Source organism: Arachis ipaensis, chromosome B4 (assembly GCF_059453495.1).
Source record: "Arachis ipaensis isolate K30076 ecotype BB chromosome B4, ASM5945349v1, whole genome shotgun sequence".
Classification (NCBI taxonomy): Eukaryota; Viridiplantae; Streptophyta; class Magnoliopsida; order Fabales; family Fabaceae; genus Arachis; species Arachis ipaensis.
The window spans coordinates 126,938,596-126,996,901 of NC_142439.1; the positions used below are offsets into that span (position 1 = coordinate 126,938,596).

Genomic DNA, 58,306 nt, shown 5'->3' on the forward strand with positions numbered 1-58,306 from the left:
AGATTTGATAGCCCAAACCGGCGTTCCAAGTCAGCATAAAAATTCTGGCGTCAAAACACCAGAACTGGCATAAAAGCTGGAGTTAAACGCCCAAACTGGCACAAAAGCTGGCGTTTAACTCCAAGAGAAGCCTCTACACGTGAAAGCTTCAATGCTCAGCCCAAGCACACACCAAGTGGGCCCGGAAGTGGATTTCTGCATCATTTACTTATTTCTGTAAACCCTAGGCTACTAGCTCTCTATAAATAGGACCTTTTGCTATTGTATTTACACACCTCATGACACTTTACACGTTTCATATTGTATTTCTGACAGCATGAGTCTCTAAACCCCATGGTTGGGGGTGAGGAGCTCTGCTGTGTCTCGATGAATTAATGCAATTACTATTGTTTTCCATTCTATCATGCTTGTTTCTATTCTAAGATATTCACTCGCACTTCAAGTTGATGAATGTGATGATCCGTGACACTCATCATTATTCTCACCTATGAACGCGTGCCTGACAACCACCTCCGTTCTATCTGCAATAGCTTGAGTGCATATCTTTTGGGTTTCTAATCTAAGATTAGAACCTTCGTGGTATAGGCTAGAATTACTGGCGGCCATTCCTGAGATCCGAAAAGTCTAAACCTTGTCTGTGGTATTCCGAGTAGGATCTGGGAAGGGATGACTGTGACGACCTTCAAACTCACGAGTGCTAGGCGTAGTGACAGACGCAAAAGGATCAATGGATCCTATTCCAACATGAGTGAGAACCGAAAGATGATTAGCCGTGCGGTGACAGCGCATTTGGACCATTTTCATTGAGAGGACGGATGGTAGCCATTGACAACGGTGATCCACCAACATACAGCTTGCCATGGAAGGAGCCTTGCGTGCATGAAAAAGAAGACAGTAGGAAAGCGATTTAGAAGATAGAGCATCTCCAAAACCTCAACCTGTTCTCTATTACTGCAAAACAAGTATTTATTTCATGTTCTTTTACTTTTTACAATTAAATCTGAGAATTATTGATATCCTGACTAAGAGTTACAAGATAACCATAGCTTGCTTCAAGCCGACAATCTCCGTGGGATCGACCCTTACTCACGTAAAGTATTACTTGGACGACCCAGTGCACTTGCTGATTAGTTGTGTGGAATTGCAAAAGTGTGATTGTGATTTTGTGCACCAGCTCCGTTCTCGACGACTTTGATAACTCGGAAAGGGCCTTCCCAATTAGCTGCTAGTTTGCCATGGTTAGGTGGTTTTCTAGCTTGTTTGGTTCGTCTCAGCACCAAGTCGTTTACATTGAAGGACCTTGGGTGGAGCTTCTTGTTGTACTGCCGAGATATATGTTGTTGCATAGCTCGGTGTGTGATTGCTGTTAAGGACCGAATTTCCTCAATGGTGTCCAGGTCATTTTGCCGACCTGTATCTATCATACTATTGGCGGTCAATTGAGTTCGCAGGGAGGATTGGGAGATCTCCACAGGTATCATTGCAGCCGACCCATATACCAGCCAGAAAGGCGTTTCCTTTATAGTTGAAGAATAGTAGTGTTGTATCCCCATATGACTTCGGGTATTAATTCGGCCCAGAGACCTTTGGCATCGTCAAGTTTCTTTCTCAATGCATGTAAGATAACCTTGTTTGTAGCCTCGGCCAAGCCATTGGTCTGCGGGTGTTCTACTGATGAAAAATTTTGTCTGATCTTTAAATCCTGCAAGAAGGAGGTGAATTTGTGATCGACAAACTGGCGACCATTATCAATGATAATGTGTCGAGGTATGCCGAATCTGCAGATAATATTTTTCCATACAAAGCAAAGAAAACCATTTGTTGCGATGTGATCTTTGCTAGAGGTTGTGCCTCTATGCATTTGGAAAAGTAATTAATTGCTACGATTAAAAATTTTACCTGCCCTGCCGCTAGAGGGAAGGACTGAGGATGTCGAGCCCCATTGATTGAAGGGCCAACTTACCTCGGAACTGTGGAGGAGTTCAACTGGAAGGTGTGTAATCAAACTGTGCTTCCGGCAATTGTCACAGCTTTTAACTTTTGTTTTACAGTCTTGTTGCAATGTTGGCCAATAAAAACCAGCTCGGAGTATATTTGATGATAAACTACGGACTCTGAGGTGTGTGCCACAAATTCCTTCATGTGCCTCGACAAGTGCAAGCTCGGCCTCCGACCTGGAAAGGCATTTAAACAGGGAACGAGAGAATCCTCGTCTATATAGGTAATTGTTATATATTGTAAAAAATGAAGCTTGTCGTCGAAAATGTCGAAAATTTTCGATACTCTCTGATAATATCCCTGTCCTAAGATAGTTTAAGTAGGGTGTTCTCGAATCTGCATCCTGTGTGACACTTAGAATATACTGAGTTTAACTGATGTTGATTGGTAAAGGGAGGAGTTGGTTGTTTGAGTACTGGCGAGCTTAGATAGAATATCAGCTCGGCTATTATTCTCCCGAGGTATATGTTGAATTTCACATTTACGAAATTTTGAAAGTAAGGTTTGAACAATGGCAAGGTATTTGGATAATAAAGGATACTTTACCTGGTATAAATCGTTTACCTACTGTACGATGAGCAAGGAATCACAATACAACTTGAGTTCGACAATGTTTAGATCGGCGGCGAGTTTGAGGCCAGCAATAAGAGCTTCATATTCACTCTTATTGTTACTTGCTTTGAAGTAAACGTGTAGAGATTTGTTCGATGGCGTTACCATTTTCGTTTTCAAGTATGATTCCGACTCCACTCCCTTGTGGATTAGAAGAACCGTCTACGTATAAAGACCGTTGGGTTGATTCCTCGGTTGTCTCTGGGCCTGTGAATTCGGCAATGAAGTCTGCTAAATATTGAGATTTGATTGGTCCGTATCCTTGATACCGGATATCAAACTCGGAGAGCTCAACTGACCAGTTTACTAGTCAGCCAACTAATTCTGGCTTTTGAAGGACTTGCCACAAGGGTTGATCTGTCGGAACATATATTGCATGACTTTGGAAATATGGCCAAAGTCTTCGTGCCGAAAATACCAGAGCTAAAGCCATATTCTCGATCTTCAGATAGTGAAGTTCAGCATTTTGTAGGGTCTTGCTGATAAAATAGATCGGCAGCTGCTGCTTTTGCCGTTCTGCAATAAGAATAGAGCTTATAGCCCAGTCAGTGATAGATAAATTGTAGAAAAAGCGGTTTCCCTTGAAGGGGTGTTTATAAAATAGGTGGTTTTAAAATAGTTTCTTTTATAGATGTGAAAATTTGTTCACATTCATTAGTCCAGTAAAAAGCTTTTTTCTCTTTTTCTTAAGGTTTGGAAAAATAGAAAGATTTGGAAGCTAGGAAAGGGAGGAATCTAGAGAGTGCGACAAGTCTTCCTTTCAGTTATTGGACTTCTTTGATAGTTTGTGGGCTTGTCATCTACAAGACAGCTCGACATTTTTCAGGATTTGCCTTGATTCCTCGGTTGGTAAGCATGAAGGCGAGAAATTTGCCCCCTTGTACACCAAAGGCACACTTCTCGGGGTTTAGCCGCATGTTATATTTTCAGATTTATTTGAATATTTCTACAAGGTTGTCAAGATGGTTGTGACCGAGCTTTGTTTTGGCTACCATGTCGTCGACATAAACTTCGAGGTTTCTGCCGATTTGTGCTGCAAATACCTTATCCATAAGGCGTTGGTATGTTGCACCTGTATTCTTAAGACCAAATGGCATAACTTTATAACAGTAATTTCTGAATTCAGTAATAAAAGTGGTCTTACTTTGGTCAGAAGGATGCATTAAAATCTGATTATAATCGGAATATGTATCCATGAAACTTAAGGTTTTATAGCCTGAAGCATTATCTACTAAGGAATCAATAGATGGTAAGGGTAGGAATCTTTTGGGCATGCTTTGTTGAGATCGGTGAAATCAACACACATGCATCATTTACCGTTGTGTTTCTTTACCATGACGACATTTGCCAACCATGTTGTGAATCTGATCTCTTGTATGAAGCCGGCATTGATTAGCTTTTTGGTTTCTTCCAAAGAGGCTTGTTTTCGTTCAAGTCCGAGGTTTCTCTTCTTCTGTGCTATAGGTCGAACAGATGGGTTCTAACTTATGAGAAATTACAGAAGGGTCAATGCCTGACATATCTGCGGGGGTCCAAGCAAACAAATCAGCATTTTGTTGTAGAATTTTTTGAAATGAGGTTTTCTCTTCCGAGCTTAGTGTGGATCCGACGTAAATGAATTTTTCCGAGCTATCTACAAAAAAGATTTTGTGTAAGTCCTCCGTAGGGGTTGGTCGTTTGAGAACGTCGGCCCTTGGGTTAAGGTCAGCCAACACTGGGGATTCGTCTTGATTGCTAATAATGTGAACATGTGCATTTATATTTCGGTTGGGCCTTTTGAGGCTATTGTTGTAACATTGTCTGGCGTCACGATTGTCACTGTGAATTATTGCAGTAGTGTCATCCTGCAAGGGGAACTTAATACAGAGATGAATTGTAGAAACAATAGTGCCGAACTTATTCAAAAAAGGTTGGCCGAGGATTGATATGCGAAATTGTTACTCTGAGGTTGTAAAATTTTGTTGTTCGTTCTCTCCCTGGCAATGGCGCCAATACTGGTGCACAATACCATGGTCCAAACATAACTTCACAACTTCGCACAACTAACCAGCAAGTGCACTGGGTCGTCCAAGTAATAAAACCTTACGTGATTAAGGGTCGATCCCACGGAGATTGTTGGTATGAAGCAAGCTATGGTCATCTTGTAAATCTCAGTCAGGCGGATATCAAATGGTTATGGAGTTTTCGAATAATAATAATAAATAAATAGAAAATAAAGATAGAAATACTTATGTAATTCATTGGTTAGAATTTCAGATAAGCGTATAGAGATGCTTTCGTTCCTCTGAATCTCTGCTTTCCTGCTATCTTCATCCAATCAGTCTTACTCCTTTCCATGGCAAGCTTTATGTAAGGGCATCACCGTTGTCAATGGCTACATCCTATCCTCTCTTGTGAAAATGGTCCAATGCGCTGTCACTGCATGGCTAATCATCTGGAGGTTCTCGATCATACTGGAATAGGATTTACTATCTTTTTGCGTCTGTCACTACGCCCAGCATTCGCGAGTTTGAAGTTCGTCACAGCCATCCCTTCCCAGATCCTACTCGGAATACCACAGACAAGGTTTAGACTTTCCAGATCTCAAGAATGGCCATCCATGGGTTCTAACTTATACCACGAAGATTCTGATTAAGGAATCCAAGAGATACTCATTCAATCCAAGGTAGAACGGAAGTGGTTGTCAGGCACGTGTTCATGGGGAATGATGATGACTGTCACGATCATCACATTCATATTGAAGCGCGAATGGATATCTTAGAAGCGGAATAAGTTGAATTGAATAGAAAAACAGTAGTACTTTGTATTAATGCATGAGGAACAGCAGAGCTCCACACCTTAATCTATGGAGTGCAGAAACTCTACCGTTGAAAATACATAAGTGATGAAGGTCCAGGCATGGCCGAATGGCCAGCCCCCATGATCTAAGAACTAAACGTCCCAAGATGACTTATACAATAGTAACAAGTCCTATTTATACTAAACTAGTTACTAGGGTTTACAGAAGTAAGTAATTGATGCATAAATCCACTTCCGGGGCCCACTTGGTGTGTGCTTGGGCTGAGCTTAAATGTTACACATGCAGAGGCTTCTTCTGGAGTTGAACGCCAAGTTGTAACGTGTTTTTGGCGTTCAACTCTGATTCGTGACGTGTTTCTGGCGTTTAACTCCAGACTGCAGCATAGAACTGGCGTTCAACGCCCTTTTGCGTCATCTAAAATCGGCCAAAGTATGGACTATTATATATTTCTGGAAAGCCCTGGATTTCTACTTTCCAACGCAATTGGAAGCGCACTATTTTGAGTTCTGTAGCTCTAGAAAATCTATTTTGAATGCAGGGAGGTCAGAATCCAACAGCATCAGCAGTCCTTCTTCAACCTCTGAATCTGATTTTTGCTCAAGTCCCTCAATTTCAGCCAGAAAATATCTGAAATCACAGAGAAACACACAAACTCATAGTAAAGTCCAGAAATGTGAATTTAACATAAAAACTAATAAAAACATCCCTAAAAGTAACTAGATTCTACTAAAAACATACTAAAAACAATGCCAAAAAGTGTATAAATTATCCGCTCATCAAGGATCATATTGTATGGGCTAAAATAGTCAACTATTAAATATTGAATGTCTAAAGTTTTTGATAAGGGAACATCACCAAGTGTGGTTTGTAACCACGCAGATCCCAATACTGGGACTCGTTCGCCTGAAAAACCGACCAGGTCTCCAGTGAAAGGTTGTAGCATGTTGTCGCTTAATTTCATCTTCTGGAAAGTAGGGTAAAAAAAAGACGTCGGCACTGCTCCCCAGGTCAAGCAGTACCTTTTTACCAGGAGATCTCCAAGTTGAATGGAGATTACCACATGATCATCCAGATTTGTTGTAGCTATTTTGAAGTCGGATGCTTGAAACGTCATCTGGGGGAAGCGTAGAGGCATTTGAAGATTGTTCGGACTGGCTTTGATTGAAAACATAGCTCGGTAAGAGCATTTTCTTGCCAAGCTTGTGCTACTTCCACCTGCAAAACCTCCAGAAATATAGTTTATGACTTCTCTTGGTTGTTCAGGATGGTTTGTGCTCGCCTTTTCTCTTTCTCGGCCATGAATGGTCCAGGCGAGTTATCTGTCTTGCCTTCCTCGTTTTCTGGCCGAGCTTCCTCATTGTGCTCAGGTTGGACTCTTTTGTTCCGAGCTTCTTTGTTCCGAGCAGTTTCAGAGACATGTGTTGGAACAAATTGATGCTCGGCTTCTTCGGTTCGTTCTTGACGTCCATCATTGTTTTCAATCCGAGCATTAGTTAGGTTAGCAATCTGTTACGCCATTCTTTGATTCTCCTCCGCCATGCGCTAGTTGGCTTGTTGTAACTCAGTCACCGTTTGAAGGAGCTCGGACGGTTTAGGTGGAAGCTGCTCAGCCATGGTTGGAGGTGAAAATGTCAAGGCCAATGAAAATGAAAAGAATTATATTTCGGACCACACGGTGGGCGCCAATTATTCTTGTGTGAACAACCTGGACGTAACCTCGGCTAAGGGAGTCGACGCCGAGCTTTGGCCTTTAACACCGAGCTTTGACCTTCAGCGCTGAGCTATAAGTTGGGATGGTCCGACCTTCTTGTCCAGAGGGGTGTCACGTCACGGAGAGTACGCGCAAAGGGGGAGTGTACCTGCAACAGGCACTCCGATACTTAAGTTAGTACTGAGAATTCAGTATATATCTGTTGAGGATAAAACATCATACCTTTATAGGTGAAGTAAGATAGGTCAGTTACATTCTTTATCTGAATTGATGAGCAGTTATTAGGTTTAATAAGTAATAAATACCTGATCAGACAGTTTTATTCCAGGATGTAGTCCGTTGAGTCTGATTATAACGTGTAACCGCCGATGACGCAAATTGCCGAGTTATGGTGTATAATGCCGAGTTAAGGTATTGAATTTGTAACGGCCGGATCAATATCCTTTTCAAAATTATTACAATTCTTTCTTATATTTTTGTGAAAGTTATATATGGTGTTTCTTTTACCATTTATATTATGAGTGTAAATTTTAGACTCAAGTATGCTGATATGGCACGTTCTAATGCATGTTTACATGTTATTGCTATTTTCAAAAAATATTATGTATTAAATAATTAGAATTATTAATTATGGTGAACTTTTTTATTCATCATTATATTATTCTATAGGATTGTATTATGGTGCCAAATATGCTGACGTGACGCATTCTGTTGTACTTTACATACGTTTTTTTCTCAACCATGTTTTAAGAAACTATGATGTAATCAATTAGATACAAATTAATATTTAATAATTATTTATGTTAAAATTTCTCAATAATTCTAATATTATATTTCATATCTTTTTAGTAAGAGTAAAGTACTACTTTGATCCCCAACGTTTGGGTCAAATTCTAATTTGATTCCTAACATTTCAAACGTCTTATTTCTGTCCCAAAAAGTTCTAAACAGGCACAATATGATCCAATTATTAAACTTGACACTAATAGTTAACGGAATGAGTAATGTGGATGTTAATATCGTTGCTAGTTAAGTCATATTTTCTTTAATGTGTTAAAAAAACAAAACTAAAACCTTCTTGTAATACTTTTTTTTCTTAATTTTCTTTTTGTACAAAACTTCAAATCCTAACCATCAATCATCAATACTTCAAAATCAAAGAAAAGATTTTTATATTAGTGATTGTCGGTGGATCGATTTTATTTACATACGAAAATTGAATACTATTAACTCTTCAATATGTGAATTGTATGTGTCAAATTTAATGGTGGAACAACATCGAATCCGTTTAAAATTGTTTTGGAATTGAAATAGGACATTTCAAAGTTTTGGGATTGAAATAGGACGTTTGAAACGTTAGGGGACAAATTAGTCTTCACCCCAAACGGTATGTACCAAAATAATACTTTATCTTTTTAGTAATTATTGTTATAATTCTTTCATATATTATAATCAATAATTCTAATTCTACAACAGGTTATATTTTGACATCAAACATGTTAACGTAGCACATTCTAGTGTCTAGTTTGGATACATCTCTCTTATCAATTATTTCTTAGAAAAAGTATTGTGTAATCAATCATATACAAATTAACATTTAATGATTTATATTAAGATTTGTTAATAATTTTAATATTATATTTCATATTATTTTAGTAATTAACATTATTTTTTTTATATTTCCGTGAATCAACAATTCTAATATTTTATTTATATTTCTTAAACATTATCACAATTCTTTCTTATATATAATATTTCAGAAATGTGAATTTAACATAAAAACTAATAAAAGCATCCCTAAAAGTAACTAGATTCTACTAAAAACATACTAAAAACAATGCCAAAAAGTGTATAAATTATCCGCTCATTACAACACCAAACTTAAATTGTTGCTTGTTCCCAAGCAACTGAAAATCAAATAGGATAAAAAGAAGAGAATATACTATAAATTCCAAACTATCAATGAAACATAGCTCCAATCAGATGAGCGGGACTTGTAACTTTTTCCCTCTTGAATAGATTTGGCATCTCACTTTATCCATTGAGGTTCATAATGATTGGCATCTATAGGAACTCAGAGTTCAGATAGTGTTATTGATTCTCCTAGTTCAGTATGTTGATTCTTGAACATAGCTACTTTATGAGTCTTGGCCGTGGTCCTAAGCACTTTGTTTTTCAGTATTACCACCGGATACATAAATGCTACAGACACATAATTGGGTGAACCTTTTCAGATTGTGACTCAGCTTTGCTAAAGTCCCCAATTAGAGGTGTCCAGGGTTCTTAAGCACACTCTTTTTTTTTTGCTTTGGACCTTGACTTTAACCGCTCAATCTCAAGTTTTCACTTGACACCTTCACGCCACAAGCACATGGTTATGGACAGCTTGGTTTAGCCACTTAGGCCGGGATTTTATTCCTTTAGGCCCTCCTATCCACTGATGCTCAAAGCTTTGGGATCCTTTTTATTTACCCTTGCCTTTTGATTTTAAGGGTTATTGGCTTTTTGCTCTTGCCTTTTGGTTTTAAGAGCTTTTGGCTTTTTCTGCTTGCTTTTTCTTTTTCTATTTTTTTCGCCATTTTTTTCTCTTTTTTTTTTTCTCGCAAGCTTTCTGTATTCACTGCTTTTTCTTGCTTCAAGAATCAATTTTATGATTTTTCAGATTATCAAATAACATGTCTCCTTGTCTTCATTCTTTCAAGAGCCAACATATTTAACATTCTTAAACAACAACTTCAAAAGACATATGCACTGTTCAAGCATTCATTCAGAAAACAAAAAGTATTGTCACCACATCAAAATAATCAAACCAGTTTCAAGGATGAATTCAAAACCATGTACTTCTTGTTCTTTTGTTTTTTTAAAACATTTTTCATTTAAGAGAGGTGATGGATTCATATTCATTACTTTAAGGCATAGACACATAGACACTAATGATCATGTAATGAAGACACAGGCATAGATAAACATTTAACATAAGAAAACAAAAAACAGAAAATTTAAGAACAAGGAATGAGTCCACCTTAGTGATGGTGGCGTTTTCTCCGTGAGGAACTAATGATGTCCTTGAGCTCTTCTATGTCTCTTCCTTGTCTCTGTTGCTTGATCCCTAGTGATTTTAGTGCTCCTATCCTTAGACCTTAGTTGCTCCCAATAATTGTGTGGGGGAAAATGTATCCCCTGAGGTATCTCAGGGATCTCTTGATTTGCAGTCAAATGTTCTACCACTGAGCTATAGATCCTTTACATGAATCTCTCCATCTCCCATGACTTGGAGGTGGAAGCTTTTGTCTTTCCTTTTCTCTTCTCTCTCTTTTTTTTTTTTTTTTGAGGTTTCTCTGGCCTTAGGTGCCATCAATGGTTATGGAAAAGCAAAATAAGCAATGCTTTTACCATACCAAACTTAGAATGTTGCTCGCCCTCGAGCAGGAGAAGAAAGAATAGATGAAGAAGAAGATGTGGAAGAAACTAGGATTATGAGGAGGGAAGGTAGGGATCCTGTGGGATCCACAGATCCTGAGATGATCCTGTGAGGTTTACAGATCTTGAGGTGTCAAGGATTTACATTCCTGCACCAATTAGGCATGTAAAATGCCTTTGCATGCAATTCTGGCGTTTAAACGCCGAACTGATGCTTGTTCTCGGCGTTCAACGCCCAGATGCAGCATATTTCTGGCGTTGAACGCCAGCTTCATGCTTGTTTTTGGCGTTCAGCGCCAGCTCCATGCTCTGTTCTGGCGTTGAACGCCAGACAAATACTCCTTACTGGCGTTTGAACGCCAATGAACTCCTCCTCCAGGGTGTGCTGCTTTTAATGCTGTTTTTTATTTTTCTTCAATTTTTTTCAGTTGTTTTTGTGACTCCACATGATCATGAACCTATGAAGACATATAACTAATAAAAATATAATTAAATAAAAATTGGGTTGCCTCCCAACAAGCGCTTCTTTAATGTCAATAGCTTGACAGTGGGCTCTCATGGAGCCTCACAGATGTTCAGAGCATTGTTGAGACTCCCCAATACCAAACTTAGAGTTTGGATATGGGAGTTCAACACCAAACTTAGAGTTTGGTTGTGGCCTCCCAACCCCAAACTTAGAGTTTGACTGTGGGGGCTCTGGTTGACTCTGTTTTGAGAGAAGCTTACTGTGCCTCTTTTCCATGTTTACAGAAGGATGTCCTTGAGTTTTAAACTTAAGGGAGTCCTCATTCAATTGAAGGACTAGTTCACCTCTGTTAACATCAATCACAACTCTTGCTGTAGCTAGGAAGGGTCTTCCAAGGATGATGGATTCATCCTCATCCTTCCCAGTATCTAGGATTATGAAATCAGCAGGGATGTAAAGGCCTTCAACCTTTACTAATATATCCTCTACTTGTCCATAAGCCGGTTTTCTGGAATTGTCTGCCATCTCTAATGAGATTTTAGCAGCTTGTACCTCAAAGATTCCCAGTTTCTCCATTATAGAGAGTGGCATGAGGTTTATTCCTGGCCCTAGGTCACATAGAGCCTTCTCAAAGGTCATGGTGCCTATGGTACAAGGTATTAGAAACTTTCCAGGATCCTGTTTCTTCTGAGGCAATCTCAGTTGATCTAATGCATTTAGTTCATTGGTGAACAAGGGAGGTTCATTCTCTTCAGAAGAGGAATACTCATCAGAGCTCATGAAGGGCGTAAGGAGGTTTAATGGAATCTCTATGGTCTCTAGATGAGCCTCAGAGTCCTTTGGTTCCTCAAAGGGAAACTCCTTGTTGACCACTGGACGTCCCAGGAGGTCTTCCTCCTTGGGATTCACGTCCTCCCCTTCCTTCTTGGATTCGGCCATGATGGTTATATCAATGGCCTTGCACTCTCCTTTTGGATTTTCTTCTGTATTGCTTGGGAGAGCATTAGGAGGGGTTTCAGTGATCTTCTTACTCAGTTGGCCCACTTGTGCCTCCAAATTTCTAATGGAGGACCTTGTTTCATTCATGAAACTCACAGTGGCCTTAGATAGATCAAAGACTAAGTTTGCTAAATTAGATGTATTTTGTTCAGAGTTCTCTGTCTGTTGTTGAGTGGATGATGGAAAAGGCTTGCTATTGCTAAACTTGTTTCTTCCACCATTATTAAAGCCTTGTTGAGGCTTTTGTTGATCCTTCCATGAGAGATTTGGGTGATTTCTCCATGAGGGATTATAGGTGTTTCCATAGGGTTCACCCATGTAATTCACCTCTGCAATTGTAGGATTCTCAGGATCATAAGCTTCTTCTTCAGAAGATACCTCTTGAGTATTGTTGGATGCAGCTTGCATTCCATTCAGACTCTGAGAAATCATATTGACTTGCAGAGTCAATATTTTGTTCTGAGCCAATATGGCATTCAGAGTATCAATTTCAAGAACTCCCTTCTTCTGAGGCGTCCCATTACTCACAGGATTCCTCTCAGAAGTGTACATGAACTGGTTATTAGCAACCATGTCAATGAGTTCTTGAGCTTCTGCAGGCATTTTCTTTAGGTGAATGGATCTACCTGCAGAAGTATCCAATGACATCTTAGCTAATTCAGACAGACCATTATAGAATATATCCAAGATGGTCCATTCTAAAAGCATGTCAGAAGGACACTTTTTGGTCAGTTCCTTGTATCTCTCCCAAGCTTCATAGAGGGATTCACCTTCTTTTTGTCTGAAGGTTTGAACATCCACTCTAAGCTTACTCAGCTTTTGAGGAGGAAAGAACTTGGCTAAGAAAGCCTTGACCAGCTTATCCCAAAAGTTCAGGCTATCTTTAGGTTGAGAATCCAACCATATTCTAGCTCTGTCTCTCACAGCAAAAGGGAAAAGCATGAGCCTGTAGACTTCAGGATCTACTCCATTAGTCTTAATAGTATCACAGATCTGCAAGAATTCAGTTAAGAACTGAAAAGGATCTTCAGATGGAAGTCCATGAAACTTGCAGTTTTGTTGCATCAGAGAAACTCATTGAGGTTTCAGCTCAAAATTGTTTGCTCCAATGGTAGGGATGGAAATGCTTCTTCCATGTAAATTGGAATTAGGTGCAGTAAAGTCACCAAGCATCCTCCTTGCATTATTATTATTTTCGGATGCCATCTCCTCTTCCTGTTCGAAAATTTCTGTAAGGTTATCTCTGGATTATTGTATTTTAGCTTCTCTTAGTTTCCTCTTCAGAGTCCTTTCAGGTTCAGGGTCTGCTTCAACAAGAATGTTCTTGTCCTTGCTTCTGCTCATATGAAAAAGAGGGAACAGAAAAATAATAATAGGGATCCTTTTTACCTAGGTATAGAGGTTCCCCTGTGTGAGTAGAAGAAGAAAAGAATGTACTGTAAAGAAGGGAAGAAGAGAAAATTCGAACACAGATGGAAGAGGGGGTTCGAATTTGGGTGAGATGAAGTGTTAGTAGATGAATAAATAAATAGACGGAGATGAGAGAGAAAGAGGATTTTCGAAAATAAATTTTGAAAAAGAGTTAGTGATTTTTGAAAATTAGGAACGAAATCAAATTAAAATTGAAAATTGAAATAACTATTTAATTAAAAAGAATTTTTGAAAAAGAGGGAAGAGATTTTCGAAAATGAGAGAGAGAGAGAGTTAGTTAGGTAGTTTTGAAAAAGATAAGAAACAAACAAAAAGTCAATTAGTTAGTTGAAAAAGATTTGAAAATCAATTTTGAAAAGATAAGAAGATAAGAAGTTAGAAAAGATATTTGAAAGTCAAATTTTTGAAAAAGATAAGATTTAAAAAAAAAAAAAGATATGATAGGAAGATATGATTAGAATTAGTTTTGAAAAAGATTTGATTTTTAAAATCATAATTAATGACTTGACTCATAAGAAATCACAAGATATGATTCTAGAATTTAAAGTTTGAATCTTTCTTAACAAGTAAGTAACAAACTCGAAATTTTTGAATCAAAACATTAATTGATGATGTGATTTTCGAAAATATGATATAAAAATAAGAAAAAGATTTTTGAAAATATTTTGAAAATTATTTTTGAAATTTTCGAAAATAAATAAAGAAAGTGAAAAAGATTTGATTTTTGAAAAAGATTTTGAAAAAGATAAGATTTTTAAATTGAAAATTTGATTTGACTCATAAGAAACAATTGAATTTTAAAAAAAGTCAACCCAAATTTTTGAATTTTATGAGAGAAAAAAAAGAAAGATATTTTTTTGATTTTTGAATTTTTAATAAAGAAAGAGAAAAACATGAAAAAGACTCAATGCATGAAAATTTTGGATCAAAACAATGAATGCATGCAAGAATGCTATGAATGTCAAGATGAACACCAAGAACACTTTGAAGATCATGATGAACATCAAGAACATATTTTTGAAAAATTTTTAATGCAAAGAAAACATGCAAGACACCAAACTTAGAAATCTTTCATGTTCAGACACTATGAATGCAAGAATGCACATGAAAAACAAGAAAAGGCACAAAACAAGAAAACATCAAGATCAAACAAGAAGATTTACCAAGAACAACTTGAAGATCATGAAGAACACCATGAATGCATGATTTTTTTTGAAAAATGCAAGATGAACATGCAATTGACACCAAACTTACAATTTGACTCAAGACTCAAACAAGAAACATGAAATATTTTTTATTTTTATGATTTTATGATTTTTTTGGATTTTTTTTCGAAAATTAATGTGAAAAAGAAAAATAAGGATTCCAAAATCTTTAAGAAGAATTCCAGGAATCTTTCAATATTAGCCCAAAGCTCCAATCAAAGGGTTAGACATGGCTTAATAGCCAACCAAGCTTCAGCAGTACAAGCAATTCCCTAACATGTGGAGGCCTCAGTCCAAAAGAATTTAGACATGGCTCTACAGCCAGCCAGGCTTCAACATGCTTCATGAAACTTTAGAATTCATTCTTAAAAATTCTGAAGAACATAAATTAGAAAATATTTTTTTTTGAATTTTAATTGGGAAAAACGAAAAAGAAGAAAATATTTTTGAAAAAATTTTTGAAAACTTTTTGAAAATAAAATAAGAAGAAAATTACCCAATCTGAGCAACAAGATGAACCGTCAGTTGTCCAAACTCGAACAATCCCCGGCAACGGCGCCAAAAACTTGATATGCGAAATTGTTACTCTGAGGTTGTAAAATTTTGTTGTTCGTTCTCTCCCTGGAAATGGCGCCAATACTGGTGCACAATACCATGGTCCAAACATAACTTCACAACTTCGCACAACTAACCAGCAAGTGCACTGGGTCGTTCAAGTAATAAAACCTTACGTGAGTAAGGGTCAATCCCACGGAGATTGTTGGTATGAAGCAAGCTATGGTCATCTTGTAAATCTCAGTCAGGCGGATATCAAATGGTTATGGAGTTTTCGAATAATAATAATAAATAAATAGAAAATAAAGATAGAAATACTTATGTAATTCATTGGTTAGAATTTCAGATAAGCGTATAGAGATGCTTTCGTTCCTCTGAATCTCTGCTTTCCTGCTGTCTTCATCCAATCAGTCTTACTCCTTTCCATGGCAAGCTTTATGTAAGGGCATCACCGTTGTCAATGGCTACATCCCATCCTCTCTTGTGAAAATGGTCCAATGCGCTGTCACTGCAAGGCTAATCATCTGGAGGTTCTCGATCATACTGGAATAGGATTTACTATCCTTTTGCGTCTGTCACTACGCCCAGCATTCGCGAATTTGAAGTTCGTCACAGCCATCCCTTCCCAGATCCTACTCGGAATACCACAGACAAGGTTTAGACTTTTCGGATCTCAGGAATGGCCATCCATGGGTTCTAACTTATACCACGAAGATTCTGATTAAGGAATCCAAGAGATACTCATTCAATCTAAGGTAGAACGGAAGTGGTTGTCAGGCACGTGTTCATGGGGAATGAGGATGACTGTCACGATCATCACATTCATATTGAAGCGCGAATGGATATCTTAGAAGCGGAATAAGTTGAATTGAATAGAAAAACAGTAGTACTTTGTATTAATGCATGAGGAACAGCAGAGCTCCACACCTTAATCTATGGAGTGCAGAAACTCTACCGTTGAAAATACATAAGTGATGAAGGTCCAGGCATGGCCGAATGGCCAGCCCCCATGATCTAAGAACTAAACGTCCCAAGATGACTTATACAATAGTAAAAAGTCCTATTTATACTAAACTAGTTACTAGGGTTTACAGAAGTAAGTAATTGATGCATAAATCCACTTCCGGGGCCCACTTGGTGTGTGCTTGGGCTGAGCTTGAATGTTACACGTGAAAAGGCTTCTTCTGGAGTTGAACGCCAAGTTGTAACGTGTTTTTGGCGTTCAACTCTGATTCGTGACGAGTTTCTGGTGTTTAACTCCAGACTGCAGCGTAGAACTGGCGTTCAACACCCTTTCGCGTCCTCTAAACTCGGCCAAAGTATGGACTATTATATATTGATGGAAAGCCCTGGATGTCTACTTTCCAACGCAATTGGAAGAGTGCCATTTTGAATTCTTTAGCTCCAGAAAATCCATTTTGAGTGTAGGGAGGTCAGAATCCAACTGCATCAGCAGTCCTTCTTCAACCTCTGAATCTGATTTTAGCTCAAGTCCCTCAATTTTAGCCAGAAAATACCTGAAATCACAGAAAAATACACAAACTCATAGTAAAGTTCAGAAATGTGAATTTAACATAAAAATTAATAAAAACATCCCTAAAAGTAACTAGATTCTACTAAAAACATACTAAAAATAATGCCAAAAAGTGTATAAATTATCCGCTCATCAAGGATTATATTGTATGGGCTAAAATAGTCAACTATTAAATATTGAATGTCTAAAGTTTTTTATAAGGGAACAGCACCGAGTGTGGTTTGTAACCACGCAGATCCCAATACTGGGACTCGTTCGCCTGAAAAACCGACCAGGTCTCCAGTGAAAGGTTGTAGCATGTTGTCGCTTAATTTCATCTTCTGGAAAGTAGGGTAAAAAAAAAGACGTCGGCGCTGCTCCCCAGGTCAAGCAGTACCTTTTTACCAGGAGATCTCCAAGTTGAATGGAGATTACCACATGATCATCCAGATTTGTTGTAGCTATTTTGAAGTCGGATGCTTGAAACGTCATCTGGGGGAAGCGTGGAGGCATTTGAAGATTGTTCGGACTGGCTTTGATTGAAAACATAGCTCGGTAAGAGCATTTTCTTGCCGAGCTTGTGCTACTTCCACCTGCAAAACCTCCAGAAATATAGTTAATGACTCCTCTTGGTGTTCAGGATGGCTTGTGCTCGCCTTTTCTCTTTCTCGGCCATGAATGGTCCAGGCGAGTTATCTGTCTTGCCTTCCTCGTTTTCTGGCCGAGCTTCCTCATTGTGCTCAGGTTGGACTCTTTCGTTCCGAGCTTCTTTGTTCCGAGCAGTTTCAGAGACATGTGTTGGAACAAATTGATGCTCGGCTTCTTCAGTTCGTTCTTGATGTCCATCATTGTTTTCAATCCGAGCATTAGTTAGGTTAGCAATCTGTTACGCCATTCTTTGATTCTCCTCCGCCATGCGCTAGTTGGCTTGTTGTAACTCAGTCACCATCCGAAGGAGCTCGGACGGTGTAGGTGGAAGCTGCTCAGCCATGGTTGGAGGTGAAAATGTCGAGGCCAATGAAAATGAAAAGAATTATATTTTCGGACCCCACGGTGGGCGCCAATTGTTCTTGTGTGAACAACCTGGACGTAACCTCGGCTAAGGGAGTCGACGCCGAGCTTTGGCCTTTAACACCGAGCTTTGACCTTCAGCGCTGAGCTATAAGTTGGGATGGTCCGACCTTCTTGTCCAGAGGGGTGTCACGTCACGGAGAGTACGCGCAAAGGGGGAGTGTACCTGCAACAAGCACTCCGATACTTAAGTTAGTACTGAGAATTCAGTATATATCTGTTGAGGATAAAGCATCATACCTTTATAGGTGAAGTAAGATAGGTCAGTTACGTTCTTTATCTGAATTGATGAGCAGTTATTAGGTTTAATAAGTAATAAATACCTGATCAGACAGTTTTATTCCAGGATGTAGTCCGTTGAGTCCGATTATAACGTGTAACCGCCGATGACGCAAATTACCGAGTTATGGTGTATAATGCCGAATTAAGATATTGAATTTGTAACGGCCGGATCAATATCCTTTTCAAAATTATTACAATTCTTTCTTATATTTTTGTGAATGTTATATATGGTGTTTCTTTTACCATTTATATTATGAGTGTAAATTTTAGACTCAAATATGCTTATATGGCACGTTCTAATGCATGTTTACATGTTATTGCTATTTTCAAAAAATATTATGTATTAAATAATTAGAATTATTAATTATGGTGAACTTTTTTATTCATCATTATATTATTCTATAGGATTATATTATGGTGCCAAATATGCTGACGTGACACATTCTGTTGTACTTTACATACGTTTTTTTCTCAACCATGTTTTAAGAAACTATGATGTAATCAATTAGATACAAATTAATATTTAATAATTATTTATGTTAAAATTTTTCAATAATTCTAATATTATATTTCATATCTTTTTAGTAAGAGTAAAGTACTACTTTGATCCCAACGTTTGGGTCAAATTCTAATTTGATTCCTAACATTTCAAACGTCTTATTTCTGTCTCAAAAAGTTCTAAATAGGCACAATATGATCCAATCATTAAACTTGACACTAATAGTTAACGGAATGAGTGATATGGACGTTAATATCTTTGCTAGTTAAGTCATATCTTCTTTAATGTGTTAAAAAAATAAAACTAAAACCTTCTTGTAATACTTTTTTTTCTTAATTTTCTTTTTGTACAAAACTTCAAATCCTAACCATCAATCATCAATACTTTAAAATCAAAGGAAAGATTTTTATATTAGTGATTGTCGGTGGATCGATTTTATTTACATACGAAAATTGAATACTATTGACTCTTCAATATGTGAATTGTATGTGTCAAATTTAATGGTGGAACAACATCGAATCCGCTTAAAATTTTTTTGGAATTGAAATAGGACGTTTCAAAGTTTTAGGATTGAAATAGGACGTTTGAAACGTTAAGGAACAAATTAATCTTTACCCCAAACGGTATGTACCAAAATAATACTTTATCTTTTTAGTAATTATTATTATAATTTTTTCATATATTATAATCAATAATTCTAATTCTACAACAGGTTATATTTTGACATCAAACATATTAACTAGCACATTCTAGTGTCTAGTTTGGATACATCTCTCTTATCAATTATTTCTTAGAAAAAGTATTGTGTAATCAATCATATGCAAATTAACATTTAATGATTTATATTAAGATTTGTTAATAATTTTAATATTATATTTCATATCATTTTAGTAATTAACATTATTTTTTTTTATATTTCCGTGAATCAACAATTCTAATATTTTATTTATATTTCTTAAACATTATCACAATTCTTTCTTATATATAATATTTCATTTTACCATTTATAACTGTAAGTTTAGAATCAAGTATGCTAATATGACGCATTCTAATGCCCGTCTATATGTTATTACTATTTTTAAAAAATATTATATATTAAATAATTAGATCGTTAAAATTTAATGATTAATTATAGTAAGATTCGTCAATAATTATAATATCCTATATTTTTTTTAATAATTACTTTAATTCTTTTTTATATCTCTATGAACATTAGATTATCTTTTAAATAATTTTTTATTCTTTCTTATATAATATTTTGAATATAATATTTTTTATTTCTATTTATTGAATTTATCTAAATAGTTAGAAAATTATTTATTAATATTTTTTAATAATATATTATTATTTTTTACTACTCAAGTCAATATTTATTTTTATTATTATTAATTTGATAAGATTTAGTGAATACATATAAATTTTACTTTAAAATATTTTAGTTTAGTTTTTTTATATTGATATTGAGTTATTTGTTTACTGTATACGACATTTTTTTATTAAATATAAGTACTTTGTGAGTTTTTATTATTTTATAGATTTTTTATATTAGCATAAATCATAAAATATATTAAGTTATTTCATATAAGATAAATATATTCATAAATAACTTATTTTAAAAATATATTTCGGATATAAATATAAAAAAATATACATTTTCTATGTATCAGGCGGATAGATACATTAGTTGCTCTTAAAACATTGTATGCAAATAATTAACTATTTTTAATTTAAAATGATAAAAAAATATTATTTTTTAATATATAATTTTTGTTAGAATTTAATTTTGATGCATTAATAATGTAAAATATTTTATATAATCGTAGAATTATATTTATTCTTTTAAATGACTATTCATGTAATTAATATAAAAAATAATTATTTTACTAATATAATATCATATTGTTAAATACATATATAAAACTATTTTATACTAATAATACATTAAAATTAAATTTATTTTATTATCCATTTATTAGCTATTAACTTTTTTCAATGCCAATAAATTATAACTCAAACGGCATAATCTCTCCATACTCATTTAGAGGTCACGAATTTAAATCTCTTTATCTTTAATAAAAAAAACAAAAACAAAAATAAAAAACAAAACACTCTCTTCAACATCTTACCGGTAGTTGTTAATAACTTAATATTATTACACTTGCCATTCTTTTTCCGCAAACACTTTTACTCCAACCACCCTTTCTCAGAAAGTGATGGATTCACGTCTCGATGTGACTAAGCTTGTTGGACGAAGATGAAGACAACGTAACACCGGAGATGAAGACACTATGTGCCAGAGAGAAGAGAACTTTCAACTTAGGGTTTTGATTTTGGGTGGGTGCTGGTGGAAAAAGAAAAATGAAACCCTAACTTTTAAGGCATAATTCAGCTATGATGAATCAAAAATCTAAAATAGCTAGATACAACTCCATATAATGCAAACATATAATTCAACCATTAGGCTGCGCTGGCAGCGCTGCATTTGTTTTTGAGAAGAATAAGAAAAAATATTGAAAATAAGACAAAAAAGATATAAAAATAAAAAATTCAATATTTTTATATTTTGTTTGGTAATAAAGTAAAAAAAAAATTATAATAATAAAAAATATAATTATATAAAATTAATAAAAATAATAAAAAATAAAAATTAAATTATGTTTTTTATTAATGTTTTTGTATTTTTTTTAAAATAAAAATAAAATACATTAATTTAATATTTTTTGACACAATATTTTTATTTATATTTTATCTATCAAATATAATTTTATATTTTTTTATCTCTATTTTAATGTCCCATACTTATAAACAAACACAACTTTATATATTTTTTCCTCCTGCTGAATTGTTATTTATTTATTTATTAATTTATCTATTTTTTATTTCATTATTTTTTCTTTTTTTATTTAATTACCATATTATTGGTTTTCACATGTTATTAAACCAAATTTATACTTAAATATTTATAATTTAAAAATTTATAATTAAACTTTTGTATTAGATAAAAATTTATAATTAAATTTTTAATATTTATTTTACAGATAAAAGAAAATACAATGATCTTAAAATATTTATTTGTAGAATATTTTGTAGTTCATTCGACATCAAATATAGATTTAAATATATTCTAAAAATATGTTGTTTATTTTAACAAAAAATAGAGCAAATATTTAATTTGGCTCCTGGTAATTTTTTTAAAAGAGTACAAGATTCTTTAAAAAAAACTTCTTTTTCAGCTTTTAATTTTTAACTCTATGAGACCAGTTAGCAATTAGTCCATCCGTTAATAATCTTTTAAGAACTAATGAGACATACTTATGTGACACATTAAACTGCTGATTTATTCGTTAAGTATTAGTAGTTTGGATTAATAGATTTTTTGTTAGGGCTCATTGTCCTTCGAAATAATTGTTAGTGGTTATTTAAAATTTTTTATATTTTTTGTTATTTTTTTATATTCATTAGCTAAATTTATTATGTAAAGACTACAAAATATTAGTAATTTTTTACTTATAGAAATTGAATAGATAATATACATATTTACATGTCAATCTTATTTATTTGTTATTAGTTATTCTAAAATATTAAACTTTAAATTTGTGATGTTATATTTACCTGGTTAATTGATAATATAAATATCCTAATTATTGTATCTATTTTAAATAAAATAGTGTGTCAACTTTTTCATTATCTATATATTGTGAAATAGAATATGCACTTTTTCTAATAATTCAAACCAGTGATTAATAATAAATGAGTTTATTATGTGAATTATGATGCTTAATTTAAATTGAATACACCTAAAATTTAATATAATCTCAATAATATAATATCTTAACAATTTTTTTAAGCAACAGTAAAAAAATTAAAAAATATATCCCCTATTAAATTTTCATATTTATAAAAATTTTCAAAAAAATCACCCGTTTTTACACAATAAATTTGGACAATCTATTAATAAAGGTAACAAGAAATAGAGAAAAATTTTAAATGGTTAGTAACAATTACTCCAAAAACAACGTGGTCCCAACTAAAAAAATCTATTATCTCTAACTAGTATTTAACGAATAAATCAACAGTTTAACATGTAATATAGATATAAAAATTCTAATTAAAAATAATCTAATTGAATTTATTTATATTGAATATAAAAATTTAATTATAAATTTTTAAATTAAAAAAATTAATTAAAGTTTGATAAAATTATAAGATTCAGTAAAATAATTACACTTATCTAAAAATGCATCCCATAAATAATTGACATGGATGCCATGTTGGTTGGCGAATATTTTTGGCATCCTTAAATGAAACGAATTTTTTGTGGCTTGAAGCGGCCAAAAGGAAGACATCACGAATCGAATTGGCTGAGAGTACGGTGGAAACGAAGAATAGTGGATCTTAACTCAGAGTGGTATGAACAATCGGTGATGACAGTGAAGGGACACATACATGCATGCATGCATAAAACTCATTTTAATTTTACAAAGGAATTCAATAAGATGTTTGTTTCAATTGTTGAGTGAGTTTTTCAAAAAGTGAAAACTCATTTCCAGTCGATTTCACGTGAAGTTGATATATAGTTGAGAGTTGTTAGTTAGTTAATTTGACTGATTTGACTAATTATCTAATGATTTTCAACTATCAACTTCACGTGAAGTCGACTGTACGTGAGTTTTCACCTTTTTAAAATAAGATTTTTTGTAAGTATGTTTTAAAAAAAAAAAGTAAAACTAATTTGACATTTAAATATTTTTACCGTTTTTTTAAATAAATTAAAAATACAAAAATTATAGTTTACAAAACAAAACATATATTTTTTTATTTTTTGATACTTTCACTTTTAAAAAATGTGTCAAATATACTATAATCTTAAAAAGAATCCTTATTTTTATTAAAAAATAGAATAAAGTACATTATTTATTTCTGAAGTTTGTCAACATTTTTTAAAATATTTTTATTTGTTTTTAATTTTTGTTTTTAAAATTTTTTATTTGCATCAAATATATCCATGACAACTAAATTTTTAAAAATTTTAGAATCAATTCAACAATAATTTAGGACACATATGTCTGATTTGTTTGTATTGAATGTTGTTTTTATAAAATTGTTGCTAAATTCATCATAAATTTTTTTGAAAAATTAACTACCAGTAGTATATTTGATACAAATAAAAAATTTTTAAAATAAAATTAAAACAAAATAAAATTTAAAAATATTTTAAAATTTTTAACAAACTTCAAAGATAAAAAAATATACTTTATTTTAAAAAATATATTTTTACAATTTAATAGCTTCTAAATTATATAATATATATCTTAAAAATATATATTAAGATTGTGATTAATAAGTATTTTTATTTTTGTAATAAATATGTAACAAATATATTAAAAATTTAAAATTTTATACTTTTATGTAAAATTTTCACAACTAAGATCAACGCGTGCTCCAATCAATAAAGTGGCTTGTAAATAAAATATAAAAGAGTAAAGTATATTTTTTATTTCTGAGATTTGTTATTTTAAAAATATTTTTAAATTTTATTTTGTTTTAATTTTATTTTAAAAATTTTTGAATTGCCTTTAAATATACTCTCGACTGTTAAAATTTTTAAAAAATTTAAAACCAATCTAACAATAATGCATGAAAATTATATTTGATTTGTTTGTGTTGAGGGTTGTTCTTATGAAATTTATGTTGAATCGATCTTAAAATTTTTTAAAAATTAGTCGTTAGGGGTATATTACTATATTTGATGCAAGTCGAAAACTGTTGAGACAAAATTGAAACAAAATAAAACTTAGAGATATTTTTTAAAATTTTTTATCAAATTTTAGAGACAAAAAATATACTTTACCCAATATAAAAAAATAGTGTAACTTTATATTTGTTTATAGGATTATATATTAATATTATTAAAAAGTTTATAAAAAAATTAAAATTTTTAATATATTCATTATATATTTGTTAAAAAAGTTTTAAAATCTTTAGTGATAGTTTTAATATGTAGCCTAATATTCATAATTTAAATTTAAGATTTAATATATAAAGAATAAATAAACAATACTTTTTTGGAAAGTATGTGTACTTTGTAACATTTATTTATTTAAAAAAATATTTAAAAAAACGGAGGAAGAGAAAAGGGGCACTTTTAATCGGTGCCCTTTTGGGACATTGATTTTGCTGCCAGCTTTTGGGTAATGTGTTCGATGCAGTGGTTGGTTTGACAAATACAATGGTTATAATGGCATAAATTAAGAAAATGCAAAAATAAATAAAAAGAAATAAACGAAAGAAGTCAAGAGGAAAAAGCTGGTAGCTGATGCCGCAGTTGAAAGCAAAATGTCAAACGCTACGTTTCAGATTTTTGGGAACTGAGGTTTGACAGCTCCTTCTCCTCGTTCATTGCGTCCTCTCCTCCCTCCCTCTCTACAAAACCCTTTTCTTCTTCATTCAATATTCCCTTTTTTATTATCATTTGTCAATTCTCATTCTTTTCTTTTTCTTTTTCTTTAGTATGAGTATTATATTACTTTACTAGTTAAGTTGTACAATATCATCTTCATGTGTGTCATTATATAAATATATATTGTTTCTCTTTCCCTCTTCATCAATTCAAATTTCATTCCTTTTACTTAATAAATTAAATTTTTAATTTTAATATATTCTCAGTATAAATTGTAAAATAGTATTATACGTATATTTAATTATATAAAATTATATTAATAAAAATATTTTTTATATTAATTATATAAATAATTATTTAAAAAATAAATATAATTATATAATTGTATAAAATATTTTATACTGTCAATATATTAAAATTAAATTAATAAATTTAATAGTAATAGTAAATTAATTATTCAATATGTTTAAATAACGTATTTTTTGCATGGGAGCAATTATATTATATAGTTATTAACTTTTTATCTTTTATATGAAATATAATTTTTTTATAAATGAAAAGCATGGATATACTTTTAAAAAAATGTAAGTATATCTTTCACATATATACTAGACAAAGATGATTTTTTTTTTTTTGAATTTTTTATATATTAAATATATTCATTATCAAAATTTTAAATAAATTATGCATTACTCTCCATGTTAGTATTTCAATTTATCGGTTTATTGTTATATAAGGTTTTTCACTTTAAAAAAAAAAATTAATGATTAGTTTCGCAATAATTTGTTAGTTCCTTTTACTAGTTTCACCTAGAATATACTATACATTTAGAGATTGATACCTATAATTTTTTTAAATAATTTGACTATATATTAACAGTTAAATATACAAGATATTTATATAATCCCTGAAGATATCACTATTACTTCCGCAATAATTTTAATTATTTATTATTTATATCAGATATGGTTTATCAAAATCTCAACTTTCTCACTCTAATAATAATAAAGTAGCATTAGCATAGTCACCCAAAAAAAAAAAACGTAACATTATCACATGGCATGCTCTAATAAATAATAACACCACCAAAATAATTCCACAAACAAGCTTAATATAAAGAGTAATATTATTTGAAGATTAACATTAATATATTATTTTATTTCTATAGAAAGTATAATAATAAGAAGTGATAAAAATATATAGTGATAGTAATAAAAATTTTAATCCCATTTTGTTACATAATTTTTGCTAAAAATGAAAATTTTTAATGTATGAATCACATTACCATGATAAGAAAATTACAAAATTTGTACTAGTATAGCTTTGTGTGATTACCCGTTCTAATTCGTTGTGATGGAAGACGACGAAAGCATTAGATAAAAATATCTCCCCCTTCTACGCTTTCAATTCTATAATTTCCGACCACAACTGCAATACTATACCTACCACATCGTTTCCCTCTCACTTTTTCTCTCTTATTTTTATTTTTGTGTTAATTGCACTTATCTCTTTTCATTATTAAACTACTGTATTATACATGTTATTTTTTTATTAGTACAAAGATAAAATATAATACTCTTTATTCTCAATATTTTCAAAAAATTTAAAACTAATTTTGATATTTAATGTAATTCAATTTTAATGTCTTTACAAGCGCTAGTATATACTTATTTTTGTGATAAGAGTTTGCCATAACTAAAATTATTAAAAATTTATAAAACTTTTATCAGATTCCAAATGTTAATTATTTTATGAGTACTAAATATCTGTATGTAAATATGTATAATATTTATAACATTAAGTATTTCTATATAATATAAAAAAAATAATTTTTATACATTATCAAAAGTAAAATAATTTTAATTTATACCTGCATTTAATTACGTAATATTATGTCAAAAAAATAATTTTTTTACATTGTCTATCTTTTAAAAGTTTAATTACTTTGTTGATTCCTATAGTTTCATTAAATTTTTAATTAGGTCCTTATACTTTTTTTCTTTTTAATTGGGTCTCTATACTGCTTTAATTAAGTCATTCCTAATGTAAAAAATATTAGAGTTAACTAAATATTTTTTTACAAAGTGAAGATATTTATAATTAAAAACTTAATTAAATTTTTGACCGTATGTATTTTGATAAAAATATTATGTTAATTTTAACATTTTTAACATGAAAATAATATAATTACAAAATTAAAAGCAGTGTAGAGACTCAATAAAAAAAGTATAAGAACCTAATTAAAAATTTAATAAAATTATAAAGATCAACAGAATAATTAAACCACTTTTAAAAAAATGTGTTTAAACCATTGTATAGTTTTACACGGTCAATCATCATCAAAATTAAATTTTATTATAAAGTATAAAATTGAGTTTTATATATAGACAACATGAGTAACCTTAAGAAAAATGAAATGAGTGAAATTTTATTTATATATGTTTTGTGGGTAGTGAGGTAGTTAGTAGGCAGCTAGTATTGATAAGCATCATGTTATGAAATGGAAATGGTAAAGATCCAATAAAAAAAATACAAAAGAAGATGCTTAGCTTAGGGCTGGCTATTGACGATGAGTCTCTAAAGAAAAGAAAGAAGAGAAAAAAGAGAATAACATGGTTATAGGACCATATAAATAAATAAGATCAAGATGCACAAAGACGAATAGCTAGCCGCCGTAGGCACAGTGTTGCGTTGTATTCTCTTTCTCTCCCAACACACATGCACACACACACATTCACACTCACATTCTCACCCTCCCCTATTGTTTTGCACCACCATGGGAATGCTAGACAGAGACATGGATCACAGATCCATCCAAAAGGCAAAAGGCATAGAGAACCGTGTTAAGAGATTGTAACTACACTAGTGAGAGAGAGAGAGAATCCTATAAGTCTCACACACACATTCACTGTCCCAATCTTAACAACGTTATCTGTTTGTAATTTGTGATGTGCCCCCTTTCAAATTAGAAATAATAATTGAAGGAATTATGATAATATACAAATGTTACGGGAACAATAATTTAATAGGGTTTATTTCGAATAGTTTTAAAATATACAATTCTAAAAATTACATTTATCAATAATATAATAATATCCATAGTCAAGTATGATTATTTATTTTTATTAATTTGTAGACATTTAATAGATAAATAAAATAAAATAATTTGTTAAAATCTTAAAAATTTTCATTTCTAAAACGATGATTGAATATTGTTAGAAAACTTAGAAAATTTTTACCCTTTTTTTAATTGAAAGAACTATTTTTGCATTTTTAACATGTGCTGCTAGATTCTTTGCTCTAAAAATTAGAGGCCCTAGGGTGACAATAGAATAATAAATATAATAAAATAATAGTATAAAAAATAGTGAGAAAAATAATTAAAAATAATATTTATATTATTTTTTATATATCATTTTCTATAATATAATTTTTTTTTCATTTTTCATTTGTCATCATTAATCTTTTAAACTAAAAGTAAAAATATATAGATAAAATAGCGAATATAGTAATAGTATTGTTTGTTTTTAAATATATAGAGAAAAGGAAAGAGACATGTGATTTGTTTGTTTAACCATATGCTACTGTACAGTACGCTTTTGGGGTTAATTATTTGAAGGCACACATTACACATACAATTGTTGATGTGCATACATACATAGACACTAAAACACACTAGCAGGATATGAAGATAGAGCCTATCATCACTCTATTCTGATTCTCTTCTCTCCTCTCTATCCCCAGACATGGCTGCTTGTGCTTTGTTCAGTGGTGCCAGTAACAACACTGCCGAAGATGGGAATGTCAGCACCACCACCACCACCACCAACGGTGCTGCTGTTGCCGGAAGTGGTAGTAGCCCTCTCACCAGTGCTTCCAGCAACATCAGCGCCGGTGAAGAACAACAACACATGCTTCTTCTCCATGGTAGTAGTGGCTTCATGAATCAGCCTCATTGTGAGAGGAAATTGGTGAGAAAAAGAATGGCTTCTGAGATGGAACTTCACCCTTCTATAACCAACACCACCACCACCACCATTTCTGAGTATCCTAGGTTTCCTCGTCGAACCACCAACAACATCAACACCTCCTCTTTCATTCAAAAGGGCTCCTCAGTTGGTACAGGTAGTAATTGTAACTATCCTTATAATAATAATAACAATAACAATAATATTAATAATAATAATAATAGTAATAGTATTAGTAATGTTGTTGTATCAAGAGATAACGTTACTATTCCAAATTACCCCATTGTGACGCTCACAACCAACTACTCCACTATGATGCTACCTTCTCTTTCATCATCTTCATCATCGTCATCATCATCTTCTTCCACCAATCTCATCAACACCGTCAATTCTTCCTCACCCTCAATACCCTCCACAACCATAACCGTTTCGGCTCCAAACTACGCTCAACACTTCAATCAAGAAATCCTACTTGACAACAATCAAAACACAACATCACCTGCAGTTTGCGGATTCTCAGGCCTGCCACTCTTTCCATCTTCACAATCGCAGAGAAACATAAGGAACAGCTCTGCAAATATTGTTGAGGTTGTTACTTCTTCGCCTTCTTCCATGGATGAAAGCTCAGCCGCTTCTAATTGGATCGATGGAATATTGAAGGATCTAATTCACAGCTCTAATAGTGTCTCAATCCCTCAGCTCATCAACAACGTCAGGGAGATTATATACCCTTGCAACCCAAACTTGGCCATGCTTCTTGAGTACAGGCTCCGCCTCCTCACTTCTGACTCCTCCGCCTCCGCCGTGCCCGCAGCACCACCGCCACCACCGCCTCCACAAAACAAAACTCCGGTTATGAAGCAAACAAATACTTCAAACATGCATGCTTACAGCACTATGCATTTTCAAGATTCATCTTTGAATCAGTACTGGCCTGTAGTACCGCCAACGCCGTTAGATTCTAACAACAACAATTCAGTTTCGTTGGCCAATACTTTACCATCACCGCCACCGCCTCCGCCGCCGCCACAGCCACCGCAACAAGAGAAACCCGAAGAAGATCTTGTTACAGCACCGGCAACCACCACGAGCACCGCCACCGCCACAGAAATGGCGGTGCTAACGAGAAAGAAAACGGAGGAGATGAATCAACAGAAGAAGAAAGACGAAGAAGGCTTGCACCTCCTCACACTACTCCTCCAGTGCGCAGAAGCAGTTTCAGCGGAGAATCTAGAAGACGCGAACAAGATGCTTCTAGAAATTTCTCAACTGTCGACGCCGTTCGGCACATCAGCGCAACGCGTGGCAGCGTATTTCTCGGAAGCCATATCCGCAAGGCTGGTCAGCTCTTGCCTCGGAATCTACGCAACGCTGCCAATCGTTCCTCACAGCCAGAAAGTGGCCTCCGCTTTCCAAGTCTTCAACGGAATCAGCCCCTTCGTCAAGTTCTCCCACTTCACCGCCAACCAAGCCATTCAAGAAGCGTTCGAGAGAGAAGAAAGGGTTCACATCATAGATCTAGATATAATGCAAGGCCTCCAGTGGCCTGGCCTCTTCCATATTCTGGCTTCCAGGCCCGGTGGGCCTCCTTACGTGAGGCTCACGGGCCTTGGAACTTCCATGGAAGCACTGGAGGCCACTGGAAAGCGGTTATCGGATTTCGCCAATAAGCTTGGCCTTCCGTTTGAATTCTTTGGCGTTGCGGAGAAAGTTGGGAACGTTGATCCTGAGAGGCTTAATGTTAGTAAGGCTGAGGCTGTTGCTGTTCATTGGTTGCAGCATTCTCTTTATGATGTTACTGGTTCGGACACAAACACTTTGTGGCTTTTGCAGAGGTAATTCATCTTTTTCTTCTCTTTTTGTTGCATGCTCTCATCTCATTTATTCATTATTCATTTATATAATAGCTTCTACTACTACTGCATGGATTATGGAAATGTTGGTTGATCTTTTTTCTTCTTGCTTATTATTGGCTATGCCCGAGAGATGATTTTCTTCTTTTATTGCTTTTTAAGCTGGACGTCTAGTACCTTAATGTTTTACCAAAATATTTAATTTTATTATATATATTGTTTATGTTAAATATTTTATTTTGTTATTTTAGAGAATTATATATGATTTCTTATATGATTTGCTATGATCCAGAGGTAGCTGATGTGTGTTTGTGCTAGCTAGGTAGTTGTGAGTTTGAGTACATGTGGAATAGTACTTTTCGTGAAAGATTTCCCAAAAACATTAGCTTCTTTTTTCAAACTTTAGGGTCTAGTAGTCACTTTATGTCTGCTTTTTTTCCCTTCCTAAGGGAAAAAAATTTGAGACCAATGATTATGACTTGTGGAATTTCGCTACGTACACATTAATGGACATAAATAACTGCATAATAATGTATATAGTAAGCTTTCTAAGATTTTGATGTCGTGTATGATTTACTAATAGTGAACGTTATATACTATTTTGATACTACCTTGCAAATAATTTTGTTGCTACATTGCATGTCACATGTTACTTGAGTATATTATTATATGGTAAGTTTTAAATGCTTTCTATTACCATATACCATATAGTATATACTATCTATTATTTACTAATTGATAAATGGTAAAGAATTCTGATCGTTTATTCCATTGCATGTGACTTGTGATTATATGATTGAGTGACATTATAAAACTCTATTACAATATCATGCAGGTTGGCACCTAAGGTGATAACAGTGGTAGAGCAAGACCTAAGCAACACAGGTTCATTCTTGGGAAGGTTTGTGGAAGCCATACACTACTACTCAGCATTATTTGACTCCCTTGGTTCAAGCTATGGAGAAGAGAGTGAGGAGAGACATGTGGTGGAGCAGCAACTACTCTCAAGGGAGATTCGGAATGTTCTAGCTGTTGGGGGTCCATCAAGGACTGGTGAACCAAAGTTTCATAACTGGAGGGAGAAGCTTCAACAATGTGGATTTAGAGGTATATCACTAGCTGGTAATGCTGCTACACAAGCAAGTTTGTTACTTGGTATGTTCCCTTCTGAAGGGTACACTTTGGTGGAGGACAATGGTATTCTTAAACTTGGTTGGAAGGATCTTTGTTTGCTCACTGCTTCAGCTTGGAGACCACCCTATACCACTGCAATGGCTCATCATCATAGTTAATGTTTCTCCATAGTTTTTTTTTTTCTATGGTCTTGTCATTTTCTGATTCTAATCCTATATGTAGCATCCATCTCTATGGTCGTTAATTTAAAAAAGAGATATTTGGTAGGTGGTGTTCCTAAAGTGGGAGACTTTTCTTGCTAAATGTGTACCATCACTGCAAAGAAGGAAAAAAGAAAATGTAGTTAGATAGCACGGAGGTAGTAATCAATTAATCATCCAAGTAGGTTCCTATGGTATACATTTAATAATACAAAGCAAGACATTTCTCTCTGTTTTGGAGAACATCATAGAATTTATCTCAATATTATTTTACTGTGACAAGTGAGAACTGAGAAGGGTGTTACTATGACATTTTGATTTTATGGGTACCCATATAGCTAGCCATAATGTTGTCTATTAGTAGTGTAGTTGTTACGAATGCATTCTGATTTTGACTATCTTCGGTTGTTCAGTTTGAAAGTAACAGTGATTTAGTGGCTTCCGAACCGCATATTCCCACATATTGGAGCGCATTCTTAGGTCTTGAATTGTCCATTGACTTTTAAAGCTGCATTTGGTTTTAACTCCAGCATAAAACACAATACTGATAATATAAGTATATAACACAAAAATTAATATTTTTATATTTTATTTAATTATAAACTAGATATAAAATAAAATAAATAATAAAAAATTAATTTAATTTATTTTTTATTTCACATAAAAAATTTTAATAAAAAATATTTTTATCCATATCTTATAAACAAATACGATTTTGAATTTTAATATTCATATTTCAATTTCTTGTACTTATAAATAAAGGCAACTTAGCTTATTTGGCAAATAATTGAGAATTTAACTTTCATATAATGGCTACAAAATTAGGTGACTTTAGGTGCTGGTAATTAATACTCTTAAGTATTTGTGCTTAAATTCTTTGCATTAGTACAATAAAAAAATTCTATGCATTATTAACACGGTCACGATTCTTCCATGTCGATGAATACCCAAAAGGCTACGGCTTGACCCCGGAAAATTTTGTTTGTGTATATTTCTTTTTTTGGTTCACTGGAAAATAAATTTTGTTTGTGTATACGTTATAGGATTAGGTGTTAAAAGGTAGCCATGATAAATTCAAATTATTTTTTTGAACAAAGGATAAATTCAATTTAAAAACAAAATGGAAGCAAAAAGAATATTTGAATTGAAACTAAGACCAAGGAATCCAAAAGTAGAAGAGAGAAAAAATCTCTTCCACATGCGTGAAATTTCATTAAACAAATGTTAAAAAATCTAATCCATGTCATACATTTCTATTTTCTATCTACAGTGCCATCCAAGAAAGAATTCCTCCCTCTTACATATTTATCGAACCACGTTAAGTTTCTGACTTCCCAACGTGCATCCCGAAAGGTGCAACTCATGCAACTTTTAAGATTCACATTATATTACTATTTACCTACCCTGTCTCGTACAAGTTATGAAAAGCAACTGTCACTGATGCAGTATAATAGACACAACTGAATAGCAAAGATCAGCAATGCTGAACTTCAACTAGGGGACAAAATTGTTACTGTATCATTTTTCTTATAAAAGCTGTTGGACAACATTCTTGTAATCAAATAATAACAAACCTTAGAAAAAAAAAAATTTGAAATCCAAGGAACTAGGAGGGATAGTTCTACTTGTTTCCCGGCTAAGAATAATTTACATCATTCAGGATACTAAATCTTAAAACAAACAATTGCACTGTCTTTATATTTTGAGTTATTTTTTTTTTTCTGGACCAATGCCTTGCTCATGTATACCTCTCCATACTTGCCTACCAGCACAGTAAGATCAGATAAAACCTCAACATTAAACCAATTTAACTATCTTGAAAACTGTGAGGGGTGCTCAATTCTGCCAGAAAATCAAGTGCAGCTTCCAGGTTCTTATTTGAATGGTTAATTTCATAACCTGTTTTGTTAAGCTCACCAACACTATCACTTCACTTCTTTCAAAACACCCCCTTGGAAAAGCTACATTGGAAAAAATTTGAGCACCCAAAGCACAGGCATATCATCTTTCCTGCTCCTTAAGAGCTCACCCCTACAATCTCCAAAACATTCAAGACTTGACCATGGCGTATTATGAATACACATTGCACTCACTTAAGAATTGGTTTTCTTTGTTGATAAACACCTTCCAATAGCTCTTATAATTTGGAATTCCCAGATCTAGCCAAGGTTTCATTTTCCCATTGTAGTGTAGCACTGGAGCTGTCTTAATGGAATTTGCATCAATTGCATAATCATGACCTAGTCCAGACAGAACCCAATCTTTGAGTGGATATATTTTATTATCAAAGGTGAGTAAACTTGCACGCCATGCAATAGAATTGGTTGATCCTTCTTGTGCACTCAACTATCAGAGGAAATAAAACAAAAATCAGTAACGTAAAATGCTCAGAGAGCAACATATTTCAATGAATATATTGATTAAGGACAACCATGGATAAATAATAGAAAGAAACTAGTAAGTTGGTTAAGTCACTCCAACGGATTTAAGTCTGGTAAAACGTTTGCTTAATACTCATACAATTACCCTAACAATTCCTATATTCATTTAACTATTTCCAATACTACTATTTTCTGCAGCAGTAGTAAAAGAAAATATTGCAGTGCAAATCCAATAAACTCAAATACTTACCTCTTTTATCAACCTTTGGTATGTTTGTGTAAGACTAAGCTCTCTCCACTTCACTAGGTCAATTATGTTCAACCCCGACATCCAAGCACAGGAATCTTGGTTGTAATCGTTCTGACCCAGATAACTTTTCAGCTGACCAAGCCTAACTGAGCAAAATTGCACTGCACCATTAACCTTTTCCCCCATGTCTTGGTTCCACAGAGATGACAGGTCTTGCTGAATAACAACATCATCATCCAGTACCACAACTTTCTTCAAATTGCTGAATATATCAGGAAGTAAATAATGTGAATGAGAAAAAATTGAGAAGTATTCTGTTCTAATCTGGTTATCAGCAGTGCGAAAAGAAACACGGAATTCCTCAGGCAAGGACAGTTGCAATGGATCCCCATTTTGGTTATTGAGGTCAAGATGCTCGAAATTCAATACTTCAATGGCAGCATCCTTATACTTGTTCCTCAAGAACCAGAGCTTCATTGCATAATAATTTTGACCATCAGTCACCACATGAAAAACTTGCTTCCAGCTTTCCTGAAACATTTGTGCAGCAACAAGGGAAACTAAAATTTACAACTGCTGAAATTGATGAATCCAAGATAACGAAGCATGAGAAGAAACATAACATACTTGGGAATGAATTGAAGTGGAGTTGATAACTATGGATGCTGCAAGTACATTGGTAGAAAAAATAACATAATGGTGCAATGAAGAATCTGTAAACTTTTCTTTATCAGCCCTTTCTTCAGGTGAAGATTTGAAGTACTCAACAGTTAGTTTCAGCGCCAGGCAGTGAAGACTTTTTGGTGTTGTCTGGACATTAAGTTTATACAGGTAAGCACTCTGTTTCATGTGGAAGTTCGCTTCATCCTCAGTCAAGTCATATATTTGTCTCAATTTCTTGTCAACATTATTGCAATCCACTGGGACTGTTTTAGCTTTAGTTATTGTAATTTCCATCTTCTGTGACTTGTTCTCAATGCTGTAACAAAATACCACATAAAATTTATTGTGATCTTAGAGTAATTCATAAAGGAAAGAACATGGAGAAAGGAGAATTCGATCCAGAAAGGTAAGTTCCACAGCAATAGCTTCAGGTATAATGCAAAAAAGGGGGGCATATTAAACCCTAAGATACAATGGTTTCCAGAATAATATACTAGCCCAACCCAGCAATAGGCAAGGGAATCATATGTTGGTGATAAAGAATCACTATCATGGATTCACGACATACAATTGCTAGCATGTTTACTGAATCACATGATTCAAATTGCAAATACTAATATTCAAACGACTTATGGTAGAACAAAATTTACATAAAAGTGTAAAAACATGATAGAAATGAATACAGGCGTACAAACCAGCTTTTAGTTATGTTTTGAGAGCAGAAGTTTTGCCCTATGATTTTATATTATTTGTCCTCACTAGATTCAGTTTTGGTTGTCAAAAAGAAACACAAATCTTGTTGCAGTTTTCTGTTCCTGATGTGCTTCGATGATCACTTGGTTGGACAGGTAACCTAGAAAATTTAATAATTTCCTTCCAAATGTCAACTTCATTTGCAATGGGATGGGATGATATTTTTGGCATCCATTTTGATGTTCCATTCATAATATGTATAATGGTGCTTCTTTATCTGGTGAAAAAGGGATTGGCATACTTTTTTTCCATAACTTAAAAACATAGTATTTAGTTATTTTTGTTTTCTTTGCCAATTTGCATCGTTCTCTTTTCTAGTCAAGCGTGCTGATACAATAATGACTATCAATATTTCTTCTGCTGCTATTTGATTTAAGTTCAAATTTTATACATGTGCAAACATCATATTCCAATAACTGATCAAGTAGAATGCAACCCAGGTAAGTAAACCGGTAGAGAAAAGAAATACCACAAAAGAATAACAGCTTACAGTGGTGGAAGATCAGCATCCGTAGTGGATTCACTAAGCACATGCTCCAGATCTTGTATATTTTGTTTCATTTCTCGAGACAATTTGTCTTGTGCGGGGAGTTTTGCAATGCTCGGATAGTAAGCTCTAGCCACAAATAGTTGGTCTTTCAATTTCTTAATCATGGCATCTTTCATAACTTCTTTATGTTGTTTTTGCCACAGGCAATAGCTACCAAATGTGAGCTCACAAGACTTTCCACTTTCATCAGCCGGGGTTGTTTTAACGGGTGTGACTTGATTCATGTGGCCGGCTATAGCATTCTGTTGCAAAATTTAAATCAGTCAAACTAGCTGTATAAATAATAAGTTATGAAGAAGTTTGTCAGGCCGCTGTGTTTTTAGTTATTTAACTTAGCTTCTGAGTGTTATCACTTATCAGGTTGGTCTTTTACCAGCTGTAATGTTTTTGTACAGCAGTACTCAAGCTAATATTATGTGTATAAATATGATGAATAAATTAGTGTTTTAAGTTAATCTATTCCAAGGAATCATTAGTTTACTGGATTTCTTTTCCTTTTGTGTAAAGCACGTGATCTTTTCAAGAGATTTTCCTGAGACATCTTTATCGGTTGGAACGCTTCACTCTATTGATTTTTCTTTTTTCACCAGTTAGTTTTCATCTTGTAAATAGAATCTTTTCTCCCCCTACCTTTTGTATACTTGTCTCTTCATCTCAATGACATTCTTCTTTTATCAAACAAGGGATTTTTTTGTGGGGGGGGGAGGGGAGGGGAGGGGAGGGGATGGTTGTGGATTAACTATCTTGAGCAATCAATAAATCAGTGTTCAAAGTTTTATACAAAGGATAGTATTGTATGCGTACACTTGAAGTCAGAGGAGATTGCCGAACAACAATAGGTGGTGGAACATTAAATCCTGAAAAGAACTTTAGATTAGAAAAGAAGATGAAATAGAAGTGAAATATCACCTGAGCAGTCAATTACATAAAACTGAATGATACCTTTATGTTTATCATCACTGGAGACCCTATTGATGGTGCCATTCTTCTCTTCTCGAGGATAATTCTTGAGAACATCCTGAAACAATTGCAAATGATAATCAATAATGCAACCAAAAAATCTGGTTTTGGAGGATTCTTATCCTCCATGGTCTTTGTACTCTGTTTCCTTCTAATACTTTTATTACCAAGACCCAAAAAACAAGGATTGCATAGACAAAGCAGTGCATTTATATTCCCCAATTATATTATGGTCAACGGATAAATAAGTCTTGTTTCTCTGGAGAATTTAAAAGGTTGAAGTAGACTTTAGGAAGAATAGAAGATATTAGGTCGACTAATATTATGATATTAATTAGTTTAGTCCTATCTAAATCGTAGCTTGTAATTCATCTTACATATCCAGTAAAATAGAACCAAAAGAAGAAAAAATAACCTAACACCAACCCAAAAAGTAAGGATGCCAAAATAAAATTTAAATCTAATAATTTAGAAATTTTTAGTGAACCTCATGAGTAGGGGTAACATTTATCTGCAAAAACTCATTCCCTGGAGGAGTGATATCCTTAAGCTATGCAAGCATAACAACCCCCTTGTGCCTAAGACTAGACATCTAGAATGTAAAGTTCATAAGATTGGACATTTGAGGCCGGCTCCACAATAAAATATCAATCACAAGATAAACTCTAATACTATCTTAAGTTTGCGAACCTAACTCTACCCAAAACCTAGCTAGAGGGGAAGAGATGCTCCTATGCATAAGATGACTATCTTAACCATATCCTTCAGCAATGAGACCCAAAAATCAACATAAAACTAATAGAACAGAGTCAAACTTTAAAAGTAAGCTCAATATTCACTTGTCCTTAGCTCCTAAAAGTTACCTAGTTCTGATGTTACTAATCTTCTCAACTAAGATAAATCGGTAAAATAAACCTTGAGATGACCATCATTTTAGATGCATTAATTAATAAAACCTTTGGTTCTCTATTATCAAGTCGTTTATCTTGCCAGCAGTTTCAAGTTTGTAGGCTTCTCGCCCTTATGTTATTCTCTCTCATAAAATGTGTGTTGCATAGACCTATTTCTGAAACAATTAAAACTCTATCTTTTCAAGGTGTCCAATTTTCATGGAAAGTTTATTTGGCAAATGTGGTGAAACACTAGGTATACACTATGCTTTGGAACAGTTGGTAAACATCATTAACCTCCAAGCCTGTCCCCACTAAGAATACACAAATAAATACTTCTCATTCATGAACAGGTATATATGAGGAAATCGATCATTTATACTCAATATTTTATCCTTAAATGCTCTGAATTAAGAAGTATAAAATTTAACCACCAGAGTATTATGCAGAGAACCTTTGGAAGTGTTGGCTCAAACTTTGTGATTAGTTCCTCCACATGCTTCGATTGATCTCCCTACAAAAGAAATTAAAGAAACATAGCATTCATTTGGAATTTTTGGGGATAACCAATATCATATGTTTTGGATGTCTTTGTTAAAAGTTCTTCAGGTTATGCACCGGCTATACATTAGTTTGGACTTCATTATTATCCTAAGAAAAAGATTAATTGTTCCCCCATTTTCTTCACTCTAGAAAATGCCCCATCATTCAATTAATACACGTCCATGATAAATGAAATCTTAAAACTACTTGCCCCACATTAATAAGTAGGGAACATCGACCACAATAAAATAAACGGCCACAATGACCTATGATGTTCCAAAGAAGATTGCTAGACAAATGTTGTGCATACCTCAGTTCTATTGCGGTTACGGCTGGAATCATGCCGATCGAAGCTTTCAAGACCCTTACTCTGGTTTGAATAACCATGGACAAGAAGGCAAAAAACACATCAGCATCAACAACAAAATCAAGCATCACCTTGAAAAAACTGTTTATATCAAATGAATCACAGCTACATTTAAATGCTTACCGATGGAGAACCTCTCTGTTCATATATATACCCTGCAAAAAAAAAAAAAAAAAAATCAGGCAGGCCACATCTTTTTCATGAGTGGAAGTTCCATAATTATAACCATGATCCAACAAAAACCATTCCAAACAAATAGAGCTTTACAGGTACAAGAAAAGGTCGGATCCATATTATACAGCACTTCTAAACGATTCACATTATTATAACACAGACAAGAACTTATGAACCAGTAAATTCCGCTAACACACCCACATAACAAACAGTTTAACACCAACAAATTGAAACTAAAGCTTACAGTGTCAAATTCCACTACTGTAAGATACATAATCATATACACACATTATAGTTTCCAAAGTAGAACCAAACGTTGGATCTGCAGTACACTGCATTTGCGAACGATGTGCAGTATCATAACACACTGAAGTTACAAGCTAGTTAATTCAAGATTACCGCTAACATTTACACCTAAAGTTTCAAATTCCACTACACTAAGACACATAATTACGAAGACGCATCACAGTTTGGGAACCATAAAAAAAGTTGGATCTACATTATAGTTCATCAAAACTCAGCGAGACACAAAGTTAAAGCCTGGAATTCCGCTACGCCAAGACAACACAATCACGAACACACATAGAAGCTTCTGGAATCAGAACAGAAAGGAGTTGGATCTAGAGTGCATTGCATTTTGCGAAGGGAGATCGGTGCGGATCTCGCGGGAACAATCAATGCGGGGAAGAGAGAGAGAGGAGAGAGAATGTAACGGATCTCGGCGAGTTTGGAATGGATCAAGAGAAGAGAGAGTGAGAGTGTTACCGGAAGAGTGGAAACCGTTGTGGAGGCCGAGGAGGAAGACGAGTGGGACGAGCATGGAGAGAATGACGAGGCCGAGAACCGCAATCACGAACCCTCGCCACCGCCTCTTCGCCGGAACTGAGTAAGAAGGAACCGCGCCCATGGCACCACCTCCACCACCGCTCTTCATCTTCTTCGTGTTTGCGTGTTCCTGTTTGTGTTCCTCTCTTTCCGTGCTTCTTCCTTCCCTTTACTCTCTTCTTCTTCTCCTCCTCTGTGCGTGTTTCTCTCTCTTGATGAGCTTTTTATTTTTCTTATTATTTTTTTTAATTTCTTTTCGCTAATGACTTCTTTTTCTTCTTTTCTTAATTAATTAATTAGTTAATATAAATATAATAATTAATCAAGAGTGTGCGAGTGTAGCAGTAATATAAACTATAATCACAAGTGGCGAATTTAGTTTAGCATAATCATTAATTGATGTAATGAATCCGAAGCACACATCTAGAATGAAAGTAACCAACATGGTTCCAATTGGGCACTCTCACTTTCAATTCACCTCCACCTCACCCTTATGCCTTATCAATCATTTGCTATGCCTCCAACTCTCTGTGTCTGCCTTACCTCATAAATATTAAATAAACATAGATTTGGGTCCATGAGATAATTTTTTTTTTTTATATTATTATTGAACCACTAAAATCCGAACTTAATAATTATCTTCTTGTCTTTTGTTTTCATAAGAATTTGAAAATCTAAATAGAGTCTAAATATGTTTTCTATCGTTACACTAATTTGTTATTTACTTTTCTAGTCATAACCATACTATTTTAAAATCATGCTACGTAAATATTAAAAATTAATTATCAGCTATTATATAAAAATATGTATAAAACAAATAATTTTTTTATACTCATATTTATAATAAAATTTCACAAATAATATGATAAAATTAACTTCACCATTATAATAAAGTTTATATTTATAATCAAAATATAAACAAAAATACAAAATTATATTAGTAGGTGTCTTTTAATATTCATAAAATATTTGATTATTTCATTGTAAAAATATTTGAGTATTCTCTAAAAAGATTATGATTATTTTAGTAGTTAGTTGTTCAAAATATATATATAACATGTATAAATATACATAAATATAGAATGACTGATTTTGTAATTATTTTTTATATTTTATAAATATTTTAATTTTCTTTTTCTTATTGAAATTTGTGATTTTTTCATTTTTGTTATTCTCTTTAAGAATGCTGTTTATTATCCCTTTTGTAATATTTTTGTTCTAATACTTTTTTAATGATATCTCAAATTGCTCTCTAAAATTTATTGTCTTGGATAAATTAGTCCTTAATAAAAATAATTGACAAAGTAGTCCCTAAATTTTTAGAATATTACATTTTTGAAAATTTTTCATTAACAAAATTCCAAAATCTTAAAACATGCCAATATAAAATCTTTAGTGTTGTTCGTGTATGACTGAAAGATTTGATGTATAGTTCATCCAAATGAGATTCAACCAGCACTTCTCTTTTGATGGAAGAGATATACCTTGGTGATGTAAACCGCAGAGTATATATACCTATAAAAGTATTTTGACACTTTAAGTCTTAAGACATCAATGATTATAATATTCAATTTCAACTTTGAGACATTTTCACTACTTACTACTTTTAATTATTTGAAGAGCAACAATAAATGCCTACCCAAGTCATTGTTTCTTAGTACTAACTATGGGAATTTAGCAAGTCCATGTTACTGGATTGAGTTTCCATCCACTATACCTAGAAAACATAAATTCTCGCTAACGATAAGAAAGTCGTTAGTCGTGTATTTAATTGGACAACTTTATAGTTTAAATTCTAAAACTTACTTCTCATTAGGTAAACAATCACTGCATTATGTTACTCCTTACTAGTGTAATGTCATATTGAATTTGGTCAAGCCATAAATCATTACCTATTAATGACACAATTTTGTTCAATCCAAATCATACCCAAAGAAAACTGATACTTCCACGATTGGTTTACAGCGCCTGAAATTGTAGATTCTACTCCTTATGTAAATTGACTAAATTCTATAATAGTAGGCAACAACGAAATTTCTAAATGAAATATAGATCGTAACACTCTTGAGTCTTGTCAAATAGCTTTCTTTTGGAACATGGATAAGGAGCATTCTATTAATGGAATTTATTTTAAGGCATTCTTTCACCCTCTTCCATGGAGTAAATATTTTGTGTTTCATGGAGATCTCATTCATTGAGATTGAGAGCGAGAGAGAGAGAGGACAAGACCATGGAGAAAACAAAAATTAACCCTTACAAAAAATAAAAAATAATGAGAAAAAAAAGGAAGGAGAGACCAAGAGAGCTTGACAAAGTAAACAAACACATGGGGTAAATGACTCGTGAATGGAAGATATTTAATTATTTACAACAAAAACAACAATAACAAAATCTTATTCCACTAGCTGGGACCGGCTATATAGATCAAACAACGTCATTGAACCCTATTATATATTATATTTACAGTGAGACTGTTTACACACGGATCTTTTTTTATTACCTTATGTATCATGTTTGCAGATATTTACAACAATGACTCGGAAGAAAAAATAAAAAAATGTGTATGACCAATAACTAGTAAAAAAGAAAAAGAAAAATTGAACAACAGAAGAATCCTCATCATACAGTTCCTAATCCTGTTACAAGGATATTTTTGCACACGTCTACCCTCTCCAGATCCCCTCACCCAGAAAGAGTCTAGTACACTAATTGTTCGTAATCCTAACTGAGAAAGCTATAACATTTCCGGGAATTTAATACATTTACAGGTCAAAACCTTCATCTGAAATTCGGACAAGAGCCCCTCACAAAAGAACAACATTGATCATACCTGTACAAACAAATTGCCGCCTGCGAGATCAGATTATTTACAAGCTGTGGCAATGTTAGCTCTCAGCAATCTTGGGAGTCGAAGTCGGGTCTTAATGGATACTCAAGACCCTGAAGAGCTGGCATCCTTCGTATATCTTCTTCCGCATAAGCAGGGATAAACCAGTATCTCTTGTCTGTCCCAAAAACCTGGTTCCAAGCACCATCATAAATATAGATCAGAATGTAGAAGCTTCAAGATTCTAAATTAATAATGATAGGCTGAGGAGCTCCAGCCACCATGTATATAAAACATAGAATTAAAAATATATAATTAGGTCAGTAGGAAATATAAAACTCCATGTCATGTTGACAAACGTTTTCATCATCCGCTATAATTTTGGCAGGGGGAGCATCATAATTTCCTATTTCCACATATCCAGGTATAGCTGCAAGTTTGTTCCTGATGCAGCAATATCCTATATTATTTCTATCGAGAAGATAGCATAACTTTTCAGTCCCTGCCATTTTTATAACCTTAAACTATTATCTATATATCAGTACCTTTTTAGCTAATTTGGAATGCTTTCTCTACAGTTTGTTCTGGTGCCATTGGATTAATTAGTGTGAGATTTGTGAATGTGAACATTAAAACATGAGCTAAAACTAATTATCAAAGAATTTATTTTTTGGGGTATCAATTTAAAATCAACCTAAAATAAATCTAAAAAAGAAATTAAAAATAAACAGTGCCCAGTATGATAAAAGAATAAGATGCAAAGACCTGTTCAAAATTTTTTCTAGTACCAAGGTCATAACGCCATTTTGGAGTAGTTTTCTTCTCGTATGCCTTCTCACAACAAGAAAAGAACTGTGTCAGTACCGATTATCCTGTAATAAGGATCAGAATTTCCAAAAACTACACAGAAGAAAGACAGGATATTTTCACAATAAGCAATTCATAGGTGCACAGACACCCAAATGGCATTTATCTTTGTCAAAATGGCTAGTTCATGCAGCTTCAAAGATTCACAACTTTAAATGTGCTAGCTTTTTTCCATTGCGAGCTTCTAGAACTGATTTTGGGACATCAGAATAAAATTTGCCTTTTTATGTTGTGATTCATCACCTCCAAAATCAATTCATACCTCTAGAATTGAACATGGAGAAGTAACAAATTTTTACTTTTTGTCAAAATCACTTCTAGGAAAGCTACCAAATATAGATCACTTTTCTTCAAAATCAATTCTACAAAAGTGGAACGAAACACAGACAGATATTGTCATCTAGGTAAATAGTTTATTACTTTATTCTGGGTAAAAGACCAGAAGAACGAAAGGGATTACTTTCCCAAGAAAGGAATAAGCCCCAGTAGTGCAAACAAGTTCATAAGTTTAGGGTTTAAATATCCAAAGTTAAAGAGGGAACAAAACTCATGAAACATGCAAAACTTTACCTCAATAGTAGTTGTATTTGCAGCTACTAGTGATAGGTGCATGATTAGAAATCCGAAGACACTCAACGAAAAGGCCAGATTCAAAACTGCAATTAATTCAACAGTGTTATAAAAATTCAAACACGAAATGAACAGCTAAATCAGAAAGCATGTTTTAAAATTGAAAACTCTACCAAAAGTAAGGAAAGTTGTGGCAAGTGTGCCAGGTGTTCCGGGAATTTCTTCGTCAGTAAAGAATGCTATGAAATATGGCAGTAATGATATAGTCACAAGAGTAGTCTCAAGAAAGGTGTAAAACTGCAATAAGATGTAAGATAATAATATAATTACTATAAGACATTTGATACCAGGAGCTTAAAAATTATGCAACAACTTCAAAGCCATTCATTTTATGGTTATAGTAATGGGGCAGGTCAAAAGAATATAAAGCTTACTATGCTCAAATAATCTGACAATATAAATTAAGCCTAAACCATTATTCATCTCAATTGTCAAGAGTGCTTTTAAGGTACCACCTCTATACTGTCACGAAAACAAAAGTTCCACTTTAATGTACCACTAGCACAATGTATATGAATATCAACATGACAATCCACAAAATGAGTACCATCCAAGTCAATATGCATAAAGTTGATCTGCATTTCGAATATTCAATAGCAGAGAAAGATATTTTAAGTAGAAAAAAGAAAGGCAAGTTTCTACAACCATGCCAAACATAAGCAATGCACAACCACTCAAGAACCAGAAGCTCTATAAATAACAAAAATCATCTATGAAAATGTACACAATATAATGGACATCATATTATTATTATCTCAGAAGTCAGGATGTTAAAAGTATAGAATAAGGATTTTTCTACATTACTTGTTCCATACCAAGAATAGAATGAAATACTTGTAATTTAGAGCACCGACACAGTTGACTACCCAGATACAATGGTGGTCCATCTTCAGCACACAACGCCCACCTGGTATCAATCAGACAACAGAAGGAACAAACTTATATTCACTAGCTTCAATGTGGAAATACAAAAACAGAAACTTTCACATGTCAAAACTCACAAACAGAGCAATGATGGCATCGAGCTGGCTTAGGCTGACTACACTTCCGGCAGTACCGGATCAGCTGGTTTGAAGGATCAGATTGCAAATTACTTAATTCTACCCCATTTAATGGGTCAGCCTCTCCTCTCTCTTCATCAACTGCAGGCCTCCAGTTAGGCGGTACAATACCCGGATCCGTAAACACAACAGCAAAGTAACTCCACAATAACATAACCAGCTGCATAATCACACAATGAAACTTCAGAACTATCACCACCATTCAGTCCACACAGTAAAAGACACAAGTAAACAACAAATGATTAGCCTCTTAATTAATTATTCCAATTATTCAGAGGAACTGCACTCCTGAATTTGCTAAAAAGGCCAAAGAGTAAGAGTTCCCAATTTAGGGAAAAAATTCCAACTACTTCAAACTCCCTAGTAAACTCAAGCATTTCAAAATTCACAATTCAGAATCATAATCAAAACAATTTAAGTGACAAGCTAAATTTCAACTGATACACAACACAATTCAAATCGAATTCAATAATCAAATGCCTAATATGTTAAACCACAGAATAAAAAAATCAATGTCAATTAGTTTTTCTAGCATACCAAAGAATGAAACAAGATCAACACAGCGAGGGAAGAAGAAAGAGAAGCAATGCCACCGGAATTATACAAAGCAGGTCCAAAATTAGTCAACACAACCGCATAATAGGAAACACCAACGACCCCAAGGACCAAGAGGATCATGACAGAGCCAAGTCCACGCAGAGAAGTGCAGAACTTGAACACGTTCCAAGCCATGAAAGCACCAGATCTATGCATATTTTGAATTTTTTTTTTTTTTTTGAACAGAAGAACCCTACACTACACTTCAATTCAGCTAAAAAAAAGTACTTTGCGGATCAGAGAAGCATAACGGCGACGCAGCGGGGGGGCAAGAGGACCGGTGGTTTCGTCAGAGGAAGGGAAGAAACACACGCGGTACGCGAGTTTTTGCTTGCGCTGTGTATCTTCTCTTCTCTCTTGTGTGGGTTAAAGGGTTCGGGAAAATTAACTACTAACTAAGGCTTCGGTTTTGATGGTCCCAAAATATGTGGATCATTAAATCATGTAATAAAATAAATATTATTTAATTATTTAATTTTATAAATTAAATAATTAAATAATATATTTTATATTTTATTTAATTTTAAATTTTATTTTATATTTTATAAATTATCATTTTATTATTCATTTTATTTTATTTAAAATTTTAAAAATTGGTTCGAACCGATCAGTTGAACCTATTAAATTGTAAACCGCTGCTAAATACAATTCAGACAAAAGAAAAAGCCAACCGATTTGAAAATCGACGTTGGACTGTTGAACCGGCCAAGAATCGATCGGTCGAACTGAACTGTGATCCAGTCGGTTTTTGAATTTTAACAAAAATGGCTGCATTTCGTCGTGCAAGGATGGACAACCCTAAATTCCCTAACCCCTCTTCCCTCTACTCTCCAACTTCCACAACGCGAAGCAGCAGTCCAGACTCCAGTCCCAATTTGTTTCATCGAAACCGTCGACACAAGTTCGTCTAGCCACCACCACCGTCCCAACTTCGAGCTTCGAAGTCACCGGCGCGACGTCCGTCTAGCCACCACCATTTGAGCTTCAAAAATCGAAGCCATCGTCGCCGGTCTTGCCTCCTGCCTCCATCGCCAGTCTCACCTCCTGCCTCCGTCGCACACCACTTTCCGTCGGTGCTAGCTTTGTTCCACACCACCGCGTCGGCCACTGTCTTCCCAGCCACTTCCACACCACCGCCAGCTCTGCTCTGTTCCAGCCTTCCAGGATCCAGCTTCTAGCTCTAGGTATTAATTTTTTTTTTTGTAATAATAGTTGTCGAATAATTGATTAAGAGTGAACTACCAACTCGACTCCTATCCATTTTTCAGAATGACAACGCGACCCCTCAAGATAAAAACGATCCACTTTGGTCCCTATCCTCTACTTCCGTAACACAACGCGGTCTCTGTGGGTGTTTTTCTGTCAACTTTAAACAGAAAACGGTGACGTATCAGGTTCAGAAATGGACAGGGGCCTAATTATCTCAAAATTCAATTTGATTAGGGGTTTATTTGTCTTTATTCTTTAAATGATATCTTTTTCAATTTATTTTTGTATTCATTATATTAATATTTTTTTTAATAAATTATTGAATATATAATATAATAAGTAGAAACTAATTAATAAATTATTCAAATTTAAAAATATCATTTATTATGAAACTAAATAAATAATTCTCAAATATAATTTTAATATATAAATAATAAATAATTCTCAAATATAATTTTAATATATAAATAATAAATATTAAAATACGGTTAATACATTAATAATAATATCCCTATGAAATACTATTAGTATTATGATATAGATAATTTTCACAATAAAACTAAAACTAATAAACACACTATTTGATATGTAGTAATTTTTTTTTTAGTAATAACAAATTTAATTTTTTCTCTCTTTAAACTAAATTAATAATTTTATTTGATATCTTTGCACTAAAATATATTATGAGTAGATACTAATACTAAATAAAATAAAACATAATATATATATATATATATATATATATATATATATATATATATATGTTATGAAGACCAATTATAAACTTAACAAACTCTAAGTATCAATAATATTATTAATCTATTAATAATACATATTCTCATAAGGTACAGATCAATGAAGATTTATCAATATATGAATAATGTGGATTAACTAAAATTTTATGTATACTAAAATTCAATTAAATTTACATATATTTTACTCAAAATATTATTAATAGATTAATAATATTATTGATGCTTTGACTTTGTTGAGTTTATAAATGGTCTCCATAATATATATATATATATATATATATATATATATATATATATATATATATATATATATATATTATGATTTATTTCATTTAGTATTAGTAGCCTATTCATAGTGTATTTTAGTGCAAAGATATCAAATAGAATTATTAATTTAGTTTAAAGAGATAAAAAAAATTAAATTTGTTATTACTCAAAATTTTTTTACTATATATCAAATAATGTGTTCATTAGTTTTTATTTTATTAAAAAAATTATCTAGATCATAATACTAATAGTATATCATAAGGTTATTATTATTAATGTATTAACCAAATTTTAATATTTATTATTTATATATATTTAAAAATTATATTTGAGAATTATTTATTTAGTTTCATAATAAATGATATTTTTTAAATTTGAATAATTTATTAATTAGTTTGTATTTATTATACCATAATTATTCAATAATTTATTGAAAAAAGAATATTAATATAATGAATAAAAAATACTGTAGCTATTTATTGTAAGAGAGATGGGCAATCCAAGGACAATTCTCACCCTTGCAGCCAACTCTAACCTTTTTCCTATCATTTTTAATCCAGACCAACTCCCTCCCCTCAGCAATAAATGAATCATTCACAACCTCCTTGAACCTTTTTATTGTAGGAAATCTTGTGCCAAGCTCAAATCTGCCTTCTCCGAAGCCATACTATTCATCAAACTCTGGCCAGTGTGGTTTGTTCCCTTCATCCTCCAATGAGACAGGGGTATGCAGCTCCTCAGATTCATACTCGAACATAATGTCCTCATCCTTTATGTCTAGATCGCTGACATACTCTGCAATGGCTGGCCTCATGTTGGGCTCCCTAGCAAGCCTAACTCTATTGGGCTGTCTTCCTGACCCATTTGTGCTGGGCTGTTTAATAGGCCCAGTGAACCTTGAGGAACCTTCTCCAAATGAACCCACCCTTCTTACTTTAAATCTATACCTTTTAGACTCATGTGTTGCTTGTTTTTTTTGCTTTTCCTTGGGTTCAACCCCTTTCCTCAACGATGGAGATACTTGTTTCCTCTTCCCTTTGGCAGCTCTAGCCCTTCTGCTCTCATCATCTTCACTACTCTCATTCTCACTTTCATAACCAGCAGGTGGTGGTTTATACAGCTCATCTTCCTCACTGCCATCGCTTATCATTATCAGTAGATGAGTCATCCAACTTCTCCAAATCATTTGGATCGACTTCTTCCTCAACCTCATCATTTTTCTTACAATCACCATCTGCGATCTGAGGTTGATCAACAGGATGGTAAAAAAAATGTAAAACTCATCCGTGTCTTTGTTCCTCAACTTTGCTTGTCGCATTTGGTTGATCCCTCCATCCCTCCTTAGTACATGCAACCTTGACTTTATATCTTTGCTTTTTGGATCATACCAGTAAGCCTCCTTATACGATTGATATCCCAGTCCTTTGAACATCATGAACAGATCTCTAAAATTGGCAAAATCCAAGTCCATCGACAAAAACCTCTAAACTTGACCATGCAGATAGACTGACTCACATGTAGGTGTCCTTAAAAAGTAGCCCCCATGATGGAACACAGGAACACCGAATACATCAACTATCTGTAACATTTTTCAATACACAACATAACACAAAACTAACCCTTATTATCAAAATCTCCAAAACCTCACTAAATAATACCCGACAAATGACTAACCCCACAACTAATCAGCTACTACACTCACTTATAGTCCATATAAATCTCATCCTACGACATTGATAACAAATTTGAACAACAATGTATTTACCACTCTCCACGGCGGACGCAGATTGAACCACGAAGCTTCAATAGAACTACTTCACGAAACAACAACAACGACAATATGGAGACGAAGTGTTGTATTTTTTGGAGGAAAAGCGTAAGTGCTAGGGCTTCCTGTAATTGTCTGTGACTGATATAGCCATCATTGGCATATCTCATAAGAACCATTGCAAAATATTTTCCGAAATGACGTCATCTTAGTGTATAAGGACCGCGATGTCCCATAATTTTTTACAGTGGACCACGTCAGCCCCGTTCACAGCATCTTGGAGACACGTATCCATTATTACGCCACATAAGCGCTAGGTAATCTAAATCCATAACGTGTTGCGAAGCATATTGAACGGAAGGACCAATTTGTACGGCGTTTTGAGATGTCAGGGATCGTTTTGTATTTTTCAGTCTTGAGGGAGTTAAATGTCCACGAATTAAAAGCTCAGGGACCTATTTGTCATTTACCCTAAAGTTATTTTGTCATTTGTATTTTAAAATTTTATATTTTCAAGTTGTAATTTTTTAGTGAAATTTTTTATTTAAACGAGTTTATTAAATTATTGTTGATTATATATTTAAAAATTTAATATTTTTAAATCTATAGTAGTTATTTTAAAATGTAAATCTTTTAAAATTATAATTTTTATTATTGTTTAATTTATATGGTAAAACTCAATAATTGAAAAATCGATTTGTGTAATCACTTATTGAATTATAATATTTTAATATAATTTTTTAAAAATAACTATTATATTTATTTAGTGAGATCTAGAATATTAAAATATTTAAAATAACTACTATATTTATTTTGTGAAATCCAAAATATCCAAACTACTATATTTTGGATTTCACGAAATAAATATAGTAGTTATCTTAAACGTTTTAATCTTTTAGATCTCATTAAATAAATATAGTAGTTATTTTAAAAATATATTAAAATATTAAGATTCAACAAGTGATTCCACAAATTAGTTTTTTAATTATTGAGTTTTACCATATATATTAAATAATAAGAAAAATTATAATTTTAAAAAATTTAAAAGATTTAATTAAAATAACTACTATGTTATTTAATGAGATTTAAAATATTAAATTTTTGAATATATAATCAACAATAATTTGATAAACTCGTTTAAATAAAAAAATTTCACTATAAAAAATTATAATTTGAAAATATAAAATTTTAAAATATAAATGACAAAAAATTTTATAATAATTTAATTATTTTTATTATTTTATGTAAAAAAAATTTGTTTATTAAGGTCTAAAAATAATATTAAAATTAGTATAAAAAATACTTTAAATTTAATATTATAAAGAAAAAATAAAAGAAATTTATATAAGGACTAATTTGATTAATTTTTAATATTTTAGGATGAAAATAACTTACATCTGGACTTTCAGGGATTATTTTGATTATAAATAACTTTTTTATATGTAAAGTGACATGTGGCATGCTAGGTGTCACTGACCTAACACGTCAACCAATCATCTTGTGACACGTGACATTAACCTACCACTTCATCATGCCACATGGCGCTTAACGTGACACGTCATCATCTAACTAATAGAAGGACCAATTTGACTTACGTTTTATCTTTCAAGAATTAATATGACTAAAATAATCTTTTGAGGACTAATTTGAAGCATGAGTGATCTTTCAGAGACGAATTTGACTATTAACTTGAATCTTGAGACTTTTGAGAAATTTCCTAAGTTGGTTAAAGAAAAAGGTTTTGAGTCTTGGGAACGCTTGAATGTTGTTTTGAACTGTAAAACCTTTTTGGCTGGTTTGTAAAATCCCTTAACCTCCATATGTAGTATGAGAACCATTTTAAAAATGCTACTGCTGGTGAATATGATAGATTAACTTGAGTAATTCCTTGATAAAGAATTTGTTAAATGAAATATGATTAAAGAAATATGTGATATTAATTGACTGCCTGGCAAGAATGGCGGTGCTATCCCGCTTGCTCAGTGCGTTGTGGATTCATAGGGATGATAGTTTTATTCCGCCCACGGTGAGGATAGTGGTGTTATTCCACTCACGATTTGTGGACGATTATCCTCGTGATAAATATAAATATAAAGACTTATGGTGCCGATTTTGATTATGTTTATGATTAAGTTTGATTATGATTCTAAGCATGATTGATTGTGAATATTATGGAAATATGATCACTGAATTGGAAAGGACAGTGGTGAATCCTGTTTGCGTATTGTTTGTGTTTGCAACCCGGATAAGGACGATGGTTAAATCCTGCTCGTTCGAGGTACCCAGTAAGGACGGTTGGTTAAATCCTGCTTATTCGTTGTTTATTATGATTATCAAGGACGGTGGTTAAATCCCACTTGTGTATTCCGGACAAGGACGGTTAGTGTGATCTCGCTTGCTTGTGGAACCTACGGTAAAGATGGTGGTTAAATCCCGCTTACCCGAGTCGGGTCTGGCAACATAATCGATGCGTGAGCTCATGGTCAGTAGGAAAGTCATGCATCATGTGCATCTATATGACATTATTTGGGTGTGCATATTGTACTTGGTTTGCCTATGTGAATAATTCTATTTAACTGCTAATTACTATATTTGATGTAATTACTCGTGATTGTGTTTGAACTGCATTACTTGTGATTGTGACTGTTGGTTTGGATTATGGTAGTTGGAGTGTGATTTGATTTTGTGTTGGGCCGAAAGCTGTGATGTGATATTATTTTGGGCTGGAAGCCGTGATTAGATGAATTAATGGTAAGTTTGGTTCGAATGGTTCCTTAGTAAGCAGTGAAATGTTGGAAATGTTCTTTTTGCTTGGGATTTTTATAAGGGAAATATGAGTTTTGGATTTTGGATAAGTAACTGATGGTTTAATTGAAAAGGTTTGGATCTTTAGATGTTAAATCATTGGTTTTCAAAAAGATTCATAAGACGAATGCTTATCATTGCTTTTGAAGTTCACTCTTCTTTTATACGTATCATTCTATGACAATTCTTAAACCCTCTACTGAGAACCTGTGAGGATGATGTTCTCACTCCCTACAGACTTCTCTTTTCAGAACGACCGAGGAAGCTTATGAAGTTTCACTGAGTTCTTAGCTATGTTGTTTTTGGTTTGGATATATTAGTTATAGTTTTTTCCTCACTTTTGTTGTTATTATATTTTTGTAAGAGGGATAGGAGTCGTGATCATAATGTTTGAGATGTTATAAGTTATTGTTTAAAGACTCTAGTTAACATGTATATATATAAAAATAAGAAGTGATGTGCTTGGTTGTGTATGTATGTACGTACGTTTTCAAGAAAAAGAATTTCCAGTTTTTCAAAGAAAAATTTACATGGATTTGAGTTGAAAAGGCTCCTATTTTACCATTAAGTATATGTAAGTCGTCGTAATATCCTCGTTATCAGAGTGGCGCAACCAGAAGTGTGACATTTTGATAGTAAGGGTGATACACGAGTGCCTAAATGGCTCTTAGATTGTAGGATTCCTTTCAATGCGGTTATGTCACTATTTTTTCAAGATACATTGGATGGTGTTGCTGCCATTAGGCCTAGTTATAAAGGTCCTTCTTATGATAAGTTGACGGTTCACTTGTTAGCCGATCTCAAAAGAGAGTGTTAAATAGTTGTTGATAGCTATAAGACTGCATGGAAAGAAACCGGATGTACCCTCATGGCTGATGGTTGGACATATCAAAGGCAAAAAACATTAATTAATTTTTTGGTTTATTATTCGAAAGGGTTGTGCTTTGTGAAATTTGTAGATGCTTCAAATGTGGTAAAAAAATGCTTCAAGCTTGTGTTACTTGTTTTCGGAGGTGATTGAATGGATTGGGCCTGATAATATTGTATATGTAAGGACTGATAATGCGGCGAATTATGTTGTTGCTGGTAGGCTTATCAATCAGAAATTTGTGAATATTCACTGGTCACCTTGTGCTGCTTATAAGTAGCATGCGGCATATTTTTAACCTTGCATCACGTGCTTTGAAGATTACAGTGTTTGTGTATAATCATATGGTGTTCTTGTCCTAGCTAAGACAAAGAACTCCTTGGAAGGAGATTGTTTGTCCAGGTGTAACTTGTTTTGTGACTGTCTTCATCACATTGAAGAATATCTTTGAGCACAAAGCGGATTTACAAGCATTGGTTGTAGATGCACACTTTACCGGACACAAATTAAAAAGGAGTGCTAGTGATAGAGTTGTGCATGCAATTATCCTAGATAATAAATTTTGGGATGATTGCTTTACTGCATACAAACTTGTGAATCCGTTGACTAAATTGATGAGGATTGTAAATGCTGATGATAAACCATCATTGAGATATGTCTATGAAGGTACGATGAGGGCAGAAAATGCAATCAAAGAAATGTTCAAGCATAGTAAGACTACATATAAGCCTTACACAGAGATTATCAACTCAAGATGGGATAAACATTTGAAAAAAAAAATCTTCATGTAGCAGCTTATTTCTTGAATCCTGCTTTCTTTTTCGATGAAAATTATAAAGAAGCACCGGATGCCATGCGAGGTTTACTTGATCTTGTTATATTGCATTGCAAGGTTAATAATTTTGATAAGCCTGAAGTTTTTCGAGCTGCAAAAAATCTTCAACCTAGTAAGAATATCTGTTTGATAGTAACTACTTTTATGTTTTCATTTCCTTAATTTGATAACTAATAGTTGGGTTATGGAATTGTAACCTGTAAATGAATGGTGGAGGTTCTTTGTTGGTTCTGTTCCATGTTTACAAAATATGGCAGTTCGCATCTTTAGCTAAGCATCTGTTTCTTCGAGGTGTAAAAGGAATTGGAGTTTTTTTTTTATCAAATTCATACAAAAGAAGTAATAGATTGGAGCATGATAGGCTAAATGATATTGTATATGTGACATATAATTTGCATCTTAAATCCAGGTAATATATATTTCATACTTTCATTTCATATCATTTGATTCTGTGTAGTAAACATGTTATACTATTTTTTATATATTGTCTTTAATTTGTTAGGAAGAGAAGACAAAAAAGAAAGCAAAAGGTGCAATATGATCTAATTGATTATGAAAGTGTCAATTTGGTTGACTTTTGGGTGACGGAAGAGGTTGTTGAAAAAGAGCCTGATCTTCCTAGTAACATTGAAGACTTGCTTCGTAAGTATTATAGTTCATTTTTTTGATCAATTTATTACAATAACTTTAATCTTTAATTTATTGATAATGTGTTATATATTTCTTTAGATGATATTGATGCTGATTTAGATCAAAGTGGTGGTGGTGGTCGTCGTCGTGATAGTAGTCCTACATTTTATGCTGGACCACTTGATTTTTCTGGTCCAAGTAGTAGAAATGAAGGTAATGATATCAACGAAACAAATCTGCAGCAAGTTATAACAGATTTTGATAATTGATGATAAATTTGGATGTTGACATTTTATGTTTGGTTGGTTGTTTTTGTTATTTGACTTTTGAGTTTATATTTGAATGTGATCATAAAATTGTGGTTTATGTAATACTTTTAATTTAGATAATATTTTAAAATTTATATTAAATTATAATTATATATTAGTGTGTTTATTTATATTTTATTTATTATTTTATTATAAAATAATTTTTTCAATTAAACCACGATCGAATTGATTGAACCACTAAACCAATAAACTAGTAGCTAAAACAGTTTAATGACCGGTTCGATTTTCAAGGCCGTGATTTTATTTTTAGAATTTTATCATTCCTCTTATCTTTTCTTCTGTTTTCATCTAAAAAAAAGAACCATACCAAGAAGAAGATTAAACACAATAATTTCAAAGACAAATAAAACAATAATCAAATTGCTAAAGGACCTCCACGGAAGCCGTCGTAGCTTGCGGAAGAAATTGCCCTTGAGAAACGCGGTCTTTGCCTCCACAGCCATCCTCGTCTATCCACCGCCACATTTTTAGGCTCCTCACCAAACTCAATCCACAAGATCAAAAACAACAACAACAACATTCCCTACAAACTCCTCAAGAAGACCAAAACAGCACCGGCGCCCAACGATTTGGACTTCCAAGTTTTCGAGGATCCCTTTGCATCTGTTCGTAAAGCCTTATCCTTCCAAGACGTCGATAGCACCAAGATTTCCCATCTTCCGCCACAGCCCTCCCACCAAAAAAGGAAGACAATGTTCTTCGACCTGGACGAGACTCTGGTCCACTAAGCCCTCGCCGGTGCCGGAGCATTACGACTTCGTCGTGAGGGCTGTGATCGACGGCGCGGAGATTGAGTTCTACGTCCTTAAGCATTCCGGCTAGGAGGAGTTCCTGTCGGCATTGGCGGCGAAGTTTAAGGTGGTGATTTTCACGGCAGCGCTGCGGGAGTACGCAGAGCTGGTGCTTGACAAGCTTGATCAGGACAACCGGTACGTGTCGGTGTCGCACAGGCTTTACCGGGACTCGTGCCATCCAGTAGACGAGAGGTTGGTGAAGGATCTGTCAGAAACAGGTCGTGAGTTGGATCAAGTGGTGATATTAGACAATAACCCAAACTCATTCTCAAAACAACCCGAAATCGCTAGACCAAGTAATAATTGGAATAGATGAGACATACAACTTTCACTGTTACAATCGATTTTATAAAAAAAAAAAAAAAAAAGTATAGGGTACCAACATATTATCTATCAACTTCTGCCAACTTTTATTTATAATTGTGTTTTATGGAAGTGTGTTCGTGGATATGTCTAATAATTAATATATTTTAAATACATATATAAAGAGACACATTCAGAAAATATATTTATAAAGACACTTCTATTAAACATAGCTATAAAAAAAACATTTTTATCAGACACATCCACGAACACATTTCTATGAAACACAATTATAAATAAGAATTGACAGAAATTGACAAATATACTGTTGGTAACGTAGCGGAACCGATCAAAAAAACAATAGATTATTTTATATATTAAATGACTAAAATGAATTTTCAATCGAGGTATTTGACATCAATTATTATCTATTAATTGATTGGTGTTACATTCAATCGATTAGATTAACCATAAACACGATTATCCCATCGTTTACGCATCTCGAACGGATCAAAATAACAAACATAGAAGTTTTAGAAATCAAATTATTTTAAAGACTCATGATCGAATTAGAATTAAGATCAACAATAGAGATTCTATGTTTTTATTATTTTTAATTATTCATGATACCCATAAAAATATAAATGATAAATAATAAAATAAAGAGTAAATTTTTAAATAAAATAACAATTAAAATAAATTCTATGATATTTAAAAATGGTTCCGGTTCATACCAATACCAAGCCTCAATTTCTCTAAAAAGAACTGAAGAGAAATGATCTCTACCTAGTCTTAAGTTCAAGTATGTACCCATATGAATTAGGTGCATCATTATTAAGTATATATTTGTTATTTTGTCAAAAAGACGAATAAAGTACTAATTCGATTCCTGTTTATTTGTCTGAATGATGTGACCTTTGACAAAAAAAAAAAAACAATTTACTTCGCACCTTGATCCTGTGCTCTGTTTGTCAATGTATTTTTTCTGTCATTTTTGTCACTAAAGAGTAACAAAACTTATTGATGTGTCTCATTAAGCAACTGAGGTGGAAGGTTAAGGTGGTAAGATGGATGTTAGATGCTCACATGGCTTATTAGAAAGGACAGGAGTCTATCTATCATGTTTCACGTGAGCACGACCGATGTCGTTTTGCTGCTCCCAGAAGACGTTATTAGATGATTTTCGTCATCTCTCCCTTTACTTCATGTTTGGAACACTAAACCTCCATGAGCAGTACAGTAGCAAAGAGTGTGGGAGTGAAAGAGATAGGGTGAACAATAATGGTAG

The 58,306-nt window shown here is 33.2% G+C and overlaps 3 protein-coding genes, 1 non-coding gene and 1 pseudogene across 5 annotated transcripts; 2 read left to right on the forward strand and 3 right to left on the reverse strand.

Annotated features, from left to right (window-relative positions):
• Positions 1 to 12,708: 12,708 nt before the first annotated feature.
• Positions 12,709 to 12,816, forward strand: LOC148569137 (small nucleolar RNA R71). Its single transcript, XR_015882899.1, has one exon. It is a non-coding gene; the product is annotated as a small nucleolar RNA R71 (small nucleolar RNA).
• Positions 12,817 to 28,585: 15,769 nt separating this feature from the next.
• On the forward strand, positions 28,586 to 32,415 carry SCR (GRAS family transcription factor). Its single transcript, XM_016343358.3, has 2 exons — positions 28,586 to 30,765; positions 31,619 to 32,415. The coding sequence occupies exons 1-2, from the start codon at positions 28,709 to 28,711 to the stop codon at positions 32,073 to 32,075; spliced, it is 2,514 nt and encodes an 837-aa protein (XP_016198844.2). The 5' UTR covers positions 28,586 to 28,708; the 3' UTR covers positions 32,076 to 32,415.
• A 1,201-nt stretch (positions 32,416 to 33,616) lies between these two features.
• On the reverse strand, positions 33,617 to 40,949 carry GAUT7 (galacturonosyltransferase 7). The gene is made up of 10 exons (XM_088483552.1): positions 40,414 to 40,949; positions 39,598 to 39,629; positions 39,418 to 39,477; positions 39,019 to 39,078; positions 37,657 to 37,732; positions 37,519 to 37,571; positions 36,655 to 36,956; positions 35,376 to 35,727; positions 34,749 to 35,279; positions 33,617 to 34,463 (listed from the first exon to the last, which is right to left on the reverse strand). The coding sequence occupies exons 1-10, from the start codon at positions 40,580 to 40,582 to the stop codon at positions 34,188 to 34,190; spliced, it is 1,911 nt and encodes a 636-aa protein (XP_088339678.1). The 5' UTR covers positions 40,583 to 40,949; the 3' UTR covers positions 33,617 to 34,187.
• Positions 40,950 to 42,947: 1,998 nt separating this feature from the next.
• LOC107639762 (putative protein S-acyltransferase 14) lies at positions 42,948 to 46,875 on the reverse strand. 2 transcript variants are annotated; one of them, XM_021121641.2, is made up of 7 exons: positions 46,396 to 46,875; positions 45,799 to 46,018; positions 45,613 to 45,704; positions 44,911 to 45,034; positions 44,738 to 44,823; positions 44,066 to 44,131; positions 42,948 to 43,491 (listed from the first exon to the last, which is right to left on the reverse strand). In XM_021121641.2, the coding sequence occupies exons 1-7, from the start codon at positions 46,609 to 46,611 to the stop codon at positions 43,366 to 43,368; spliced, it is 930 nt and encodes a 309-aa protein (XP_020977300.2). In that variant the 5' UTR covers positions 46,612 to 46,875; the 3' UTR covers positions 42,948 to 43,365. The 2 variants fall into 2 exon arrangements, with proteins under 2 accessions (XP_020977300.2, XP_088340216.1); XM_088484090.1 differs by having other exon boundaries at positions 42,948 to 43,478; positions 46,396 to 46,823.
• A 2,478-nt stretch (positions 46,876 to 49,353) lies between these two features.
• Positions 49,354 to 53,887, reverse strand: LOC148569138 (uncharacterized; annotated as a pseudogene).
• Positions 53,888 to 58,306: the final 4,419 nt, after the last annotated feature.

Bases quoted from the DNA above. Each gene is read 5' to 3' on its own strand.
- GAUT7 (XM_088483552.1), bottom strand. From the start codon at position 40,582: ATGAAGAGCGGTGGTGGAGGTGGTGCCATGGGCGCGGTTCCTTCTTAC. The intron at 37,572-37,656 runs GTATCATTCAGT...AGTTCTTTTCAG, and splicing joins CAGTGATGATAAACATAAAG to GATTTAATGTTCCACCACCT. The intron at 35,728-36,654 runs GTAAGCTGTTAT...ATTTTGTTACAG, and splicing joins GATGCTGATCTTCCACCACT to CATTGAGAACAAGTCACAGA.
- LOC107639762 (XM_021121641.2), bottom strand. From the start codon at position 46,611: ATGCATAGATCTGGTGCTTTCATGGCTTGGAACGTGTTCAAGTTCTGC. The intron at 45,705-45,798 runs GTGAGTTTTGAC...GATTGATACCAG, and splicing joins ATGCCATCATTGCTCTGTTT to GTGGGCGTTGTGTGCTGAAG. The intron at 44,132-44,737 runs GTAAAGTTTTGC...TGTTGTGAGAAG, and splicing joins CAAATACAACTACTATTGAG to GCATACGAGAAGAAAACTAC.
- SCR (XM_016343358.3), top strand. From the start codon at position 28,709: ATGGCTGCTTGTGCTTTGTTCAGTGGTGCCAGTAACAACACTGCCGAA. The intron at 30,766-31,618 runs GTAATTCATCTT...AATATCATGCAG, and splicing joins ACTTTGTGGCTTTTGCAGAG to GTTGGCACCTAAGGTGATAA.